Source organism: Cornus florida, unplaced genomic scaffold (genome assembly GCF_030987335.1).
Source record: "Cornus florida cultivar Cherokee Brave unplaced genomic scaffold, ASM3098733v1 CherokeeBrave_3.0.0_Hap2_Chr08, whole genome shotgun sequence".
NCBI classification, from domain to species: domain Eukaryota; kingdom Viridiplantae; phylum Streptophyta; class Magnoliopsida; order Cornales; family Cornaceae; genus Cornus; species Cornus florida.
In genome coordinates this window covers 52,393,272-52,459,000 of record NW_026775578.1, presented here as the reverse complement: position 1 = coordinate 52,459,000, position 65,729 = coordinate 52,393,272, and the positions used below count along the sequence as shown (strand labels likewise).

Here is a 65,729-nt window from a genome sequence, read left to right as displayed (position 1 = left end):
TTTATTTTTTTTGTTGTCTTCTCTCTTTGAAGAACACCAGACCAAGTTAATAAGCCACCATGATATAGACTAATAAACCTATTTTGATGAAGTTTAGAGATCCAGGTTTGCGTGCAAGATTTTAGAGAGAAAGAGATGGATAAATTTTTAAAGAGAAAAAATGATTACAGAGGAAGAAAATTTAGATAGAGAAAAGGTACGGTGAAGAAAATTTTCATAGAGATAGACAGGAGATGGGTAAATTTTTAAATAGAGAAAAAGTTACAGAATTTGAAAGGGATGGAAAAGAGAGAATTTAGACCCAAATTTGAGAGAGAGTGAAGAGAATGTCAGTCGAGAGAGATGGGTGAGCAATTTGAGAGAGAGTGAAGAGAATCGTAAAGAGAGAAAAATGAAGGGTATGAAAAGAAAATAAGACTGAACATGAGGGTATCTTTGTCATTTGCAGTTTTTTTTTTTTTTTTTTGAGGAAGCTTTAAGTAGATGACGTGGTTGATTCTCACCACGTTAGGTTCGGTGCCTATTTGGGGATAAATGTTCGATGTTTCTATCATTATTCTTTTTATTATAATGATAGTAATTATCAAAATATTTATAGTGGGAGTTGATCAATTAAAATGAATACTTAGGGGAGTTGAGACATGTTTTTTACAATCATAGGATACTTGGGGGAGTTGATCAATTAAAATGGAAGTCCAATTTTTGTTTCAAAGCAGCTTGGGAGGTGTGTAGAAGTCCAAGACATAATGTTTGCTGGTATGGTTTATGCTGGAGTGGGGGGCGTCCAAGATGGTCTACTCATTCTGTTTTGGTCTTGCAGGAGGGTATTTTAACTCATAATTTTCTGCAAAATAAAGGTTTCTCTATTGTATCTAGGTGCTATTTATGTCTGAAGAGTGTGGAAACTCTGGATCATTTATTTTGCAGCTGTGATTTTACTTGGAAGGTTTGGAATGGTATCTCTGCCATAGTTGGATGGAATTTACAAAGGGTCTTGGATTTGCAGAACTTGGTATTGGTATTTAATCAACGTTTTTTAGAAAAGAGTAACAAAATGTCTAGAATTTTGTTTATTGCGCTGTTATATTTTATCTGGATAGAAAGAAATGAGAGAATGCATAATGATATATGTAGAGATGCAATGGAATTAGCTAAGTGTATTATTTGGGAGGTTCTTGATGTCATTGGGGTATGCCTTCAGGATATTTTGTAACCAATTTGTTCTTAGCAGTGCTTTCTTTTTTGCTCTTTCCTTTTTTAGGGTAGTTTATGATTTCTAAAGTGAGGGTATGCCTTCACTGTATTTCCATATACATTATTGTTTATAATTTTTTTATAAATATCCTTCATTCAGGAAAAAAAAAAGAAAAAAAAAATATATAGTGGGTCCCATATATGAATATGATTGTTTATTTTTATAAGTTTAATAAAAGAAGATTAAATTGGTAATGTTACAAAACAAATAGTACTTTTGCTTTTCAAATGAGATATTTATTTTGGGACAACAAATAAATTTTTTATTTTTTATTTTTACAAGGCAAAAAATGTTAAAAGTTAAATTAATAAATGCAGAGGGATCTGAAGACAACCAATAATGAAAGGTGTACTTTTGTTTTTTTTGGGATGGAGGGAGTAGTATATATATATATATATATATATATATATATATATATATATATATATTTAAGTTTACTAATCAAATTTAATTTAAAATTAATACTCAACAAAGTAATTAAACAATTATTTTCTCAAATAGTCAATAAAATTAATTTACAATTACAAATTATAAAATTAAATAATGATGACAATTTACAAAATCTTTACAATAATAAATTAAAAAATTATTCTATAAAATATAATCAGCTAAATTCTAAAATGATCAATGAACATATACATATATATATATATATATATATATATATATATATATAAATGACACAAAGTAAAAGAGATAAATAAAAATTATTAATGAAACTTTTCAATAGAAATTTAATTATTGATAGATGTATCTGTAAACTCCTAAAACAATATTAAAATCAAGACTATTTTTTATTATTACAATTCACTAATACTTATTTTACTAATAAATATTATTCAACAAGTTAGTGAATATAATTATTGAATATTTTATTTATCTACTAAGACGTAAATATTTCTTTATATATATTTTCTTGTCTAATTAAAGAGACTAAATTATTTATTTTCTTTCTTTTTGTATATTTTTTTTGTCTAATTAGAGAGACTAAATTATTTATTTTCTTTATATATTTTCTTGACTAATTAAATTTTCTTTTATTAAAAAATTCATAATAAATAAGTAATTTGAGTTTTATAGAAACACTTCAAAACACCTTATATTAATTAAAAATAAATAAAAGCTCATAATAAATAAATAATTTGTGTTAGAATTTTATATAAACTATTTTAAAAACTCTTTCTATATCAATTATTAATAAATAATATATATAATATAATAGTATAGATAGATATATTTGAAGGATTGGATCGAATCGGTTACACGATTTTCAAGTCATAATCCGAGCGAATTTCTAATCAAATTGTTTGATTAAAGACCCGAGTTGTGTTGCACAGACCATAAGAATTGTCGGATCAAATAAAAAATCCTAGCGGCCATATCATCATGTTGAATATGTCCTCATCCTGTTAACCCGATTTGTTATTCAATTCATGACAGGTATCACTCTTTTATTGAACTACATCATGTATTGTACGTAAATTTTTTTTCTTCTTCTGGGCAGTGTCTCCAATTTATCATTTATTATTATTATAAATATCTATCCTTATAAGACGAGACGAGGAAATAAAACCGGAGAGTGACGAGACGAGGAAATAAAACCTTGGACTCATCCTTATTCTATTAGGATTCTAAGAACTTTCCTATAACAATTGCTTTCTTATTAGGAAAAGAATTTTCACACACATATATATAGGTGAGTACAGCGTCAAATCTTTACTCATTGTTCGTTTTTGGCATTGATTGTTCTATTGGTTTGCGTCGCCCAGAGTTCAGGTGAGTAGTGATTAACAAATTTATGCTGGAATATTTCATGTATCTAGATATATTAATATATTTCTTTTTTGTTTATATAAATAGATAACACCAGATTTAGGTTTATAATTAATACAAACTAAATCCAGATTTACCGCTTTGGGTGTTTCTTTCTTTTTTCTTTTTTTTGTGAATCATTTAGTTTAAGATTATGAATGGCGTTCAGATTGTTGCCAATTAATAGTATTGTAGACATGGTGTAAGTTGATTTTTTTGACATTGCAGTGCTATTGGCTATGGAAATGAACTCATTATTGGAGTCAGATTGGGCATGGCTTCCTAAGGATTTATTAGCTATGATTCTCGACAAACTGGTTTCGCTGTCCGATTATGTTCGCTTTGGTGTAGTCTGTAAAGAATGGCAGTATGTAGTAATGGAGAACAAAGTTGAATTCCTTCAAAAGAAGGGTGGTAGACAAGTTCCATTCTTAATGGTTCCTACAGAAGATAATACGGAGGAAAGACGTAGTCTATACAGCATCACTCACAATAAATTATATGACTTTCAGTTACGGGTACCTTACACAAAGAGGCTTTCTGGTTCCTCACATGGTTGGTTATTTACTGTTGAAGAATCATTTGCGTTAACCCTAATCAATCCGTTCTCTGGCGATACCATTCAACTTCCTCCGATTATGGACCGTGCAGAATTCGACCGCGTTGAAGACGATATTGATATCGACCCCGAAATCGGATATTACGACACAACTCCGGTTGAGGATGAAGTTGATTTTGAAGTTATGAAAGCTACAGTGTCTGCTGATCCTGTTTTATCTCCTAATGACTATATTGTTAGTGCTATCTATAGTGATAATAAAACACTGGCATTCTTTCAGCCAGGAGACAAAGCTTGGACTTACATTGATAGAGAGAGATTTTTCCTCATCCATGATGTCATATATTATAAAGACAATATTTTTGCAGTTGATTATTGGAGTAGAATCATAATGGTTGATCTTAATAAAAGGGTTGGGGAGAGTATGGCTGCTCAAGTGAAGGTAATTGCACCAAAGACTGATGTTGTTTTTGATCGGACGTATCTTGTTGAATCATCTCGCGGGGATTTACTTCTTGTGCAAAGGAATATGGTATATGATGAACATAATGATTGTAAGCATGAAACTACAGGGTTTAAGGTTTTCAAGTTGCTCTTAGAGCAACTTGAACAGGGTTTGCCTAAGCGGGTTGAAATGAAGGGCTTGGACGGAGACGCCATGTTTTTGGGAGATAACCATTCAATTTGTATTTCAGCTTCCAAATGGCCAGGCTGCCAGCCAAATTCTATATACTACACCGATGATTATATTGACCTTCATTTCCATCCCCCATGTGGTCGCCGTGACAATGGCATCTTCAATGTAGAGAGTGGAAGCTTTGGGACACATTACACTCTTGATCCGTCACATAATCATATGCCGCCCTCAATTTGGATTTTGCCAACTATGTTAGGAAACTGACTACTACTATAATGAATGTCTTTTGGTTGAATCTAATTTGTTTAGTTCTTCTTTATTTTTATGTGCTGATACATACCTATTTTTTTCTCCGTTATATTAAAAATATAAAGATAATGTTTGTGAGAATAAAGGAAATATTGTTTGCGGTTGGTTCTATCTCTTTATGGTCATAAAATATGACAGAATCGAATTCAATTTTTTATTTTATTTTTTTCTTTTGGTAACAAGTAAATACTGGTATCTTTTTCTCTGTCAGCTCATGAATTATATTACTTAAAATCAGGGTTGGAAACACTTGAACGTTGCTTTATAATTAAACTGTCCTATACAATGCAATCCAGCTCTCTAACTGTTCGTTCATTCAAAACTTTGTAAGACCACATATTCGGTGTTTGGTAACAAGGAATATATTAATTCTCAGCCAATTTGATCCATAACAAGTGTGATTGGAAGAAAACTAAATAAGATAAAATTATCACTAACCACAAAACTATGTGACATTCATGAACGGCATAAATTGTATGAAGATACCATCAATCATCTTTTGCTGTCAACTTCCTCTTGTAAAAAAAAGGGACCAAACCGACCGGTTCGGTCCGGTTTGATTTTTCGGTTTCTTTCAGCTTTTGTACACTCCTTTTTCCTAATGTCTCTTTTTAGAATCATACTTAGTCGGATGATTGTCTCTTGGGCTTGGAGAAGTTTTGGTAGTGGCCAATACCTATTTAAGGAATGTTTAAAATGGAAAATTACCATTTGGAATCAGGTCTTCTTTTACGATTTCTTCAACGTACAAGCCGTACAGTACTCCCGAAATTTTCGGCCATTGAATGTGGTGGTGGGGCGGGATGATCCAATAGCTGAGAATCCAACAACTGGGAAGCTCGGGATACGGCATCCCGGCACTCGGAGTATTGTAGACTTTCACCTTCTCCTCATCCTTATAATAATCAATTTGAATTTGTTTGACCACAATCTATGCCAATGGAAGGAGTCACTAGTTAAACAGCTATTCAATCTTGCAAAAAAATTAAAAAAAGAAGACATTTAACCAGTCTAATGCAGAGAGGATCCTTGCTATACCTACGAGTCAAGGGATACCGATTACGAAATATGTAGTACGTCCTTTAATGAAAACTCTCCATCTCCGTTGCGTGGGGATGTATCTTTGAAGCAACATAATTTCATTTCTATCTTTGGAAATCTGGTAATGATTTTTTTTAATAAGAAACAATGGGCTGAACTGGATATTATTGCTTGAGCTTTATTGCAATTTCATGAGTTTTCTGAAGTTTCCAGCTTGTTACAGAGGAGCTGTTCGAGTCAAAGGATACAATCTCATGACTCGGTTTTTACTGTCCAGTACTGGTTCCCTCCGGTCCTCTACAGAGGAGCTTTTATGTTAGGAGTGGAAATTTAAGTGGTGGTTTGGTAATCAGCGGTGGGGATGGCTGTGTTATTATGGCGGCATTGTTTTGCAGAAGCTTTGTTCGTAACAATCCTTCGCTTTTGTTGTTAGTCAAGGCTAGGAGAATTTAACTATGGAAGGTCACTGTGGAAGGTGACAAGCTATAATAAGAGCTTTGATAGCATCTTCAGCAGTGCCTTAAAATGACATTTTTGTGTAAAATATAGTATATTTTTACACAAAAGGTATAAAAAATGACTGGAGTTTAAAATAATTAGTCTAAAATTTTTGTATAAATTTATTATGACACATCATATTTATACAAAATATATATTTACCATGCTCTATGGAGTCTTGACAACCTAAATTATTGTCCATGTCATTCAATATTCCTGAGAAATGTGACGGTGGAGATGAGAGATTTATGGGATTTGTTTCATATGGGTTGATATGGTGAGCTCGTTGATGGGACGATATTATAACTATATATTGTGTTATTGTGATCTCCATAGAAACCCCCATTAGTAATTTCATCTTCCATAAAAACAATTATATATATATAATAAAAATAAATAAATAAATAAATAACAGACATGGATGAGATACCCTACTTGAGCCATGCGAAATGGTAGTGGAATAATATTTTAAAAACACATAGAGGGGGTTAAATAGGTGAACTTGCTCATTCATTCAAATTTTAGTTTTATCTACAAAATTAAAATTATATTAAAATATAAAGCAAGTAAATAAATTAAGTGTACTGATACTTACACTAAAGAATTGCAGTAAATTGTCTAACCTAATAATTTTAATTAGTTATTTATGCAAAATACAAGCAAGTGAAAGGCCCCACTCTCTTATTTTTGGCATAGATGACCAATCAAAAATTATAGGTATCGCAATTCACTACAACAATTCAATGTAAAAATTATTTTCCATAAATTAAAGTTTAGAGAGACACCGTGGTTTTCGCGTGAAAACCTTTGTTGGAAGAATTTCAATCAATGGAGATGAATCACAACAGACATTGTTTCAGATTCACACCCACTCCCTTTTACGAAGAACTAGTTGTTGAACGGCTCTAGCTTTGCGACTCCCCGTCCAAATATCTCAACTTCAGGCTTACTCCTCAGTTCCTATAGAAGGGTAGCTAGAAGACGATGAACACTCCGTGAATGCTCTATTCTCTTTGTAGCTTGATCGAATCCTCTTATCTTCAAATTTGAATTTGTAAAGGTCAAACAAAAAAAACTGTTTTGCTAAACGGAATTTGTATGAATTTTCCATATTGATTAAATTCTTATCATATTGAGAATACAACCTAATAAGTGAAATAGTTTGTGCTCTCAAAATAGGAAAATGCACATAGGAAAATGATACATGCACAGAAGAGGTAAATAGATTTATTTGACCTAACCCATGTGGATATTTATGTGGATACGCCACGTCACAACATTTAAAATGGTAACGGTAACTACTACGTTTTTCTCTCTTTCCATTTTTTTATACTTTCTCATCTTCACCCCAAATAATCCAATCTCTGTCTTTTATTTTATTCTCTCTCTATGTTCTCCTTCTCTCTCTTGAGTTTTTCTCTCCCTTTTCTCATCTTCACCAATCTCTCTTAGTCATATCAGCCATTTTGCTCACACTACAGGATACCTTCATGTAACTGTAGATCCAGAGAGTTTTGATTAATTGTTTGTGATGATGCATACTTATAAAATTCCTTACAAAGAATGAATATTGATGGAGTCCAAAGTGATTTTGTTGGTATAAACTTTTAGTTGTTGAGACTCTTTGTATACTTTATGATAATAAAATCATCCCAACAAAATTAAATTGTATTGTAGAGAAATAGAATGGATGTTCGGGATGTTAATGGAGTTCAAAGTGATTTTTTGGGTACTAATCTTTTGGCTTTTGATTCTCCATATAATTGTATTACCTTTACCTTTTGGGTATCCTCACTCATTTTACAATTAGTAATAAAACTAAACCTATTGGGAGAATTTGTTTTTATTTTTTATTTTATTTTTTTAATTTATTTTTATTTTTTTTATCTTTGTGAGGTCTCCATGGACAAAATAGAAATCAGAGATATTTATGGACAAAAAATGGAGATAATTAAAGAAGGAACTAAATTCTTAATAGAAGAGGAACTGCTAGAGATGGAATAAAAAAAGAAATATTAAAGAAGGAACTAAATTTCTAATAGAAGAAAAAGAGATGGGGATCAGAAATAAAATTAGAAGTTCAATACTTTATAATGAGCCACATATATTCTGCCTAACAAATAGGTGAAAGTTTTATGCCTAATATATGGTCTAATTAGTTAATGGAATGAGAAAGAGGAAGGAGAAATTAGTTAATGGAATGAGAAAGAGGAAGAAGAAATGAAATATGCTATAAAAAGGTTGTGTAAAATACACAACAATTTTATACATTGGTGATGTGGCAGTATATCTTAATAGACTGCTGGAGATTAAAAAAAAAAAAAAATTACACATCATACGTGTTAATGTATATTTTACCCAAAATAGTGTTTTAACAATTGCTGGAGATGCTCTAAGTATAACTACTCATACACATAAGAATTTTCTGTGAAAAACAATAAAAAAAATTATTTTAATGTTTATTTTAACTATATTTTAGATTTGTTTAATTTATTTAGTTTGTTTATCCAAGGGTCTTATGTTTAATGTTTATTCACTCTCCTGAGTAGTTTTTAAATATCAAACAGGCCTTCCAAAAGGTCATTTTAATGCGGCCGATTTTCTCTCTTTTGCAATAATTTTGCTATAGCCCTCACTGCTCTAGCAAATTGTTCACCCTTTCCAAGTGTGAATTCTATGTTATGTATGATTGTGCCAAAGATAATAAGATATATCAAGTTTGAAATAGGTTACAGAAGTCATTAATATTCATCAATTGGTATCAAGAATATACTAAGTATCATTCTAACAAGTAATAAAATCATATTCACCTGCTTCACTGCAACTTCAAAATAATTTTCATACTGGATTTTTACTATACAATTCTTCAGAGAATGTGAAAAATTGGTATATTTAAAATAATAAAAAAAAATTGAGAATTTTTGAGCATTTAGAGTTGCAAATGTCACAATAAAGCTTAGAAACTCGATGCAACAACTTTCTGAAGGATATCAAAGAGAACATGGGTGCTTAATGGTCTCTCAAGTGTTTCATCCATTACAATGACAAAGTACTTGTGAAGACCATAATCTTTCTGTCATGTACAACATGAGTCATGTACTTAATTAGGTAATTCGGTCTAGTCACATCCTCAAATGGAATGAGAACTTGTGAATTTAACACAACCACATTCTAGAACAAATGCAGTGTATTTTCATAATGCTTGAGAAACTACCCAAACAAATTCCTATCTTTAATCAAATCATTTATTTTGTCAAAAGGAAAAAAAAAATTTCAAAAAGAAAAGAAATTCATATTTTGTTTCTCAATCGGATGCAATTATTCTTTATTATGAAAGCCAAATCGATCGTGTCAGAAATAGTAATGCAATCGCCTTGGAAAGAAAAGAAATAAATCTTAAGAAGGGAAAAAGATAGCTAATCCAAGCTAGAAAAATAGTTTAACATTCACAACTCAATCCCAAAAAAGAAAGGTAAAAAAAGTGTTTTAGTATACTAAGAGTCCGTTTGGTATTGCTTCTTTACTGCATAAAAGCGTTTTTATTTTAAAAAATTGCATTTAAATGCGTTTGGTAACCATTTACCAAATTTAGCTCAATAGAACGATTGAATGAAGTTAGAATTTGTAACTTTTAAAACTCCTTTATGAATAATGAATATTTTAGATAATTCTTTTTTACTATTCAATTATATCTTTTTTAACTTTTATAATGACAAATACACTCATTTCTTAAAAGAGTTATTATCAATTATGGTAAGAGCATCTCCAATGGGGCTGTCATATGGGCTGCCAATTCAAAATATAGCAAGTTGGCTTGAAACAGGGCTCTCCAATGCAATGCTATTTTGGCTGCTATTTTTTAACTTTGCTATTTCTTATGCCAATTGTAGTACAAGAAATAGCAGTAGCCATTTCAGAGAGAGAGAGAGAGAGAGGGTTTCAAATATATATATATATATATATATATATATATATATATATATATATATATACTATGTGTGTATATATATATATATATATTTAAAAAAGATCATAAAAAATTTCACAAAATAGTATTTAGTTTGCAAAACAAGAATTACAGACCTTGATCATAAAATAGAATTACAGAAAAAAAAATTAAAACAAAACCCATACATACAAGTTAGCAGTTGTAGAGAAAGAGAGGGAAGCAAGCTTGAGACAGCAGCTGAAGCTTGCGAACGCGAACCCGAACTGGAATAGCGGGATATGGAAACTGAAAGATATGGGTTTTGATTTTTTGAACAATCTGAAATGATATGGCGGATATGGATTTTGGTATAGCTAATAGGTTTTGGATTTTTGATTCTTGTAGACAGTAAGATAAAGTTAAATATGTGGGTTTTGAACATCTAATTCTTGTAGATTTTGTAGTTTGCGGTGGCACAGAGAGAGAGGGGCAATTTCAGAGTTGTGAACGAGTGAATAGAGATGGAGGCGATTTGTGAGGCTGAAATGATTTGCCCTAAAACTATATATATTTGGGAGGCTAAAATGATTTGCCCTAAATATATATATCTATTTTTAATATTAATATAATCAAATATATATAATATACATATATATATATATATATATATATATATTATATAAATTTCCAAAAAAGATAAAAATATTATATATATAAAAAATTTATATAATAATATAATCAATATATATATATATATATATATATATATATATATATATATATATATATATATTGGTCCTTTTTTGACCAGATATTTTAGTTTTTTTAATTCTTTTTAATTAAGTTTAATTTTAGTTTCCTTCTAATGTCTACAACTTGACTTACAATGTGCCTAATATTAACATTACTAATGCAAATATGAATGGTGGGAATGGTAGTTAAAAAAGAATAGTAGTTGTGTTAAAAAATAACATTTTTATCATTGGAGCAGAATTGTTAAAATGTTGCATTTTAACACTGTAGCACTGTCAAAATATAGATTTAGCATCCGAATTTGACATTTTAGCATTGGAGATGCTCTAACATACTATTAAAGAATATTATTGTAAAATTAGCAATAGAATTATTTAAAAAAATATTAGTGCAAAATAAATCACAACTTTTTGATAGCTCTATTGATCAAAAAGCCCCAAACTGGATATATTGATAATACATAAAAGGCTGCTAAATACAACTTGGAACAATCCTTTTATAAGCCCCATGTCCGGAAAAGATTTAATCATAACCCTTCCTATAAATATAATCTATTCTGTCCAATAGAATAAAATATGTTAAAATTGACAAAACTACCCTTAAGTGGTCACTTTACTCAGACACGTTACTCATTAAATAAAAATGAAATGACAAAAATTTCCCAACTAAAAATTAAGGCAAATATTAAACAGAAAATTATAAAAGATTTATGACTTTAATTTAATGACTTAAATCCAATAAACAATGGTTCTCCTATTAATGCAACCTCAGTCTAGTCTTCTTGGGATCTTCAATTGTTTGAAGAAAGTTGTATTCCATTTGCACTGCATCAAATAGTCTATATATAACATATAGTATATATATAATATATTTGTAAATAATATAATCAGACGGAATTTGCTATACAATTGATCGAATTTTTCAGGTCCTAATCTGTTAATTAAATCAAAACGAACTAATTTCTACTTAATAAATTTATAACCAAACAGTTTGATTAAAAATCCGATTTGTATTGCACATATAATAGTTTCGAACCGATTTTACAATTTGGCGGATTAAATAAAACACTCCTAGCATCCGTAATCATGTTTTGAATATTTCTGTCACCCGGTTAACCCGATTCATTTTTCAATTCAATTCAAGATACGTTTTACTCGATAGTTTCCCCAATTTATCATTTATTATTATTATTATTATTATTATTAATATAAATATCAACTTTTCATGCTAACCGATAATATATATATATATACACACACGTGTGTGTATATATATATATATGTACGTTTTAGAGAGTGACGAGACGAGGAAATAAAACCCTGGACTCATCCTTGTTCGATTAGGATTCTAAGAATTTTCCTCTAAAATTGGTTTCTGAATAGGAAAAGAATTTATCACTACATATACAGGTCAGTAGAGCGTTATCTCTTTACTCATTGTTGATCTGTTGGTTATCATCGCCAATTGTGAAGTTTAAGATTATTGCAGAAATCAGGTGAGTAGTTGTGATTATATTAGCTGACATTCATATGCTTGAATAAATTCATGTATCATATATAACTCTCTTTTTTTCTTTTTCTTTTTTTTATATGTAAATTGATAACTACATATTTTACACATTATATGTAAATTGATCACACCTATAACTAATTCAAACTATTTGTTTTTTTTTTAATAATTTATTTTAAAATCTTGAATGTTTGTTCGAATTTTTGCCAATTAATCGATTATGGTAGACATGAGCTAAGTTACTGCGATTGTTTGCAGTGCTATTGGTAATGGATATAGGCTCATTATCAAAGTCAGATTGGTCCTGGCTTCCGAAGCACTTGTTGGATATGATTCTAGACAACTTGGTTTCGCTTTGGTGCGGTCCGTAAACAATGGCGGTCCGTGGCAATGCAAAACAAAGTTCAATTCCTTGAAAGGAAGGCTTGCAGACAAGTTCCATTCTTGATGGTCCCCATGGAAGATAATAGCAATGAAAGACGTAGTCTATATTGAATCACTCACAATAAACTATATGATTTTCAATTAAAAGTACCTTACAAAAAGAGGCTTTCTGGTATATGGTTGGCTGTTTACTGTTGAAGAATCTTTTGCCTTAACCCTAATCAATCCGTTCTCTGGCGATAACATGCAACTTCCTCCAATTATGGACCGTGCAGAATTCGACCGGGTTGAAGATCATATAGAGATCGACCTCGAAGACGGCTATTATGACACAACTCCTATTGAAGATGAGGTTGAGTATTTTGTTATGAAGGCTATATTTTCTACCAACCCTACTTTGTCTCCCAATGACTATATTGTTAGCGCCATCTATAGTGATAATGCAAGACTTGCATTCTTTCAACCCGGAGACACAACTTGGACTTACATAGATAAAGAGAGATTTATCCTCATTTATGATGTTATATATTATAAAGGACAGATTTTTGCGGTTGATCATTGGAGTCAAATCATAATGGTTGATCTTAACAAAAGGGTTGGGGAGAGTAAGGCTCCGCAAGTGAAGGTAATTGCACCGCGGAATGAAGTGGCATTTGAACGGACTTATCTTGTCGAATCATCTAGTGGGGATTTACTTTTTGTGCAAAGGTTTATAGGATGTGATGATGATAATGATTGTCAACATACAACTTCAAAGTTTAAGGTTTTCAAGTTGCTCTTAGAGCAACTTGAGGAGGGTTGGCCTAAACAGGTTGAATTGAAGAGCTTGGGTGGAGACTCCCTATTTCTGGAAGATAACCATTCAATTTGTGTTTCAGCTTCCAAATGGCCCGGCTGCCAGCCAAATTCCATATACTATAGCGATGATTATATTGACATACAATTCCATCCCCCATCTAGGCATTGTGACATTGATATTTTCAACGTAGAGAATGGAAGCTTTGGGACGCATTACACTCTTGACCCTTCACATAAGCATATGCCACCCTCAATTTGGATTGTGCCAACTATGTTAGGAAATTGACTGTAGACTCAATTTCTCGAGTGTCTTTTAGTTGAATCCGATTTTTTTATTTTTCATTTTTATGTGCTATTAACACAAACCTATTTTTTCCTCCTGTCTATTTGTCACTTATATTAACATGTAAGATCATGTTTGTGAGAATTATAAGTAAAGTTCTCATAATCTCTTTATGGTCATAAAATATGACAAGATTGAATTCATTTTTTATTTTTTATTTTGTCGTTTGGTAACGAGGAAATACTCGTCTTTTTTCCCTGTCTGCTCATGAATTATATTCCATAAAACCAGGGTTGGAAACACTTGAACATTATTTTTGGTGTTTGATCTCCTGGGATTGAGCATTATTTTGGTAACAAGGAAGTACTTGATTGTTTGCTAACACATGAAATGAAGCGGCAAGAGAACGAACTTTTTAAAACCACCACACAACCATTAAAACATGCCATAAGAAGCATTCCAACTTTTTTTAAAAAAAAAAAAAAAAATGTCACAACATTGAATATACAATTCTGTAACTCTAAAATGTATTTATACATAACAGAATACATGATTTAATAAACGGTTTTGGGAGTAACTATTCTAAATGGGATTGAAGAACGCGTTCCCCGCCCCATTGCCATCCTTTAGTATAATGGTAAAATTTCATAAACCTAAACTCAAATCAAATAATAATAATAATCATAACAACTTTAAACCAAAAAAAGAAAGGAAAAGAATCAACATAGAAAATTGAATAATGGTTCAAGTTTTGCTTAATCAAAATTTAAAACCACCACACAACCAATAAAACATGCCATAAGAAGCATTCCAACTTTTTTTAAAAAAAACCCAAGCCTTTATCACCATGTAATATTTACCTGAAAATCTGTCACAACATTGAAAATACAATTCTGGAACTCTAAAATGTATTTATACACAACAGAATACAAGATTTATACGTATACCACAGTTATTCTCCACACTTTTCTGTTATAAATCTTCATTGTACTGCAACTGCTACTCCACATACAATGCAAGTCTCTAGGGAGGATTTGGCAAGCCAAGAGAAGCCTGGATCATTCCGCTTCAACACTAAAGAAGTTTCCGTCTTCCCAATTCCATCCAACGCAACATCTTCATGGAAACCAATCAATGAAAGAATCTCCATGGCAGCTGTAAATCACAAAAATCAGAAAACAAGCATTGTTCAAATGGCATTTAAAGAACAGACACTTTTAGTTGAAACATCGGCCAGCATGATTTAAGGTTTGGATGGACCTTCTAGGATGCATTGGCATTTTCAAGATAAAATCGAATCGAGTGTAATGGAAATAGAATTTTAGTTGATAAATCTTGAAGCGAGACATGTCCCACATTAAACAAATGAAACTAGATGGTTCAATTAAATGAATTCTTGTTTTGGCTACAACTATTATGGATGACTTGACAATTCCAATTTGAATTGACATTGTCAAACAGAACAACGAAATCGCATTTAGTTTTGGGACATTCATGCATTCAATTAATTCAAAATTTTAAGATTGAGAAGAGAGGCAAACCTTTATAATTTGCAGCATGTCTTTGAATTATGGGATTAGCCTGCAGTACATAATCCATTAACATAAGAAGATTGATGAGCAAAATGTGATATTTAAAACAAAAAATCAAGGGGAAAAAATATATGTTATTATGGATGACATGGAAATACCGTACCGTGCGGAGTCTTTTGAATTTCGTTTTATCTGGGCTTTCAAAGACATTCCTGCATAGAGAAAATAAATTACAACTTTTGTCAACAACAAAATGGGTTAACAACTAGGACAGTTTCACAAAGAATATGTAATACAAGTTGTACAAGTTTACCAAATTATCTTTAAAAAAAATTGCAAGACTGTGCCAGCCTCCAAAGGATAAACTTCAGATCGCAACATCTTAATGGCCTTCTGCAGACGACTACAAAAGACAGTAACAGGGTCTTGAATTCTCTGTAATTCTTCATCATCAGGATCAAGTTCATCAGTCTGCATTCTAGAAATTCCCTGCCCAGGTGCCAAATCATCATCAGGGTCAGGCTCAGCCCATGAAACTCCATTGGCCTGAGAAACATCAGGATCAGGTACTTGACATGACTCAGTTATTAACTTATTGCCAACTTTCTTTCGGCTGTCAAAGGAGGTACAGTCTGTGCCATCTCAACAGCATCACGATCTGATTCCGAGGAGATCCTGTTTTCCATGGATTCTAAATGTGGTTCAGTAACCATAGATTCACCACCCTCGGTATCATCAAAGTAGGGCTCCAACTTTTTCTGACTCTTGTAGCAGTCAACAGGATCAGGCTCGTCAATGCATTTCAACTGAGCATTGTTTTGCTTTTTAATATCCATTCTTTCTTTATCCACAGCTTCCATATGATCAGGTTCTTCATCAGTACCAAACCCAGAATCATCTTGGTCCCCTTCTGAATGTATGTTAGTAGATGCATCTGCTACATGGCAGTAAGCAGCAGCCACTGAAGATGTACGAGCATTAGCCAGCTCAACTGATGTGTTCTCCCCAAGCTTTTGAGATGAATTGCTATTGCTATCAGCATAAAACTCCTCTTCATAACGTTCTGAGTTCCTGACTCTGCTCAAGGTGTGGCTTCTTGTTCTTGTCCAATCTAAACTAGCAGCTTCTTGGTTAAGCTGCAAGAAATAAAGGAGGGGATTCAATTAAGAGAAAACCAAGCCCTAGTGATTTAGTCGATTCACGTGGACAGAGAGAGAGAGAGAGGCACATCCATACATACCTGTTTATCTAGAGCATAGAAGTTTGCATCGGGTTCCTAGTACACCATGTGAGCCTAAATTTATTATAAGAACCAAATAAGTGCATTTGATAGTCATTGCTAATTATTCACCATATTGCCGTGCATAAAAATGAAGCTACGACACATGTAGACATGGGCATGAGAAAGAGATTTGACATATTTCATAACAAAGTAAAGCTTACAACTTACAAGTTCGTGCAGAAGAGTATTCTTGATGCTCTCATATTTCTTGAAACCCTTGAGGTCATCAGTTTGTAGATGTAGAGATGTCTCCTCTCCATGATTCTGGAACACCAATCAGGAATCGAAACCACCAAAAAAAAAAAAAAAAAAAGGAAGAGAAAAGTGTATATAATAAATTCACCTCTCTCATGCTGAGGCTGACCCTTACCTAGTTGAAATCAAGAACATATTTGGGGCACACACCAACATAGCCCACTGGGGCCAACTCAATCATAATTCCCACCCGCCAACAATGCTTTTAAGAGATACAAAAGAACATACCATATCAGAACTGACAAAAAAAATTATGTAAATTGTACAGTTGCAACTAAGAAATGGCACCTGATACTACCTTATTCATGACAGAAATTATTCCTGGATCTGCAGCAAGCATAATATGCATTCGTTTCAGTGACTGAGGCTGGTGGATTCAACTGCTGACAGCAACAACTAGGTCAGTAAGCAGTTCAAGAAACAGACTACCTCATTCCTATCCAAAAAAAGGTAAAAGCAAAGACATAATAGCTTTATTGAACATGGGACGCATGCAAGACTTGAACAGAGAAAGCAAAGGAACAAGCACACACAATAACCATGCACTTGACAAACGTAAAGACGGGAGATTTTGAGACTTTTAACTTCCCAACAGGAAGTTATCTGAATTCTTTATGATTCGTTGCCAAAAACCTTGTATTCTAGGTGGAATCCAGGGCCAGGGGGTGCTCTTTATAAGAAGACTAGGGTTTGAGTGAGATACTAGCACTACTTTACAAAGGGAGTTCCCCAATCTGAAAACCCACTACCTCAGAAAAACATGTAAGTGATCAGAGTTCAGAATCCCAAATCACCGAAATATATTTTTAGTTCCACTTTATAGCCCCCTATTTTGTTTTGTAGCAGCCAAGCCCTGGATGAAAATAAGGCAGCCTGAAATGCCAGCCCGCCCCTCTGCGATGGAAGACCAATTCAATCTCAGATCCTATATGCCTGCTACAGAAGGCTTGATATCCACTAGCCTATCCCGAATAGGAAGTATTTCTGAATCTTTTCAAGCCTTTGAACCACTTATACAAATATGTGCTGCTCTTGGTAAGAGTCTGTTTTCCTTCCCCTACAACACTATTTAACCCAGAAATCCAGGTACGTGACTGCTGAAGAGCGAAATGCCAAACACACAACCTGTTTATCCAAAAAATGACACCCATTTCACCAAACAATATATCAATTCCAATCAGTAGACATGCCACATGTATTCAACCTAAACCCTCTCAAGCCATTGAAATCCCAACAACTTAAAGGAAGAAGGTGAATAATAGAAGTCAGAATACTACAAAGGAATTCCCTTAACAGGAGCCACTTTCTGTTTACAAAGCTAATGCCTCTTTCATAATGCTAATTGCCTCTCAAAGCACTTTAAATATTAGGCCCTAGATCAGACAGGGAAAGATCTGTAACCCCATTGACGTCCCACCTCGGAATGGTCCAATATTTCAGGAAGAAGGTGATATTAATTTATCCAACCTTGGTTCAACCAACTCAACTAATGACCTTTTAAATGATTTCTGAACTACTTACCAACGTCTCAAATCTTACAAAATAAGCTTTCCTTGGGGATTGAGCTCACAGAACAGGAAGTCACTCAGATGGGAGATAGCCCAAAATACACACACCACAATCACAACTATTCCTCCCTAAGCAACATGCTTTTAGATGCAAACAAGTTATATAGGAATTAGGAAAATGGTGTACGAAGTGAAGTGGTAGCCACTGGCCTCTTCAAAAAAATTCACAATAAGGGTTGAATTTTAGTTAAAGGAAACCCCTGCAGCACACACCTAACTGAAAAAAACCAGCCCACAAGCGCGCGGACACGGAGAGAGAAAATCCCCCAAGAACACCAAATCTACCTAAAACCCATAGTTATTGATTCTTCATGTTTCCTTATACAACTTGAATATAAAACAAGTAAATTAGAAAATTCATGTATGTAAAAGCCAGAAAAAGAAGAATTGCAGCAAACCCTGACTATACCTCTACTCCTGGAATATGAAGTGTGCTAAAATCACAAAAGATGTATTGTCCTTGTGGAAGTTTTAGAGAAGTATGTTGTCTATCTAACATTCTTTGCTTCAGTCCCTTCTCCTCTTGCTCAAATCCTGCTATCCTCAGGTTGGCCTTTGCATTTTGCAGGAATTCATCCACCTCAATTTCAGGCACTCCCATCATCCTAATAGACTTCCCCTGAAATAGAGAATGCAATAATTGATGACCATACAAGACCGATAAGAAATCTTCAAACATGTTTACAAAGTTATAAAACAATAACAACAATGTTGCTCTTCTGAGATGTGGAAAGAAGAGTGAACTTTATTTCTAAAATTTATTGCAAACTTATTCTAGGCTTGCAGCTACTCTTTACCTTCTTTTGTATGTGTGTTTTACCTTCTTTTGTATGTGTGTGCATGTGCACGCATGCTCTGGATCTGTCTCAAATAAAAATTGGGCTCAAGACTGACCTAGTTTAACCAATATATATATATGTTGTAGGCTTGTAGCATTGACAATTGTAACCCCATAAAAAATTGTGCTCAACAAAAATTGTCATTTCAGTCATTTACTGTTACTAAACAGTTCATTTAATAGACTTGATTATTCAGGCTTTCTTACTCGCTATGATGATACTAATGGAAGCGATGACATCCAGGACAAGTGTGCTTGAAAAAACCACAAACACAGCAGGGGGGAAAAAATAAAAAAGAACAAAAGAAAAATGCAAAGCAATCAGTTGTCCTTGGCATGCATCGATGGTGTATTCATATGCTGATGTGATTCAAGTCAGGACAAGTGTACTTGAGAAAACCACACACACCACAAAATAAAGGCAAAATACAAGCACAAATTATAAGAATTAATTCCATGTTGTAAAACCAATATTTATTGACCATAGATTAATAGTAAAGAATGGTACCTCGAGAAAGGATATTTCTCGCAAACTTAGAGTGGAGTGCTCATCTGAGAAAGGCAACAGCGATTTCGGAATTTTATTGGAAAATTGTGGTACAATGGGCCGCATAGTATCTACTTTGACATCAGTCAGTTTCTGCAGTTCGTGGTCTAACTTTTTGAGAGTAGCACCTGAATCCATCTCTAGAATAAACTTCTTTCCCCTCCATATAACTGGTATGTTGTGCGCTGTGTTCTGCTTTTGCTGTTGCATACTGACTGCAAGAAATTTTCAAAAGAAAATGCCACATCATGAATTTAATCTACTTTGGATAAGGAGTCCATCCATACAAAATTTAGCCACTTTTAATCTATTTCAAAGTATAAAGCTTTATTTTGTGCAAACTTAGCTGAATTAAAATATTTAATTGGATATCAAACTACCTGAATTTTCTCAAATTTATTTGCGCAAACAGCATACAATAGCTGCACCTTTCCCAATTCCCACTCCCAAAAAAACATGTTTTGAACATGTTCTGATCCATGCATTTTTTTTTAGCGATATTGTGATGCAAGGACAGCATTCTTTTTTATTATTTTCGAGGGCAAGGAGGGAACAAAACCCAACAAAGAAAAACCAAGACTGACAGTAAAACCTCCGTACTCTATCTTGATCAAGACCGAAGATATCTAATGACAATGCTAAGTGCCAGTACTAGAAAGCTTCAACTAAACAACAACTATGGCAACTTCATGAAGACTATCGTTTTTTTTGTGATAAGTAATTTCATGAAGACTATCTTAACATTCAATAAAGGTAAATGTACTATATAAATCTATAGCTTTTGGTAACCCTATCTTACCTTTTCATAACCAGAGACAAATCAACATTTGCAGCATCACACAAAATCTCTCTCATATAAAGTCCAACAAAATTCAGAAATTCTACTAATAATTGCAATTTTAAAAGGGTTAAACTACATTCAATTGATCTATTTAACTAAAATTTATTTATTTTCCCTCATAAACCAATATAAACCAACATCATATATTCTTATTTGGATTTTTTTTAGGTCAACTGTCTTGCCTAACCTCTCGAGTGGTGAGTTAATTTTCTAACCTTGAGAGGTTTCATTATTTATATTACTATTATTTTTTAACATTGTAACCTTGAGGATTAATTGTGCACATTCCTCGACAATTTGTGAGGCATCCCCCAATAAAATTATGAGAACCAATTCTTCCAACAGCATTCGCAACTCCAAAACCTCAGACTCCTCACAGAGGTTGGATATATCTACAGAAGGAATATATATATAATATATATACACATAGTCACATACTGACACTGAGGTGCTTGATTGAAACTAATTTAATAATGTGGACGAATAAATCTGAAAGAGAGAGCTTTTATATTAGAAGAGGATAATCTCCTTGAAACTGGATATAATCAAAATCATGATGCAGAGGTTGTTCAGTTGCTATAGAACCATGAATAAAATAAAAATAAAAAATAAAATTGACACAACATGGTTTCATGAAATTCTAGAGCAGAACCTTGACAAACAAACAATTTGAAAAGTGATATACAAAAGATACTTAGTGTAATACCCCTAATTTTAAAAGGATAGTCTCGGTATTTATTTATTTATTTTTATTGTATTTTTTTAATTGTTTAATTGATTATTTGACTAATTGTTTATGTGTTTAATTGAATTAAGTGTTACTTGGTTAATTGGCTACTTATCTATGTGTTATTTGTATTTTGTCTAGGTGTTATTTGTATTATTTGTTTAATTAGATTGTGCACTTAAATGATGTATTTGATTAATTGTAATTAATTATAAATTAAATGATTAAATGTTTTATTTTATTTTATTTTATTTTATGGTTATGATTAGTGGTAATGGACTAACTAATTGGGTCCCACGGACTACTTGAATAGGAGGTTTGATGGGTATGGATAATTACCCATGGATAGTTGTATATGTATATATATATATATATATATGTATATACATATATATAAAAAGGAAAGTAATTTATTAATATTATAGTAACTTTAGTATTAATAAATAATCTGATGTATATATTTTATATATTTATATAATAAGGATATACATATATTTTATACGTAACATGTTTTAAGTTACCTTTTTAATATTATGGTAACTTTAGTATAAATAAATAATCTGATGTATATATTTTATTTATTTAATAAGGATACAGATAGATTATATACGTAACATGTTTTAAGTTACTTTTTAATATTATAGTAACTTTAGTATAAATAAATAATCTGATGTATATATTTTATTTATTTAATGAGGATATAGATAGATTATATATGTAACATGTTTTAAGTTACCTTTTAATATTATGGTAACTTTAGTATTAATAAATAATCTAATGTATATATTTTATTTAATTAATAAGGATATACATAAATTATATACGTAACATATTTTAAGTTACCTTTTTAATATTTTTATTTTTTATTTTTCTTTATTAAATTGACTTGGATTGGGAAAAGGAATAGGGTTATTATTTAGCCTATAAATACACAACTATAGGTTGAAAAATGAGTGAAAATATATCACGTAATATATTCTATAGAGAAAGAGTTAGAGAGAGAAGGAGAAAGAAGAAGGAATGAGGAGAAAACCCTGTAGAGAGAAGATCAAGGAAGGAGAAGTTTAACTTTAACTTTCGATTCGAAAGTTTAAGGCAAGTTCTTCTTCTATCTCTTTCCCTATGATTTGTGTTTCTGTACATGCCTAGGAAATTCCAGAATTTATTAAACACATAAAATTAAATAATTATGCATGTTTAATTGGGTTAGAACATAGGTTTTATGAAATTGGTTTATATCTGTTCTTGTGTTATGAATTGATAAAATGCATGATTTTGATTTGATTTCTTATGTGAATTTTTACATGTTTAAATTATGTATTTTTCATATCTGTGGAATGATGGAACATAGAAATATACCTAGGGTTCCTGAACATTAAATAGGGACTAGGTTTGGGTTTTCATAAATTTGAATATACTCAATCATAATGATGCTTGCTATTTGAATGTTTTAAACAAACGAATGGATTTAATCTTTTAAAATATTTTAGCAATTGAGATTAAATGTGCAGGATGAATTGGATATAGAGAATCATTATTTAACGGTATAATAAAATATCATTATGTATAAGATTCAGTTTGTGTAGGACATATGATATAGGAAGTTTAAAGAAATAATAAGTCATTCCTATTATGTGATAACTTGATATCATATTTATCATAGTTATTTATGGAATGTTTGATGTATTTCCTTAATTGTTACATCAATTGTTGGATTGTGTGGTTTAATGCACCGGTATGGGACGGTGGCATTCTAGGAATGGAATAACTTATCAGTTAAGTCCTACCTATTTTATATAAGGGAATGGATTAACTAAAATGTTAAGTCCTACTTATATTTAAATCAGGTCAGCTGAATAAGTTGAATGACTTATGGAGGATTAATTTATTATATAAGGGAATGGATTAACTAAAATGTTAAGTCCTACTTATATTCAAGTCAAGTCAACTGAACAAGTTGAATGACTTATGGAGGATTAATTTATACTGGATAGGATGGTTACTAGATTATATATATATAAGTATGGTGCCATGATATGAGCTTGAGTCTCAGGATCGATGGTTAGGGCGCGTATATTGCCAGGGATGTGTAGCTAGATATAGTGTAGTTGCGTACCCTGGTAGGTCTAGGTACTCATGTCCACTATATGTGCGTTTTGCATGTTACCTACTATTCAGGTTGAGACAACCCTATAGTCTAGTGAGGTTCCTTTAGTGTGTATATATATATATACGGACTACTAGTTACTGTTGGATTGACTAGGATGTATACGTGTATCGGATCTCTGCTTGGACTGTAGTAGAGTAGAACTTGTTTGTGGGCCTGACCCACCATTATTTTTCAGGTGTTCGTCACGAGTAGAGGTTGTTCGTGCTGAGCGGGGATCAATCTACTTCATTCTTCCGATGCTACATAGGAGTTCCTTTATGATTCAGTTTCCTGTTTTAGATTACTGTCATTTGTTTAGTTTGGATTTTCTAGGGGTCCACACAGTATGGATTCCCGAGTTGTATTTTGGAGGATCAGTTGTATCAGAAGAGTTTATTAATTAATGGAAATATATTATGAGGTTTATTAGTAGATTATCATTTTAGTTTCTTGTCAGCATTTTATTTATTCTTCTTTATTCTTTTGTACTCTGTGTTCGTTTATTATCAATTTGTTTTGATATCCTCGGGTATTCGGGCGTGGGCCTGGCCAACCCGCATTCGGAAAATTCGGGGGTATCACAGTTGGTATCAGAGCACTCCAGGTTCAAGTGTCCTTAGGAGTGTCTTTCGTTATGTGACTTCCGCGTTGCGTCTCTTAAAACTTAGAGCTCATATTAGGATTCGTTGTACTCTATTTACGGTTCGTTAGGAGGAGCTGATGTCAATTAGATTCTGTAGTTACAGAATGGTTGGCATTAGGAGGAGGATTGGGTTCAAGGCGAAAGCAATAAAAACCCAAAGAAGTAAAGGAGTAAGTTATCGATTTCATTGCCCGAAAGCAGAGTTAAGGATTGACGGTTTAGGTTCGTTTGGCGTTACTTTAAAAGTATAAGCCAAGGAATGATTTAGGTGTACGTGATAGGTCACCGCATATCGGGACCAACACGACTTCAGTTGATCTCAAAAAGGAGACAAACGAAGAGTAGGAGCCGAAGAGGATCCTAATGGAGGAGATTTATGTGCATTCAGTAGAGAGGGTACTAAATCTTGAAGATGGATGATCGCACGAGGTGATCTGAATTACTAATAGTATAGCGAATGTTATTAGTAGAATTAGGATTGATCAATTTACAAATAATTAAGCTTTCTTATCATCTCTAAAAGAGGTATATAAGAAGTATTGTTCAGGAGTTTGGAGATCGGATGTGTTCTTATCAGAATGAAATACATAATTTTTAAATCACATACAAGAGGGCATTGGTATTATGTTGTGACATTCTAATTCGATTTATAAAGTCAAGTAAGACAGTTTACATTCCGCATATAAGGAGGATGAGGGTTAAGCCCTTGGTATTTGCTTAGGAAAACATTTGTGCTTTTAAGCGATGTTTTAAAAGATATGTTTCGAGGTTAAATGATTATTTACGAAACTATAAAAGGAAATTTTGAAACAATCTAGTAAGGTTGATTTCAAAGGAGACTTTCTTTTCTAGAAAGAACGATGTCCTAAGTAGGAGTATATTTTGTTCTATTGTGTTTATCATACGTGTTTTATTTTATTTTTTTGTTAATTACTCGGGATTTGGTATGTGGTTTAGTTGGGGACATAAGTGTGTGATCAACTAATTATTGTTTTAATAACATGAAGTCATAGCGCTATTTACGCTAAATTTGTGAACATACGGTCATAGGATTTGGTAGATACACATAAATCTAACCAATCTATTGGACCTGGACATGTGTCATTATGGAGTGTTTTGGGATGGGATAATTAAACCATCACTACGAGTCAAACAATCTAGAACGATTAATTTGATATACTTTATGTTAGGTGTGGATTCGTATCATATTACAACGCCATGATATTGGTGATTGTTAATGTTTCGGTATGCGTGAGGTAGTGGTAAATAAAGATCACTAAAACGCCATGATGATATATCAGAGGTGCTGGATTTGCTGAACATCTTCTTGAAAATTTTAGAAGTTATTATCAAGTCGGAAGGAGGATTTAGTACTGGATTAAGTACTTATTGGAATGACACCGAGTGAGGATAGGAGACTGAATAAATATTCATCAGTAAATTCTTAATCAAGAATTTATTCAAGAGGGTGTGTCATTGGGAGGAATTTGCCGATGTTGCACATGGAGGAGGAAACTAAGTCTCTTCATTTCCATAAATAAAATGGAATTATTTTTTTAGTCACAATTTGCAACAATTAGCTGTTGCAAGGAAATTGATGACTTATGTAGAGGATGGGAAGATTTCATATTCTTTTGAAGTTAGATAAAGAAGTCGGATTGTCATTAACTTGTCTTAAAAAAAGCAAGGTGTGTCAAAGACAAGATGATGAGACCAAATACTTATATAAAGATGAGGTGCATGGTATGTATGGACAGGTCGTAGTTTGTTGACTTTTGTTGAGTTAAAGTCATAGTTAACTATTAATAAATTGAATTACCGATTGATTTTTAATATCGGCAAGTTTATCACGGATCAGTGGTGGATAGATTTAGTTACATAATTTGCTTTTGAAGATGCTCCAATTTAAACAATGGGTACAGACGAAAGCTGGTGGTACCGAACTAATGGTACTTTCTGTAGACAAATTTGATGGAGGATGCAAGGATTGAGTTTCACAACTCTTAGTTCTTTATTCACCTTAGTAGAAATATGATGCTTCACAGTATGAAGCAGATGTTTGGAGGACAGGCAGGAAGAGGAATATAGTGTTTTTTCGCTAAGTCTAATATTTATTAAATAGTAGAGATGGACCATCAGAGATCACTGGATTTTTGGAGCTATTTTCTATACTGAAGTGGAAATGACAGAGCATTTTCACGGATTTAGTTGAGGGATTGCTGATTTGATGCAAGGGTCAGGATTCTAGATGGGATATTGGTTGACTGATAAAATTAAATCAGTTTCATTTTGTCTATTTTGATCGAGCTGGTAAGATATCAGTTCATACGAATATAACGGATCACGAGACGGCTTAGATGGATGCAAAGTGTGAATAATAACACTTGTTATTACCAAGGTAGTTCAGGAGGTCAATTTTGAATATCGGAGCTAACCCTCGAGAAGGTGTTACCTTACTCAGATGGAGTTTAAGGTACTGGAGGAGGAGTTAGTAGTTTCTATAAATAGTGATATGACGGTCGAGCGACTGAGATGGAAATTTATAATTTTTTTTTGGTACACCCAGACGGTTAGAAGGTACATCACGACATCAAATATCGGTTTTGGTGAACAGGTACGGATAGGGACGTGTCTATAATTGCCCTAAGTGTAAAACCTGCTACAAAGGTGGAAAGTTGATTATTAGATATCATAGGAATCTTTAGCCACTTCCTATACCAAATATGGAAGTTGAACTAAACAGGAGTGATAGTCGGTGCGAATGATCGACATTGATTTGGAATTTCAATTTTCCATATGGAATCCGAGTGGTGGATTGAGAAAGATTGCTTGAGGACATAAATTTGAGTGATGCTTATTTTAGAACTTCATAGTAGTTTTATAGTTCAGTGATAGTGGTGTTATAGCATGTGGATGTCCATATTAGTGGATGCAAAGTGCTATTTCGAAGGAGCTTTATGAAGATTTTAGAACAGCAGCTCTACTTCATATATATAGACGGAGGAATTAATCGAGAGATTAAATTAGACCATAAAAGATATGTTTGAGGCGTATATCCTAGATTTTCATGGACTATTAGAAGTGTTTACTTCACTTGTCGAAATTTTGTCTATGATATTATTGGCACAAGGAGGTTAGTGTGACAACTTTGGAGGTTTTGTATTTTTCACAATGCATACCTCTCATTTGTTGGTTGGAAATGGAAGTAAGGGTTGTACAATCAGATCTCGACTTCATTTAAAAAATATATCGGAAATAGATACTTCCCTTTATATTGAACTGCGCGCGGTTGGGAAGCAACAGTAGGATGTTGTAAATAGTTGAACTCGTATACTAGAGTTTTTCTATCAGGGAGTAGTTTGCTCGTTCTGTTTTCTATGTAGGAAGAAAGACGATTTTTGGAGAAATGTCAATTTTACTTATTACATTGACTTTTACACGATTGTGTTTCGCAATTGAGGCAGTCACCTCTGAATTAGCGTTACCAAATTATTAGCGCTGGGTGCATAGGAGTTTGTGCGTATATTCTATGGCACTTGGAGGTATGTAGATCATTCCCTTGTCGACATAGGAGGATTACGTTGTTATTTGATACGACCTACACATTGTATGATTATTGTGTTTCTTAAAATATAGGAACTCTGTATACCACTGGGTATATTAGAGTTAAGTGGAGCCCTTATAGTGAGGTTGCGTCTATTTGGGAATATGATGATGTTTTTTGCTCACAGTTTCCAAGCATAATGGAAGAATAATGAAAGGAAGTAAGGGCGAATTCCGAGGACGGAATTCCTTTTGTTAGGGGAGAAGAATGTAATACCCCTAATTTTAAAAGGATAGTCTCGGTATTTATTTATTTATTTTTATTGTATTTTTTTAATTGTTTAATTGATTATTTGACTAATTGTTTATGTGTTTAATTGAATTAAGTGTTACTTGGTTAATTGGCTACTTATCTATGTGTTATTTGTATTTTGTCTAGGTGTTATTTGTATTATTTGTTTAATTAGATTGTGCACTTAAATGATGTATTTGATTAATTGTAATTAATTATAAATTAAATGATTAAATGTTTTATTTTATTTTATTTTATTTTATGGTTATGATTAGTGGTAATGGACTAACTAATTGGGTCCCACGGACTACTTGAATAGGAGGTTTGATGGGTATGGATAATTACCCATGGATAGTTGTATATGTATATATATAGATATATATGTATATACATATATATAAAAAGGAAAGTAATTTATTAATATTATAGTAACTTTAGTATTAATAAATAATCTGATGTATATATTTTATATATTTATATAATAAGGATATACATATATTTTATACGTAACATGTTTTAAGTTACCTTTTTAATATTATGGTAACTTTAGTATAAATAAATAATCTGATGTATATATTTTATTTATTTAATAAGGATACAGATAGATTATATACGTAACATGTTTTAAGTTACTTTTTAATATTATAGTAACTTTAGTATAAATAAATAATCTGATGTATATATTTTATTTATTTAATGAGGATATAGATAGATTATATATGTAATATGTTTTAAGTTACCTTTTAATATTATGGTAACTTTAGTATTAATAAATAATCTAATGTATATATTTTATTTAATTAATAAGGATATACATAAATTATATACGTAACATATTTTAAGTTACCTTTTTAATATTTTTATTTTTTATTTTTCTTTATTAAGTTGACTTGGATTGGGAAAAGGAATAGGGTTATTATTTAGCCTATAAATACACAACTATAGGTTAAAAAATGAGTGAAAATATATCACGTAATATATTCTATAGAGAAAGAGTTAGAGAGAGAAGGAGAAAGAAGAAGGAATGAGGAGAAAACCCTGTAGAGAGAAGATCAAGGAAGGAGAAGTTTAACTTTCGATTCGAAAGTTTAAGGCAAGTTCTTCTTCTATCTCTTTCCCTTTGATTTGTGTTTCTGTACATGCCTAGGAAATTCCAGAATTTATTAAACACATAAAATTAAATAATTATGCATGTTTAATTGGGTTAGAACATAGGTTTTATGAAATTGGTTTATATCTGTTCTTGTGTTATGAATTGATAAAATGCATGATTTTGATTTGATTTCTTATGTGAATTTTTACATGTTTAAATTATGTATTTTTCATATCTGTGGAATGATGGAACATAGAAATATACCTAGGGTTCCTGAACATTAAATAGGGACTAGGTTTGGGTTTTCATAAATTTGAATATACTCAATCATAATGATGCTTGCTATTTGAATATTTTAAACAAATGAATGGATTTAATCTTTTAAAATATTTTAGCAATTGAGATTAAATGTGCAGGATGAATTGGATATAGAGAATCATTATTTAACGGTATAATAAAATATCATTATGTATAAGATTCAGTTTGTGTAGGACATATGATATAGGAAGTTTAAAGAAATAATAAGTCATTCCTATTATGTGATAACTTGATATCATATTTATCATAGTTATTTATGGAATGTTTGATGTATTTCCTTAATTGTTACATCAATTGTTGGATTGTGTGGTTTAATGCACCGGTATGGGACGGTGGCATTCTAGGAATGGAATAACTTATCAGTTAAGTCCTACCTATTTTATATAAGGGAATGGATTAACTAAAATGTTAAGTCCTACTTATATTTAAGTCAGGTCAGCTGAATAAGTTGAATGACTTATGGAGGATTAATTTATTATATAAGGGAATGGATTAACTAAAATGTTAAGTCCTACTTATATTCAAGTCAAGTCAACTGAACAAGTTGAATGACTTATGGAGGATTAATTTATACTGGATAGGATGGTTACTAGATTATATATATATAAGTATGGTGCCATGATATGAGCTTGAGTCTCAGGATCGATGGTTAGGGCGCGTATATTGCCAGGGATGTGTAGCTAGATATAGTGTAGTTGTGTACCCTGGTAGGTCTAGGTACTCATGCCCACTATATGTGCGTTTTGCATGTTACCTACTATTCAGGTTGAGACAACCCTATAGTCTAGTGAGGTTCCTTTAGTGTGTATATATATATATACGGACTACTAGTTACTGTTGGATTGACTAGGATGTATACGTGTATCGGATCTCTGCTTGGACTGTAGTAGAGTAAAACTTGTTTGTGGGCCTGACCCACCATTATTTTTCAGGTGTTCGTCACGAGTAGAGGTTGTTCGTGCTGAGCGGGGATCAATCTACTTCATTCTTCCGATGCTACATAGGAGTTCCTTTATGATTCAGTTTCCTGTTTTAGATTACTGTCATTTGTTTAGTTTGGATTTTCTAGGGGTCCACACAGTATGGATTCCCGAGTTGTATTTTGGAGGATCAGTTGTATCAGAAGAGTTTATTAATTAATAGAAATATATTATGAGGTTTATTAGTAGATTATCATTTTAGTTTCTTGTCAGCATTTTATTTATTCTTCTTTATTCTTTTGTACTCTGTGTTCGTTTATTATCAATTTGTTTTGATATCCTCGGGTATTCGGGCGTGGGCCTGGCCAACCCGCATTCGGAAATTCGGGGGTATCACACTTAGGCAGGTTTCGCTCTAAAGAGTACTCAAACTGTCAAGGAAACTGAAATTTGGATCAAGAATGGTTTCCCATCAAAGAATTACACTAAAGCCCCTTTTTGAGTAGAGATGAAGATATTGTCCCTTTCTGTACTATAAAAATTCCAACAAATAATGCAGGAAATAATCTCAACACACTCTTTTTTGTACTCACAAAATTTCCTACAGGGAGAATCTCAGCAGACTTGGTTGCTCATTTTCATGAGTTACCAGTACAAGTCACATCCTATATATATATATATATATATATATATATAAATTTAAATACTGTGAACCATGGAATCTGTATACAAAAACATAAACATAACACATAAACTAATTTCCATGGAAAGCCTGCGACCAATTCTGTCCACAATAACTGATGATAAACAATTCCAGGAAGCTCTGTAAAAAAACATCGTATAGCATAAGGAAACAGAGAACCGAAGCCAATATTCTTGAATTAGCAAATAATGCAGAAGGATTGAGAAGAACCAACAAGACACAAGAATAAAACAAGAATCAGAAAGAGACTAACACATTGTTGACCAGTCGAAGAGTTTGGCAGGCTCGCGATCTTGAAAGGCCCTCAATCGTCCCTTCATCATCATCAATTCAGCAGAAGAGACTAACGGCGTTGTTCTTGTCACGAGGAGTAACAAGAACGAAGATAAAAGAAATGCGAACGAACATACAACTACAACTACAGTACAAATAGAATGAAATAAAACCTAAGAAGAAGGGGAGGGAAGAAGAAAGAAAGAGAAAGCAATTCTCTATCGTGTGGTGTGCATCTGACGCTTGTGTTGTTCCGGCTCTGGAGTTGTTTCGAATCTCCTTTGGCATCTAGGGCAGAAAATTACACACTTTTTGTGCAAAGCACTTTGATGAAGGAGCAGTCCCTTTTTGGATTGTAAACTCCTGGTACAAAGATTACAGGGGAACTCCATTGGAACGAAGCTCTCTCTCAAAGATGATGATGATGATGTGTACGGCCTTTTCTTTACTCTACAGGACTTTTAAAATAATTTTTGGCGGTTATTTAGTTAAGGTGAGAAAGTGAATTGGACTTATGTTCGACCCTTCCTTTATAATGGCTATGTTAGCCGAGCAAGGTGGCTTCCACCAAAGCGGTCCTAACCGTTCCACAAATAGTACTAGTATAATTGAAATCAACCCGAATTTGAGGACCAATAGAACCGAACCGAATTGAATCGTGAGCACACGGTTCAGTTCGGTTAAACGGATGAAAGCGTTTACCCAAACTCATGATCGGCAGCGACTCTCCGAGTATCGCCAGAGGAGACGCGGTGGTAAGCCTCATGAGGAATGATTGGTGGCTTCATTGACGAGAACGGAAGATGGCGCTTCATCGGCTGTGTACTCTGGCGCTTCATCGACGTGGCCAACGTCGCCACGTACCTCGGTCCCTGACTGTTCGAAGCTCGAGCACTGGACATGAAAAACAGAAAGAACATTCCAAAAATTTCTTAGGGGTTTAAGAGATCAGACCTAACTCGTCTTTGATGATCGAAAGAGTGAGGAGGGGATAGGCGATTTAGAGAGAGAAAGGGTGGTATCTCCGATTTTTAGAGAGAGAATTGTGTAGTGTGTACTACTGTACTGTGTGTCAAAGTTCCATATTTCTCTAAAATGGATTGCTGAGGTGGCACATGGTTTTTTACTGTTTAAAAAATTATGGTGCCTAAAATGCCCTTCCCTATCAAAAAAGTAGTACCTTCAGTTCAAAAAAGTAGTACCTTTGGAGAAAAAGTAGTACCTTCGCGGGTGTTTAAAAAACATGGTACCTGGACGCCAAAAAGTAGTACATTCAGTTAAAAAAAGTAGTACCTTCGAAGAAAAAGTAGTACCTTCGCGGAAGGGTATTTTAAGCACCACAATTTCTAAACAGTAAAAAACCATGTGCCACCTCAGCAATCCATTTTAGAGAAATATGGAACTTTGACTCAGTCTCTAAGTAAATATGAAACTTTGACTCTATTTATATGTCATTTTCCCTAATATAAATCTATCTATCTATATATATATTATATAACTTATTACATCACAAATTGGCAGCTGAGTGGGAGCCAATTCATCAATGACATGGAACACGTGGATCATTTGTGGGCCAATATTGACGTGACAAAGGCAAAGGAGATTAATGAGGAGATAATTGCAATAAAAAAATAAAAAAATAAAAAAAATTTGTGTTTTAGAGGCAAAAGACAAATAAATAGAGTCAAATTTTAATTTTTCAAATTAATGAAATTTTTTCGAATGGCGACATGGACATAAAATTTTACTGTAGATTATTTTTTTATTCCCAAACTACCCATCATGAGAATTGACCATTTTAACTACCCAGAACACGAAGGTATGAAGAATTCTATCTATTTTGTTTTTGCTTGTATCTGTTAATTTCATCCAAATGAGTTTTGATTTGGCCTCTGTATTGACTTAGAAAACATGGGTTTGCACTGATTCGCCGCAATCGACTCTAACCGGAAACTGGTCCGGTCGAAGCGCAGTCTCTAGCAACGGAAGCCAAACAGTCCTCCTCAGATCCCGTCACCGCTAATGACGCCTTTCACTGCTCCGATCGAACCTTGGGATCTGATATACAAAGTTGTTGGACAGTTCGCGAGCTTGAAGACGAACGGTGAAGGACCACCCAATGCCAAAGGACTTTTCGGCGACCCACGAGCTCTGATTCCCACAACTGGGTTCTACTCGAATCACTCTCTCACTCCAAATTTATCAGAGGCCAGTCATGTAAGCTCTATTATTATACAGAGTTTTGGCAGAAACATCAGCCTTTTGATTGTACAAAATGCCCTTAACAGTCCAACCAAAATTTTTTCTCTTCTCACCAAATTCTCTGCCCAAAATCCCATCGTAGCACCATCACCACTCCACTTGCAATTGCAACATAAACAATCCGAAATTACAATCTGGGTCTATACATGTATAATATATTTATTTAATTTTGACATCAAGCAACCCCCATCATATAAATGTAGAATTTGATTTCAGTCCAACCTCCACACAACCACGGGCCAATGATATTGAAGTCAGATTTGATAAATCTAATTTCAATCCAACCCATCAACTTTATGTTCTTTATTTCTCTGATCTACGACCGCCTTTGTGCTTTCTTGTAACACCAAATTTCCCGACGTGATGAATTACCCTGAAACCCAGGTCGTCGTTGTCTCTTGAAATGACTTGTATTATGGAGTTATTGGAGAGCTGGGTAGTTGGGTCATTTCACAACAATATAAATGGGCAGTTTGGGAATCAAATGATAATCTACATTAAAATTTTATGTCCATGTCAGCATTTGAGATAATTCTATTAATTAAGAAAACTAAAATTTGACTCCATCCATTTGTCCTTTCACCTCCAAAGCATCATTTTTTTTAGAATTATCCCATTAATGAGCGTGACTAAAATACACTTGGCTAGGACTACTTCCGAACAAAATCAAATTCAAATAAAGAAAACAAAAATCAAGAAATAATAAGAGAATTATGCAACCCCATGTCATTCAAATCTTTCATGTTACGTTTGGTGTGCAGGAATGAAGTGGGAAGGGAATAGAATGGAATGTTCATTCTCATTCTATCATTTGGTTGTAAATATGAAATGTATAGGAATATTCTATTGTTTGGTTGTAAATATGAAATGTACAGAAATGAAATGATAATAATCATTCTACTGTTTGATTGAACCAATTTAAAATTTAGAATGTAATAAATTTCTAATTGAATTCTTAACAAATATCCCTCTTAGTAACAAATAAATTAAATTAATAAAATGACATTTTCTAATAATTTTTTAAAAATAAATGGTGTAAGCTGTAGTGACGGAAGGCGGCGGTGGCAATGGTAATGGTGGAAAGTGGCGGCAGTGGTGGTAGTGGAAGGTGGCAGTGGTGTGGTGGAAGGAAATAGTGGTGTGACTATAGTGGTGGTGGAACACAGTGGAGGTGGCGGTGGTAGTAGTGGTGGAAGGTGGTGACGATGGTGGTAGTGGTGGAAGGTGCTAGTGGTGGTGTAGGGCGGTGGAAGGTGGTAGTGGTGGAATGTGGTGGCAGTGGTGAAAGGCGATGGTGATTGTGGCAAATGGTGGTGGTAGCGGTGGTGAAAGACGATGGCGGTGATGGTTGGGGCGATGGTAAAAGTCGGTGACGATGGCGGTGGTGGAAGGTAGTGGTAGTGGTAGTGGTGGTGGTGGTGGTGAAAGACATAGGTGGTTGTGGTGGAAGGTAATTGTGGTTTTTGGACTTGGAACATGAAAGTTTTTTGAAAAGTTGATTTTTTTGAAAAAAATTATTTGAGAATTGAATTGTCATTCCATAAGTTTAGATGTGGAATGAATTTTCATTTCAATAAAATAATTATTCCCACTTTAATTTGCATATCAAACAAATGATTACAAAGGAATAGTTAGAATGGGCGCACACGAAACCTTACATCTCAGTACCTAATCAAAAACATGTCTTTCAATTACATTTCTTTTTTAGTTAATTTCTTTTTGAATGGATCCCACTTTATTTTTATTCCTTTATTTTTTTCTCATTTTTTTAGATTAGGGGTCTCACGTATAGATAACCATATATGCACCATATCGGATTCCCTAAGCCCCAAACAATATGAAGCTCCAAATTTTTGCATTTCCTTACAGGTTACAATACAGCACCTTTAAAATTTTATTTCATTCTATTATTAAATCTCATGTTTTTGTTTTTGTTTTTGTTTTTTTTATGTGCTGAAAAACAAACCTATTTTTTTCTTTAGCCTATATGTGAGTTATATTAAAATGTAAGATTCTGGTGAGAATTATAAGTAAATATTATTTGTGGTTGGTTGCTGTAATTTCAGTACCTAATCAAAAACATGTTTGTGAAAATACTCATATGTCGTTTGAAAATGCCCTTATTATATATGTTGAACCGAAAGGACGAACATTTTAGTTTCATATTTAATTTTTTTTACCTATTTTTTATTCAATTACAGAGGGACACTTTACTCTTTTCAGAAGTCAAGTCTTTGTTTGTTTCAAAATTGAATGATAGGGATTTTTTAGGAGGTACAAGGACTTATAGACTCTATATGCATCATGATTCTTCGTATCGATCATTTTTCAAGACCGATATGTAACCCATATAGGCCCGTTTATTTTTATTTTATCCGAATCTATTATACCGCAACTGCAACTACGACCGCGATCGATACTGTGATCGTCGCCTCTACGCCTCTACTACGAACCATAATATGTATTCCATAGGAGTATTTTTTGCTCGCCAGCCTCATTTTTATTTATTCCCTGATATGGCTTGCATTTAATATTCTTGATGACTCATTCATGGATCTAAGTTTGGCTGAAAGATCTTATACTCATCCATGTTTGGCTTATTATTGAATGTTCCATTAATGGATAATATAATTAAATTCATTTTTGATGCTTGCCGAGGATTTGATTGATTTTTCTCGTTACAGTAATTCTTTTAACCAACTTAAGGGCCCGTTTGATATGCGTTTTGTTTTTGGTGTTTTGTTTTTGGTTAAAGCAGAAACAATGTTTTTGTTGTAGGGTGTTTTGGAACAAATTCGAAAGTACGTTTGAGAACTATACTTTGCTGTAGATATGTCAAAAACAAAAACATGTAAAACATGTTTGGACACAAAAATATATATATATATATAAATTAATTTTTGCAAGGGTAGCAGACCCCCCCCTCTCTCAAAAATCACTCTGCAACTCTCTCTTTTCTCTCTATTAGTTGGAATTCATTGACTGGTAGTCTTCCATCTTGGGTGTTTAAAATGGGTTTACAGAGTGTGTTGCTTTCGGGGAACAGATTGAGTGGGGATATGGACAGTTTATTTTCTTCCTTGAAGAACAGCTTGAATGGAGGGCTTCAGGTCTTGGACTTATCCCACAATGGTTTAACCGGTGAAATCCCCTCTGCTATTGGGGATTTTGGTGGCTTGATGTTCTTAAATTTGTCTAGAAACTCGCTTGTAGGTGGTATTCCAGCAAATATTAGAGAATTAAAGGCCTTGGATGTTCTTGATTTGAGAGAAAATCAGCTGACTGGAAGCATTCCATTGGAAATTGCTTTTGAGGTCGATTGATTTTAGTGAGAATTCCTTTTCTGGGAGTCTTCCAAACATGTATGAAGCAAGAAGACGACCGGTGATGAAGCTAGGGACACAACACAGGGCGACGACAGCAAGGAAACTCCGGCGATAGCAAAGAATGAGGCCGCGGCACGAAGAAACAGATAAACTCTGGTGATAGTAGGTTTTGATTCTTGCAGACAGATAGATAAACTGAAATAAATGGGTTTTGAACTTCTGATTCTTGTAGATTTGGGCAAGTTCAGAGTAGAGAACGAGAATAGAGATGGAGGCGATTGGAAATCGCCCTTGAATCGTAGAGAGAGTATCGGGAGAGGAGAGAGAAAATTTGTGCAAAAATGACCTAAAATGTTTATATAGCTGAATCAAATTGGGCCGACTGTTTCATCCGCTACAGTGCTTTTTATTGGGCTACAGTGTTGAAACAACAAAAAACACCAATTTGGTGATTCACTTTTGGGCCAAAATTTGGTACTATTTAAAACATTGTTTTTTACTGTTTAAAACAAAACAAGTGCTACCAAACATGTTTTTGGGCCTGAAATGAAGCCCTGCAACAAAAACACCAAAGTAAAATACCAACCAAACAGGCCCTAAGACTGCTTGGATATTCTTTATTTAGATGATTTGCCCAAATTTATAGATTATGTACAGCAAATTTTCAATTATACTATTATTGAGGTAAATATTTTTTTTGAAAAATATTTTTTTTTGCCAGATAAAATATTCTTTTAGGTTGAAATCGAGTCCATCGGGTCGGACATGTAAAATAACTTATCGAAAATTGATGAATAAGTTATTTTTGTTAAATTTTAATAATTTTTTTCTTCGTAAATATTTTACGACAACCAAATACCATAAAATAAAAAAAATATTTTCTGAAAAAAAAATTACTTCCAAACAAACGAACCAATTCTCTGCCAATTTGATCAATTACAAGTGTGATTGCAAGAATAACAAATAATTAAGATAAAATTATCACTAACCATAAAACTATATGACATTCGTGAATAACATAAAATTGTTTGGGATACAAGTTAAGACTCCATTTGTTTGGATGTAAAAAAATTTTAATTTTTTTTTTTATTTTTTAGTATTTGAATATCATAAAATATCTACAAAGAAAAAATATATTAAAATGTAACAAAAGTAAATTATTAATTAATTTTTAACAAGTTATTTTACGCCAATCTTTGTCAAGCACCTAAGAAATTTTATATATATATATATATATATATATATATATATAGTGGCCTAAATATCAATCATCTTTTGCTGTCATCTTCCTCTCTCCACATCTCGACCCAATTCGTCTGAGCTTCTTCAAACCCGAGAAGCGAACCCTTCTTCTCCGGATCCCAACTTGTAGACAGAGTCCCATATGCAACTCCCAAAGTTGATGCCCCAAATGTGATAAAAGTAGTCCAGAAAGGTAACCAAAGTGGCACATTCCACACATGTTGTTCCTTCACTATGTCAAACACTTGCAGCATTGCTATAACGCTCACCAATGGAACCCCCACATAAACCAAGATCCTAACCACCATCCTCTCCATCACAATGTCCGGTATCTTCTCATCATCGTCGTCGCCGTCATTGTTATTCCCATAGCTTGTTCCGGTGTCTGTCCCATTACTAATCTTCTCCGTCCGCGTACTAGCCGGTTTAGTGTTGAAGTGGCGCCTTCAACATGCAGCTTCCATGTTTTTGTGGGAAGGTATGGATTTTTTAGGGTTTTGGGGTAGAGGGTTGGGCTCCTTGGATTCCATGGAGAAGGCTTGGTAATGTAAAGAGGTAGTTGTTGTAAAGAAACCATAGTTTTCATGACTTCTTAGACTTTGTTTCTCATGGTATACCAATCATGTCTGCAGTGTTCTAATTATTTGAAATCTTATCCAAAACAATGAATGGTGGTGACTTTGTCTCAAGGAGATATAAGATACTTTCTATCTTGTGATATTTTTGAAGATTTTTGAGGCTGTCCATGGAAGCCAGACAAATTTGCCCTCCCATTCTAGCCTCAATAGAGCATGCAGCAAGTTGAAGGCTATTTTCGTCATTTCAATTAATACATTACGAAAAGACGGATCATTCTTACCAAATCAAACAAAAATATTTCATAACTATATTGTTTATATATATATATATATATATATATAAGAGGATTGAGCTAATTAATGCTTAGTGAAGCTTTAATTTGGATTAAAATGTTAATTTGGAATTCCAGTGAAGCTTCAATTTTAGTCTTTGTGGTCTAGAGGTTGCTTCTGGGTTCTTATTCTTAGGTGCGCTGGGTTGGGTGGGACTAACAGGTCTTTCTGGCATGTGGTCATCCTTTCTGTGCAAGATTCTTCATCCCTTCTATGGATAAGTCCCCTGCAATCTACACTAGAGCTCCAACATAATGTTTAAGAAAGTTAAGCAATTTGAGGGCAAAAAGTGAGCCCCCCCCCCAAAAAGTTAGATGAAGCTGGATTTTATATAATGATTAATATATATATATCTATATATTTATAAGTCCCGTTCACCATATTTAGGGCTTCAAACGAGCTGAGCCGAGCCGAGCCATGGTGTGCTCGAGCTCGGCTCGGCTCGGCTCAAGTGATAGAATGCTCGAGCTCGGCTCGAGCTCGAGAAGAGCCGAGAAAATTTGGTTCAAGCTCGACTCGGCTCTGTTCGACGAGTCTTGAGCCGAGCTCGAGCTTTTTTTTTTTTTTAGCATCTAACAGATCTAAAAAAAAAAAAATTAATTTTTTTTTTGAGAGAAATAGATTTGCTGTAATAAAAAGAGAGAAGTTTGAGAGAGAAGGAGAAAAAAAAGTAATAAATTTGATCCAAAATTAAACTTACCAGAGTTGATTTTGATGGAAGAAGTTGAGGGATGCACGGATCAATAGTAAACCCCAAAATCTATACTAAAAATCAGTTTGGATGAAAGACCATTAATACATAAAAATCAAATATAAGAATAGAAAGAGAGAAAAGTAAGATTCCATGACACAAATCAGATTCTTGAGTGTGTTGCCGCTGCTGCTTGGGCTACTGATAAATTTAGAAAAAGAAAAGATGATTAGGGCTAGACATAAGACATGGGCTTGGGTTTGATTGTACAGATGGGCTTGTGTTTGATTGTACAGATGGACTTGATTTTTGTTTTAAAATGAATAAATTATAAAATTGGGTCTAAAATATGACTAAAAAATTTAATGGGCCTGTGGACTAAACCTTCATAATATAAAATTATATATTATAATTGGATATGTATATATATATAGAGTATCAAGCTCAGTTCGTGAACGGTTCATGAACAAACGAGCCGAGCCTACTGATGTTCAGGCTTGACTCGTTTATGAATCAAGCTTCAGAATTTGGCTCGAGCTCGATTCATTTAATGAACCGAGCTCGAGTCGAATAATTAACGAGCCGAGCCCAAACAGTTCACGAACAGCTCGACTCTTTTGCGGCCCTATCCATATTTCTTTCGACCTGACTACTCATATAAAAATTGTCTGATTTGCATACTTCTTTTTATGTTTACGATTTTAAAAATGCATCTTTATAATTAAGGAGTATCGACACATATAAGTGTCAACAATTTTTTTCCCGAACAATGTAAGATGTTACAATACCACATAAGATCTTAACATTAACGGTAAAATCACTGTTATAGAATTGACAAAATTTTCATAGAATTTACTAGGGATGTGTAATGAAACCGTAAGTGAAATATTGTACATTTACTTCATTAAAATAATCATATGTTTAGAATTATAGAGAAGGGAAAGATAGAGAAAGAACAGAGGACAAAAATAAGAGAAAATATTTTTCTAAAGAGAAAGTGGAGTGAAAAATGGTCAAAGATCGATGAGAAAAGGAAGAAAAGATTTGAAAGTCAAAAAAAAAAAAAAAAGTACAAAACTATAATTTTTTGTTGCAGTTTTCTGAAATACAGTTAATTTTTTTTAAAAATAATAATATAAGAAAATTTATTACTTTTCTAATTTTTTGTTTTATGAGTTTCTATAATTATTTTTAAAAATTGACCCAAATAGTTTCTAGAATTTTCTTTCATTTCAAAATGAAGGATAAAGGAAGACTTAACAAAAAATTGAACCAAATAGTTTCTAAAATTTACATTTTGAAATGTAAATTTTCTTCACCAAGTTAGATTGAAATCTAAAAAAACTAAAAACTATTTTCTGTTCTGATTCTTTCAAAATTATTCTTCAAAATTTTTTTTATAAATGCAATCCAAGCAAGGCGAAATGTTTTCGAATTGTCCATCATGATTCCGACGACTTACAACCAGGAAAGCTCCTAGGATCGTGGAGTGGTCACAATGGTCCGACTAAAAACTTAAAATCCTTAGGCACATATACTGTTTGACAGAGGGCTTTTCTAGACATTGTAAAGTTAAAGGATTTGTTGATGACAACAATTATTCTTTCTCACCCTTGCCTTCAAATGGGGGAAATGATTAGAGCTTATGTGTTCTCGGGATTTAAATGTGAAATGACTATTACTATGTTCTTTGACGAATGTATTGAATTGATTGATGATTTGGGAATTGAAATGAAAAGGTATATTTGGGAGTTGTTGTTTTGAATTTCAAGAGAAATGAATGAATTTTATGATTAAAAATGGTCGTTTTATAATAGTGACGTTTTAGTGATGGTAGTAGAATGCACACTTCAAGTGCAGTAGTTTTTGTTGTTAAAAATGCAATGAAAATGAGTTTTTGTTGTAGAAAATGGCCATTTTGGTAAAAATGTATTTTGGTGTTAAAAATGACAATAAGAACCTTTTTAATGAGAACGGGTTTTTGAAATGTCAAGATGACATATGACAAATATGACTATTTTAGTAAAAACGAATTTTTAAAATGACGAAAATGACTGTGTTAGTGAAAACGGGTTTTTGAAATGTCCAAAATGACTGCTAACGGAGTTCTAGTCTGGCCACGATATGGTTCAGACATGTGAAATGCAGAAAGGACAGAAAGGAAAGCTCCTTGACATAGCAGGGGAAAAGCCGAAGGTCTTTTATGAGAGGATGAAAACCTCTAAAGACTTGGTAGCTTGCAACAAGGAGATTGATAAGCCGGTGATAGCTCAGCTTTGGGTTGAGAATTAAGCTATCCTTTGCTCGATCCAAACAAGGCTTGGACAAAATTCAAGGTGGGATAGACCAGCTGCCGGCTAACATCACTGATTTTCGTATAAAGAACTCCCGTTTACCTCCTCCGTAGAGATGAGGGTTTCAACACACAAACATAGGCTATGCAAAGAAAAAGATCGAGAAGAGGAATAAAAATAAAGTTTAGATACCTTCTTTTCTATCCTTTTTGCTTTTGATGCATTCTTTGCAATGGTTTTCTTCCTCTTTTCTTCAGGACACCATCTTCTTCTGTTTTTTTTTTTTTTTTGTAGATATTGCAAGCTTAAGAAGGGGTTGTGGCTCCTTCGTACAAGTGTATAGAGAGAGAAATTAGAAGAAAATGGTGTAGGTAATGTAAAGGAATGTAGAGAATATATTGTGTGTGTGTGTGTGTGTTTACATGAGTACGTATATGTGAGTATATTTGTAGAGAGAGGAAAGTGTGCAGAGAGAGTAATGTGTATGAATATATGACCTTATAGGGATTTGTGTGTGAATTGTGAAGTAAAGGGGTCTGTTTAGAGTACCCCCAGTGCAGCATTTTCATTCTCATTCTACACTTTTACAAAGTGTAATGTCATGTCAGTAATTGTGTAGACATAGTTCTACACATTTTTTGAAGGTTTATTTCTCTTGTTGTGCACGCCTCTTTTATATTCTACACTTTATTATTTTATTATTTTAAAATTTACTTATAATATTTATTATATATATATATATATATATATATATATAATGACAAATTGATTTTTAAAATCAAGGGACCCACCACTTACCTTTAGTAATATGTAATGATCTAAAGGTCATGACTCATGAGGTGACCATTTTAACACCTTCCATTCACTCAGCTTCTCACCTCTCATATCAGTGTTCATTTTTTTCCATTTTTCCACCAATTCAACTTTAGATCTAGATCAAGCCTTTGAGAATTTGATTTTGCTATTAAAGGCAAAGTTGTTAATCTCGTCGTGGGCTTCATTTTGATCGGAGCTGATTTTCAATTGGCCACCCATTGAATTCCGAAATTTGGGCTAAAATTGGGGTTTTCTTTAATACTTGAGGTAGGGGTGCTCTAATCCACTATTTCTTGGATTTTTTTGTGAATTTTTCTCTTTAATTTGACTTTAAGCATGCATAATTTTAATTTTTTTATTATGTTTGTTAGGGTTATTTATATTTATGGTGATAAATGTGTGTTATGTGTTAATTGGACTTATTAGTATGATAATTTTCGATTTGTATAGAAGCATGCTTAGTGTTGGTTTGTTTCTTGATTTCAATTGTTATGAAAATTTTTGTTATAATTATGGAAATAAATTTGTGAATTTAAATTGCTAGCAAAATGTGGAATGAGAATATGAATTGTGTATTTTTAGTAATTTATTAATTTATTTGAAAAGTATGTGGAAACTTTATGGTTGAATTGATGAAATGAAGCATGAAGCATTCATGCATCCATTGGGAAATAAATAGGGGGAAAAATGTTTTTAAAATAAATGAATTTGTTCTTGGGAAAAATATTTTTCAAAGGAATTTGTGCAAACCGGACGCCTAGGAGGCGCCTAGCGGTCCGTGTTGTTAGTGTAGTCTAGAAGGGAGTATGATTGATCTAACTAAGTCGAATGCGAAGCCTTGGAGGTGCCTTGTGGTCGTGAATAGTTAGTCAACCCTTCATTCGTGATGCCTTGGAGGTGCCTTGGGTCGGATTACACTAACGGTTTGGAAGATGAAACGGAAATGTTTCAGAAAATGGGGAGTGACATTTGCATAATATTGCACTTCATAACATCGTGGTAAACTTGTGATTGGTTGATATTTGCTACATACTTGTTGTTATGGTTGAGAATGTGCATTTCTTTATGGCTGATCCTGTTCACTTTTTATCTATTCATTGTATGGATTCACGGGGTCATAAGAAGTGTGTCTTCGACACTTCCTACTGAGCTTATGTTCACCCCATTATTTTTAACATTTTTCAGGATACGGAAAAGAGGTGGCGGATGACGATCCACCACAAGTTTAGACGGGATTGAAGATTTATTTTAATTTGCTATCTTTTGTATTAGAAGTCTAATATTTTGTAAATGTAATCTTAACTATTTTGTGAAACTTTAGTTTAACTAGTATAATGTTGAAAGCTACGGACTTTTAAATTTTAGCTACAATTATGGACTATAACTTGATATAACTAACGTGTGTTCCTTATTTGGATGAGATGGAAGAACGGGACTTTTTATATGAATGTAATCATTTTAGGAATGTGATATGATAATTGTATAGTGCATTAGGACATGATAGGTTATTTTTAAGGCCAGTGAGGCCATTGCATTTTTATGTATTTCAATAGGTTGTAGAGGGACTTTTCTGCGGAGGTCATGCCGAAATTTTATATATTTTATTATTATTATTTTGGTATCTTTTTGGGTCATTACAAATTTGGTATCAGAGTAATGGTTCGAATACCATTAGGACGACGGGTAGAGGCTTACTTGGGATTGCATGGGGAAGTTGAATTGCATGATTATGTGTTAAGTGTTAAAGTGTTTAAATGTTTGAGAAGCATGCCTACTTGTTTACTTGTTTACCTATTTATTTGCTTATGTGATCACATGCTTACGTGTTTACAATTTTGAAAGCATGCCTATTTGCTAATTGCTTACGTGATTAAATACAAAAATTTGTGTTACATGGCCATGCATGTGAAGTAGTTATATAATCCAACTATGTAAATGAAATGTGAATATATTTGAAAGCATGTTATACATGATAAGGTGGAAAGTATGTGATACATGACGATGACAAGTAGTAGGCACGGTTGGTGCAATTTTCTTTTATGATAATATGACAAGTAATGATCATGGTATGAGCAAGCATGTTTCGTACGATATTGTAGGATTCATCCATTTTGTATATGTATATGTATCTATATTCTAATATGTTTATACGATCGAGCAAGTGGATGGTTGCTAGTACGGTAGAGTATTTGTCACGACATTGAGAGTTGTGTAAGTTTTGACTTTAGTAGGCGAAGAGCTCGGTTGCTCCAGGGTTGTTGGGTACTGGTTCTTATCGAACAACATGTGTTGTGGATTGAGCTATTCAGTATGTAGTCATTCTGATTTTCTTGTTACATTTGTGTAGTGCTTAGGGCATGACTTTAGAATGGGTTCATATTTCATGGCATGGTGTTTTTGTTGTGTGTGAGTTTTATGCATCGATGAATGGTTCCTGTGATCGTGGAGGTCAAGTGTGCGGGTGAGGGTTTCGAGGGAGAAAGGTATGACCTTAGGAAGTTGGTGTTTATGACATGAGTTACGGTTTGGTGCGGTGGTTCTTTTCAAATCGGTCTGTGATAAGTGTGATAGAGGTTGCTAGAATCACTAGTGTAGTCTATCGGTGGTAGATGTATTTTCCGGGTATTCTAGTACGATCCACGGAAGTGTGGTGGTTCTGATTGTTGAGGGGTTTTGTTGGACTCTGTAAGTCTAGGATGGTGTAGGCATTGACTGGAGCCATGCCAGTGTTAACTGTTTGATGTGATTCAGTTTGTGGGTTGTAAGAGTTTGTTCTAGAGACTAGTTTGTCGAGGGGTGATCTTCATTTCGAATAGCTACAGGAGTATGTTGTGGGTAATTGACTCTCGGTGAGCTGATTGCATATCTCGGTGGATGAGCGGGGCTATAGGTTTTCACGGTTGTCTAGAGAGTCTCGAGGTGGTGTATAGTGGTTAGCTTTAGTTGTGTAGTGCAAGATTGCACTATAAGGCAGGTTGTATGTGGTTATTGGTATGTTTAGTGGTTGCGGATGAAGTGATTGATGGTAAGTATTATGTTACTAAATAGACTATGTTTTGGAAGTTGAAAGTTATAGGCTGGAGTTGTAATTCAAGTTGTGTCTGAGGTATCAGGAGATAGTGATTGGTGTTGAGGATCAGAAAAGGTAGACTGACGATTGGAATGATTGGGATGTGGGTGATTCCATAGGTTTAGTTAGTAGCCCATTTGACTTTTCTCGGGGCTAAGGGCATTCTGAGGAATGGTGCGGAGTAGAAATAATGACGTTGAACCTAGGGTGTGAAGTTTTATTGTTTAAGTATGTAGATTGCCTTTGAAAAAGTGGTTTAAGTAGCTGGTTAAGCGTTAGTGATTGACTGCATCATTGATGGTTTTAAAGAGACAGTTGGGTGTTGAGCATTCTGGATTTTTGTGCTCATTTTTGTTTCGAGGATTTGTCGCCATGTTATCGTTGTATGGATGTTCTTTTCTAGTGGTAAATAGTGGTCGTTGTGGGGAGTGTCGAGAGTAATGCTTATTTTCTTGTTATGATGGTATTGTCTTAAGGATGTTGGAAGAAGAATTGCTTGGTAGTGGCTTGATGGTCCAGTGGGATGATAGGTTTAAACTGTTGTTTAGAATGAGTGACAGTGAAGGTATAATGACGTGATGTTTAGTATGGATGAGCATAATGGTTTAGGGTAAGATCCGAGGGTAGATTAGAGATTGTGAGTTATTTGTTGTGTGTTGTCAGGTAGGTGATGGGGGATTGTACATCAGTCGAGGTGATGGTGGGCAACTTAGTTTTTAGAGCCAGTGGGAGCGGTGTTGCCATATAGGCACCTTTTTCTTTTGACGAGCAAGTGGATTGTTGTGATTGAAGTTACTGGTCTAGTGTGCCCGGTGATCGAGAAAGGATCGTCTGGGAAGGTAGAGATGGTATGGATAGTGAAGTGTTATTTTATGGCATAGAGGTTGTCATTTGGGAGTGACGAGTTCTAGGAAGAACAGGACACAGTGTTCGAAGGGCTATCATTGTTTTTAATGTTAGTGTGTCATGAGCGTGGGTGCTCTTATCTGAGTGGTTTTGGTTAGCATGGGTGTTGCGGGGTATATATGCGAGATTTCTGTGTTGATAGTGTATGATGGTCCGTTAGAGGCGAGGTCGCCTAGAATTGAGTTCGTAGTCTCGTATGTGTTTCCATTTGGTTTTTCTTTTTGTGTGTAAGGAGTTCAATTCATCTCAGGTGAGATTGGGTGTCCATAGTTGGACTGTTGGTGTGTAACATGTGACAAGGTGTCGGGTGCATTCAGGTGCGAGTCGTCAGTCTTTTGTGAGAGCGAGGTTTGTTACATTTTCCATTTGTTCTAGTCCTGGTAAGGACGTCATTTGTCGTGGGTCCTGTTTTCCATTTAGGAGTTGTGTGCGTCCATGGGTGGACGGACCTGTATGTGATTCGCTATGTTGTTGAGTTCATTGGTAAAGGTTTGGTTGATTTGGTCGACTCACTCCCACTTAGGGAAATAAAGTCATTGGTTTTAGTAGTGCTTGTTTTGAGGATGGTTTTGACGGCACGAGTTGCTGAATAAGGATTGTGTTTCCAATGTCTGGTACTTTCGGTGATGGCTAACGGTATGTTGTGAACTGTAAGCTTGAGAATGGTTAGGTGATGTGATGTGAGTCATGTACTCGGATGTTCTTATTGATGTCTGATCTGAGCAGTGTCTTGAGGATAAGTGTTGGTATTGTTTGAGTGTTAAGCAGCAAAAAAAAAGTGATTATGGGATTCCGTTGAGGAATAATGGGAAAGATTGAATTTGGTTTTGAGATCTCAGGCATGAGATAGTCCCATTGTGTGTTTTGACGAGGTAAGAATTGAATCAAGTAATGGTACAGAGTTGTTTACCTGGTATGAGTATTATGAGGAGATTAGAGAGCTTTTATGCTGGTCGATGATTGTGGCGCTTGATGCCGGGTTGCTTTTAGCTTGTTATGATTGTGTGATTTAAGGCATGATTAGGATTCTTAAAGTAGGTGTATGACTGTACGTATAGTTGTTGAGGTTATGTAGAGCGATGGATTGATAGTGAGTGGATCTCATTGTTGTTTTATGGACTGTATGAGATTGTGTTTGAGGTTTGCACTGAGGACAGGAACGACGTCTGTGTTGAGGTCAGATCGATGATGAGAATGGCCTGGCCAACCATTTCTCCTAAATCAATCTCAATTTAGCACGATGTCGAGTCAAAGGTCAATGATTATTTTGACTTGTCAGGGACAGTGAGAGCATGGTATTGCGCGTTGTGTCAGTGTGACAGTGTGGATTCGGATGATTTGTTTTGGGTGACGAAGTGTTTTGGGTTGTACCAAGTGTCTGGTATAGGGTTTGCGATTCGATCATTAATTATTAAAGATTTTGTTTTGAGGATTGGTGACCTGGGTACAGGATAATTTGTTTTATTGTTCTGGTGATTTATGATTATGTAGTCATTGGGAGATTCGTTATTTAGTCATCTTGAGAATGATAAGTGATGAGCGCTGAAAAGTGCGTATTTAAACCTCTTAAGCTTAGGCATTCTAGTACCTTTATCTATCTTATTTTATCGTTTTAGATTGATTTCGTGTTATTTCCATTTTCAGGCACTTATCCCGAAAATAAGCTAACTCAGCCAAATAAGAGCTTAATTGAAGTAATTCCGAGATTAATCAAAGAAAGGAGCAAAGTGGAGTAAAGTAGAGCAAAAGGAAGTAAAAGGTGAAATTCAACATCTTCGATCGATCTCAGATCAAAGTTAGATCGATCCCATATGATCGATCTCAGCACTTCAAGATGGATCAGAGCCATGATGACATTTTCAGAGATCTAAAAAGCTCGATCGATCCAACATCATTCTTCGATCGATCAAACTACCTTGTCCTTATCCAAATGATTGATTTTATCTAGTTGTACCACCCTACCAACCACTTTTGTCCTTTTTCCAACAATATCTTCGAAATATCTCATATTTGTTTTTATCCAAAAAGGCACCGCCATTGAGGATCGATCCAACTTCAGTTCGATAGATCTCAACTATGTTCGATCGATCCAAGTCTAAGGTTCGATCGATCGAACTTCCTCCAGTACGAAAAAGTTAAATTTTCAGTTCATTGAAAGCTGTCCTTATCTAATCATTGGGGTATATTTTGTGCACGACCCCAGCTCATTTTGTGTGTCACTTGACCTACTTATATAAAGAATATGATACATTTTTTGAGGAGAGACTAAGAGGATACTAAGAATCAATCTAGAGGCTATTCTTAGGGAGGAAGAAAAGAGGAGGAGGCTAGAGACACAAGCTTGGGAGCTCTTCATTAACCAAGGAGTAGATTTCTTCCATAGAGTTTGCCCTTGAGGGTTGGAGAAGCACTACCATGAGTGGCTAGACATCCTCTTGGGGCTAGAGTTAGCCCCAAGCATGCTTTCTACATCTTGATTTTGTGTATTATTGAGGGATTAGTGTCGTAATACATGTTTTGGCACTTATATATATATAGATCTTGTTTATTTAATGATTTATGTGGTTTCATGCTTCCAATTGATTATTTCATTCTATCCATATGTCTATGTATGTTAGAATAGATGTTCATGTGTTTGTCTCTATTTCTTGTATTATTAATGCATGTCTATATGTATTGATGCTATAGATCTAGAGATTATCAAAACATAGTGCTTAATGGAATGCTCTTGTAATTTTCTTGATGGTTCATTTTTATTTCTTGATGGATTGTGCCTCTCCCTTAGCTTAATTAGTTTAATTTCATGTCTGTAGCTTAATTGTAGTGTAGTGGTAGTATAGTTGTTAGATGGGAGGACAATCCATGCTTGTTGTTTGATGTTCCATACTTTTGAATACAAGTAGCATATGTCTCTAACCTTGTGGTGTATTTGGCTTGTGAGCTTAATGAAAGGATTAGTGACTTGCTAGATATATTATGCTTTTCACATGCTATTTAGACAATATATACTTAATTGTTAGATATATTGTGTTTTTCACATGTTGCTTAAACAATATATACTTAATTGGTCACCGTTACTAATTGAATCAATCAAACACACACACACATCAATATTGCAATACACATTTCCCTCATTAGTCACTTGTTAAGGGTGTAGAAAAGTATTGTTTGGTGGTGACCTCTAAACCCCAAGATCTCTCACTTATTTACTCTTTATTGCATTCAATTATTTAGTTTAATTTGCTCTCTAGTTTAATCAACCAATCAACTATTTGTTAGATCACTCGACCTACTAACCCTAATAGTGATTTCACAACCAAATTCGACTCCAATCCCTTGGGACGATCCCTACTTGCCCTAACTTTATTTTTAGTGAAGGTAGTAGTGGCTCTTATAAATGTAAAACTTGAACCTGGCCTTAATGCACACTTTCTAAGCTTATGGTGTGGCGACACACCCCAGCAATAAGTTTAGTGATTGCCGCTTGGTGTGGTTGGTAGTTATTGTATAAGTATATAATGGTGTAGTTAAGTGTTAAGTAGTGAGTGTTTGGTCTGACAGAGATGTGTAGATTAAAGTTGAGCTTGATTATGAGATGAACGGGGTTCTTTGTCTGGGGTTTTGTGTGTCCTTTTAAGGAAGAGTTGAGAATGAATGTTGTCGTGTTCAGTGGTCTAGTTACTGTTCTTCTTTTGGGCTTCGGAGTCTTACATATAAGTGTAGAGTGGATCGATGTCCATTTTGAGTTAGGTGTAGGGCCTAATTGGTCTCGTGTTATGATATTGTGAGTAATGAGTACCCTCATAGGGTGGTGATGTGATACTCCTCGGATCCGAGACACGGGTTGATCAGGCCCAGGCCCGAACCCGAGGGAAATATCAAACAATTAATCTGTAACCGAACACAGAATATAAGATGAAATAAGAAATAAACAATAAACTGAAGGAATGCTAATTGAAAATCCTTAAAATAAAATTATTAAAATCTAATAATCCAAAACTCCATAAGTTTAACAACTCGGGAATCCATTTAGTGTACCCCTAATAAAAATCCCAACAGTAAATGAAAATATTGAAAATACGATCCACAGCTAATAAGTAAGCAGTCCTACGTAGTCGGTAGAATGGAAGTCTGTATCTGCTCTGCATGATCAAACTCTAACCCTGAAACTGACGTGCACCTGAAAAATAAAAGAGTGGGTCAGGCCCACATGCAAGTCCTGATCTACTACAATCCAAACAGGAATCTGATACGTAGATACATCCTAGGTAGACTCAACAATATCTAGAATAGTCCATATATGTATAGATTACACATTATAGGATGCTCACTAGTCCAGTAGATCTGTCTCAGCCTGAGTAGAGATACCATGCAAATCGCACATTATGTGGTCATGTGTACCTAGACCTACCAGGGAACAGCAACTACTGTCCAGCTATCCGTCCTAGGCGACATACGCACCCTAACCATGGTCCTAAGACTCAAGCTCATACCATAGCACCATTTCATAAATATATAAAGTTCGTATATTCCTCATACAAAATATCACCCATCTGTATAGTGGTATGATACATGTATAACAAATCCTCCAGAAACCACTAGGTCATTCAATTATTTTATTGACATGACTCAATATGAGATGGACTTAACCTTTTTTGGCTGGTTAATCCATACCTCAATCTAGTTTAGGTAGGACTTAGTATTTAAACTAATCCATCCCTAGTATACCACCGTCCCATATTGGTGCATAAAATCCTCCAAATAGCATAGTTAATAAAACAACGCTAAATAATTAACAACCAACCTCCAAGATATGCATCAATATAACATAACACATATATATTAACCTTAGGCATTCTTTATAGAGCCTAAACATATAATGTAAACTGCTAAAACAAATATAAGCATTCACATCCTCCAAATTGTCCATAAGCCAATGCAGTTGAATAGCAAGGTGCATATAAATTTGATCCAACATAAGTATGGTTAAATTCAAGTAATCTATGTTACTTATGATCCTATTTAAACATAAATAATTAAAATTAAATCACGTATAAACATCCCACCAAGTTCCAGAGTTTAAATTGATCAACATTCAAAGTGCAACCAGTAGGTTCTTTTACTAACTGTACACTGCCTCCTCCTTAATCCCTTTATGAATTATTGTTTAAACATATTCTTACAGGTCTAAACTAATAGCATGCATCATTTAAAACCATTTAGACAAAGTATCAAAACTCTGTACAGCCCCAAACACAGCCTAAAAACCAAAAACGGACACTTTGGGTGAGAGCAGGCTCTCTCAAAATTGAGAGCATGCTCTTTTAATGTGGGAGCCGGCTCCCTATACTAGGGAGCCTGATCTTTGTAGCATGGAGCCGGCTTCTTGGTGAGGGAGCCTTCTCCCTCTCTCTTCGAGGCTCTCTGTGTTTTCTACTCTGTCCTCTTAGCCTTCGGCACTAACCAGATCTCTGTAGGTTGTTTAATCATTCTTCTAAGGCTCTATTTATGTTCCAGATTCATCTTAAATCATTAGTATTCAGCCACGACTTGAATTGAACTCAACGTTTGAAAACAAAGACAACAGCTTCCAGTTGAAAATTCTTAAGCAATAAAACACAGATAATTTAACAAAATTAAATACTGTTTAAGCATGCATAATTGATGTGTTATAACATTCTTTTAATCTATTTCTAACATTCATTCAGTCCTTGGAGTCCACCTAAACATGCACAGAACACAGATTCAAGGAAAATAATAGACCAGAAACTTGCCTTTGAATTTCAGATTTGAAATTCTAATTCACCGTCTCTGTATGATATATTTGTGTCCTAAACTGCAAGTCTGCTCCTCCAGTGCCTTGGTTCAACCCAGAAACACCTCTCCTTCCTCCTTCTTGGTCCAACCTTGGTCTAGAACAAAACCTAGACCTCCTCTCTTTATCTTCCTCTGTGTCTCTCAATACCTCACTGTATCTCTGTTCTACAGAAAACCTACGTTTTGTTTTGTGATGTTTTAAACCCTAATCCACCGTAATATACATATATATAGGTTTAGACATTAAACCCTAATCCATATATAACTCGGCCCATAGGTAAACCTTGGTGATAGACAATGACGGTTGCCTATGAAAAGCTATATAACAGTCACGTTAAAAACTAAATCCATGTAACTAAATCCAGTCATTTAAAACAATTAATTTAAAACAGTTAAAGTATTAAATCCCATAAAATTAATTCAATTAAAATAATTAAATTAAAACAATTAAGACAACTTATTAAAACAGAACAATTAATTAATTAATTAACTTAAACAATGAAATGCAATTAAAAACAATCACACAAATAATTAAATAAACTGAAACAATTAAGACAACTAATTAAAACAGAACAATTAATTAATTAATTAACTTAAACAATGAAATACAATTAAAAACAATCACATAAATAATCAAAGAAACTGACATATCCTTCAAATAACAACAAGTAATTTAAACAAATTAAGCAATTAAACAATTAACCATTAAAAATTGCAATTAAATAAGTAATGAAATTCCAGGACTATCATTTGTAAAATTAGGGGTATTACATTCTTCTCCCCTAATAAAAAGAATTTCGTCCTCGGAATTCGCTCTTACCTTCTTCCAAAATATCAGGAAATTGCGAGCGAATGACATCCTCCCGTTCCCAAGTGGACTCAGCCTCGTTGTGATGACTCCACTGAACATGAACTAATAGAATAACCTTGTTACGAAGGATTTGGTCCTGCCGGTCGACAATACGGCACGGTGGCTCCAAATAAGTTGCATCAAGCTGCAACTCAATCTCCCCAACATCGATATGCTAATACCGATCCTCATCTCGTAGAAATTTCCGCAAGATGGAAACATGGAATACATTGTGGACGCGATCCAAATTATTCGGAAGTGCCAACCGATAAGCAACAGCTCCAACACGATCTGTAATCATGAATGGACCGACAAACCGCGGTGACAACTTCCCTTTCTTCCCAAAGCGCATGACGCCTTTCATAGGCGACACTTTTAGTAGAACCTGATCTCCAACCTTAAACTCCAAAGCACAAGTATGCCGATCAGCATAACTCTTCTGCCTACTCTGAGCAGTGCGCATACGATCCCGAATAAGAGCTATCTTCTCAGAAGTATCCTTGATAAACTCAGGACCCAAGAATCTGCTCTCTTTAACCTCCATCCAACAAATAGGTGATCGACATGGTCGGCCGTATAACGCCTTAAATGGTGCCATCCCAATAGTCTTTTGAAAACTATTGTTATAAGCAAACTCCACAAGCGGTAAGTAATCCTCCCAGTGGCCTTTGAAATCAAGAGCACACGACCGAAGCATATCCTCCATGATCTGATTAACCCGCTCAGTCTGTCCATCAGTCTGAGGATGATAAGCAGTACTAAAGTGCAACTCTGTACCCAAAGCTTATTGAAAACTCTTCCAGAATTTAGACACAAAGCTCGAATCCATGTCCGATATAATAGACAATGGAATATCATGTAACTTCATAATCTCAGTAATGTAAAGTCTCGCTAATTGTTCCGAAGTGTAGTCAGTGCGAATAGGCAATAAATGAGCTGATTTCGTCAGTCTGTCCACGATAACCCAAATGGAATTGTAATCCTTGAAAGAGTTTGGCAATCCCTCCACAAAATCCATAGAAATGCTCTCACATTTCCACTCCGGTATCGGCAGTGGCTGTAGAGCTTCTAGCGGCCTCTGATAATCAATCTTGACCATCTGACAAGTATTACATCGTGAGACAAAAAGAGCAATGTCCCTCTTCATACCTGTCCATCAAAACTGCCGCTTCATATCCTGATACATTTTGTCGCTTCCTGAATAAACAGAAAACTCAGAGTGATGGGTCTCAGTCATCACATCCTTCCTCAAATCATCAGCAGAAAGTACCACTAACCGTCCCTTGTACCTCAAACCTCCATCAGCCCCAATATAATAGAATGGAACCTCTTCGGAATCTATCTCTGCAACTTTGTCAATACACTGCTGATCCGTTAATTATGCCTTCAAAACCATATGAATGATAGAAGGTGTAACTACCATGCAAGCCATGAAAGCATCCGACAATTCATTAACCTTCTTCAATGCATTCCACTCAGTAGTGAATAGAGCGAAAAGACTACCAACAGGTCGGCGATTGAGTGCATCCGCCACCACATTCGCTTTCCCTGGATGGTACTGTATAGAAAAGTGATAGTCTTTCACAAACTCTAACCATCTGCGCTGTCTCATATTCAACTCCCGTTGAGTGAACAAGTACTACAAACTCTTGTGATTGCTAATAACCTAAAGGACTCACCCAACAGATAATGCCTTCAAATGTGTAGGGCAAAGACCATAGCTGCCAACTCCAAATCATATGTTGGATAATTAAGCTCGTGAGGCTTAAGCTTCCGAGATCCATACGAAATCGGTCGCTCCTTCTGCATCAAAACACATCCGAGACCCTACAACAAAGCATCCGTATAGACCAGATACTCTATCCCGTTCTGTGGGTTAGACAAAATTGGTGCAGAAGTCAACTTAGTCTTCAACTCATCAAAAGCTTTCTGACAATGCTCATCCCACACGAACCGTACACCCTAGTTAGTCAGATGAGTGAGTGGTCCCACTATCTTAGAGAACCCCTGGATGAATCTCCTGTAATACCCTGCCAAACCGAGGAAACTCCAAATCTTGGTAAGTGAAGTAGGCTGTCCCCACTCAACCACCACTGAAACCTTGGCTAGATCCACCGCTATTCCCCTTTCTGACACCACGTGACCCAGAAATTTCACCTTCCACTGCCAAAATTCACACTTCTCGAACTTAACATACAACTGGTGTTCACGAAGAGTCTACAAGACTATCTGAAGATGTCTAGCATGATCGTCTTCTGACCTCGAGTAAATCAAAATGTCATCTATGAAGACAATGACAAATTGATCCAAGTAAGCCCTAAAAACTCTGTTCATTAAATCCATGAAAATCGTTGGTGCATTAGTCAACCCTAACGGCATCACCCAAAACTCATAAGATCCATATCTAGTGAGAAATGTTATCCTCGGAATATCCTGCTCCCTAACTTAAAGTTGATGATGTCCAGATCGCAGATCAATCTTAGAGAAATAAGTAGCTCCCTTCAACTGATCAAACAAGTCATCAATCCTAGGCAAAGGATACTTGTTACGAATTGTAACCTTGTTCAAATCCTTGTATTCTATATACAGGCGGAGCGAACCATCCTTCTTCTTCACAAATAACACTGGCGCTCCCCAGGGTGAAGTACTCATGCGAATGAAACCTTGGCTGAGTAGCTGCTGAATCTGATCCCTCAGTTTGCGCATCTCCACTGGTGTCATCCTATACGGTGCTTTAGCAATAGGCGTAGTGCCTGGAGCTAAGTCTATCACAAAGTCGATTTCGCAACTAGGCGGCAACCCTGGAATCTCCTGAAATACATCCGGGAAATCCTGTACAATTGGTATATTATCCAATGATACAGTAGTCCCCTCCTCCGTGTCCTCCTTGATGCGACCCGAGCGTGTGCACAAAATAATGCACAACACTTTGGTTTTGGAAATGGTATCAAGCGGGCATCATAGTTTACATTTGTAAACCGCTAGACACTTATACTATGTAGTATGAAGTGAGAAGGGATCGAACCCAAGGGATTGAACACGTGTTGGGACTAAACTTGATTTTAATGCTAATTAGATTGTAAAAGAGAGAAGAGAAAGAGAGAGATAAAGAGTGTGAGAGAAAAATATTTTGGTGGAGTGATTAGACTAAAATTCAATTAAAAGCATGAAAATAGAAATGACATTAAACTAAGAATTAAAGAGATAGGAAGAGAGTCTTAGGGTTAGGATTCACCACTAAGCCTATGCAATTAACCATATGCTTTCAATTAATGGGGAATTTATTAGTGTAATTATAGATGTGGTCACATTATCATCACAAATCACAATTGTAAGCATAGATTATCAACATCAAGAATGAATTGTCTACCTAATGACAATTAAACTAAAGTGTAAAACCCATTCAAGACTACGTCATAACCCACCATACACATTCACAAATGTATCCAATAAGAGCACACATCAATCAAGAAGATAATACTAATTGTAATTAGAAGCATGGATTAAAATAATCAAGCACAGATTGCCTACTTTACTACAATTAACTAATGACAAATAAGCTAATTCGTAAAACAATCTATCATGATTAAGCCTTTATCCATCAAATTAATTGACAATTGTATCAACTAAGTCTCATGCTATGGCCATCACTAAATACAACTAAAAGAAGTATCTAGTGTAGAGTATAATTCTAAATCAATCACACCTAGACATGCAATTTTCATATAGAATCAATGGAAGAATTAAATTCTAATCATCTAATGAAGAATAAAATCCCTAATTAATCATACATAGACATACAATCAATTGGAGATTTCAATGGAAGAATTTATCAATACAAACCCTAATTTATCAAATCAAGCATGTATATATTAAGAAATCGCAAGGCCATACAATTTAATTACAACATAATAATTCCCCAAGAAAAGAAATACAAAGGTTAGGGTTACATGAACTTAGGGCTCATCCAAGCCCTAAGTGAAGAACTAGCTCATGGAGGAGATGATCATAGTGTCAACAAGTCCTATCTCCATCTTTTGGCCCTTCTTCTCCTTCCTTCAACTGTAGACAAAGCCTCTGTAAAAAATATTCTTGAAACCCTCGCTTTTTTTCTTTTTTTCGTTTTCTTCCAGAGAGAACAATATCACGATACAGATTAAAAAATAATCAAAACTTAATTCCCCAAATAATAAATCACTAAACTAATAAATACTAACCCTAAAAACAATGGGCCTCACTGGGCTTAAGTAATAAACCTATTAAAGCCCACTAGGTTACAAAATAAGCCCAAACATTAAAATAAAAATATGCAATGTTGCCAAGTCCTGGGGGATTGATCTCCCACCCTGGGGGATCGATCCCCCACAGTTAGAAAATTCCTTTAAGCCTTATTCAGCTCCATTTTTACCCCGGGCTATTTGGTTTGCTTCTCCATCTTTGGGAACATCATCAAAGGCCCGAGATTGACCGTTTTGTGCCATTTTCTGAAAATATTTGCTTAACTCCAAAAAGGCTTAATTGGACCGTTCTTAGCTCATTTTAACTTTATTGCCCTGAAATACACATAAACATAAATTAGGACTAAAACATAAACTTAAGATAGATGCAAAGACTGAAATACCCTAGCTTAGGTGCTGAAATGTGCAACATTTAAGCACTTATCACACCCCCAAACTTAGATATTGCTAGTCCCTAGCAATGAACTACAACATGGAAATGAAACAAACATATATACAACTATGAACTAATTAAGCAAATAAAGATAACACCATTTTCGTAGAGATCACGGTTGCATTTAGCATATGCAACAAGCCTTTTAAACCCCTAGGTGACCCCTAGTGGACGAGTGAAGTCTCGTGAGGGTTTCCAGAAATGGTACCCACAAACATCAAAAGCTCTTTCTTACTTGAGAAGCAACGACACATACTAAACAAGTGTTGAAAGTAGACTACCTCAAGTATGCAAATTCTGCCATTTCTAAGCTATTCTCAACATTTCAACATCATGTAAGCAAAAATGGTCCTCCACACATCAGCAATTAATCATGCAAATTAAATCAATTCTATCATTCTTTTTGAGTGAACCAGCATCAAAATGTGTTGCTATCCTAGCAAATCAAAGTAATGGCGTAGCCTTACCCTCAAACTAGCATACAGATATAGTACCAGACATCAAGACATTGAATGAACCTTGTTATTCAATCAAACATTTTTTTTTTTTTTTTTATTGATTTCATTTTTATTATTTTTATTTTTTATTTTTTTATGTATGACCATGTGCAATGTCCAAGTTCCTTAAGCTCTCTAATCACCCCATGTAACAAGCGTTGAGCCAACGACTCCCAAACCAGATGGTCTTAGGGCGTTAAGTGTAAAGACACTCCTAAGGGCGTAATGACTCGGAATGGCTAGGCTACGAACTCAAACTAATCATACATCTTACATTCTTTCCTTGTCTTCCTTTTTAATCAGTTGACATGTTGAAAGAATGCAGTTTTTTTTTTTTTTTTTTTTTTTTTTTTCAACTTTGGTAAGTGCTTTTATTTCTTTTCTGTAAGGTCATTTTATCAAGAATGAAAGCTTTCAAAACATACTAGCTCAATTGGGATAAATCAAGACAATAATCAACTAAGCATGTACCCCACAAATTGAATGCTAGTGTGCGCAAGTGCAAATGTAGAATTCTAGAATCAACTCTCAAAGCATTTTCAACCAACAAGATGATGTGTACCACAAAAGCAAACATAATGTCAAAAATTAAAATTTACCCCTAAATGGCATCCTAGAACATACAAGAAGTATTAGACTCTAACAACTTGTTTTTTAAAGGCACTATGCTTCAAAAGTTCGAAATCATTGCCAAATGTATCTCAAATCTCAATCATGCATTTAAAGCTCAACTTAAAGTAGAATGTAATAAGGTTACCTTACCCCCAAACTTAAACTGCACATTGTCCTCAATGTGCAATGAGAACAATGGAAGAAATGAAAAGAGTATACCGTAATGACAAAAGTTTAGGACGTCCGACAATGATCCATGATAAAAGAGGTCTCTCCCAAACTTGGACGCAAAAACCTACTAGAAAAGCCACACTAGCAACTCACATCAAATATCAAATGGGATAAGTAAAGCATACATTCCAAAACAATATAGAACAAGATGTAAAGAGATATGATATCAAGCCCTTTGTAAAAGATGAAAACATGCATAACTAAGCAGAAGGGCATAACGGGGACACATATTTCTGAAATTTTTGTGATATGTTTTTTTTTTTTTTTTTTTTTTTTTTAACACAAAGAAAAATATTCTAAACTAAAAAGAAAAAATATATACTAAACTAAAAAGAAATAAATATATACTAAAATAAATCAATTCAAAATTTTTTTATGTATTTTTTTATTTAATTAATTTTTTTAGTATTATTTATTTATTTATATTTAATATTATTATTATTTTATGTTATTTAATTTTGTTTTTTTTTTTTATAGTTATTTAATTTTTTTCTTTTCTTTTTCTTTTTTCTTTTTTTTTTTTTAATATTTATTCAATTTTTTAATTTTTTTTTTTTTTAAGAAATCACAAGCTCGCCGGAGAAGACAACCGGCAGAGCTGGGTAAACCGGCCAAGAATCGCCATCGCCGGCGAGACCAAACCAGCCGGGATTCACAAACACGCCGGAAAGAAATGGCGAATCTTGGCCGGAGAAGAATGACGCCGAAATCCCCAGCCGCGCGACAGAGAACCCAGTCGGCGCTGGAAAACGGCGAAATCGAAATAGCCGGGAAATAACCCAGCCGGCGCTGGAAAGATCCAGCCTTGATCGCCGGATAAATGGCGAATCACGAGCTCGCCAGAAAACGCCGGAGAAAACGGCGATGCAGAAACTCGCCGGAAGGAACAAGCCGCGACGCCGCAAAGATCCAGCCTTGATCGCTGGAGAAGAACCCAGTCCAAATCGCCGGAAAGATAGCCGCGATCGCTGGAGAAAATAGCCAGTCGCCGTTGGAAGTACCAGCCGCGTCGGAAAATAAAAGGCGAAGCAAACGGCGAACTCAAACCGTCAGCGGAGAAGAACTCAGTCCATGGCGCCGGAATTTGATGCCTTCGGCACCACGGTAGAGAGAAGCGAACAGAGAGGGATGATCTAAGAACTCGGGAATTTGGATTTTGGTGAAGAAGTTTGAGGGTTGGGCAGTGAATGGAGGCGAGAGAGAGATGGTAAGGGCGAGGTTAAGGGGTTCGATCACCCTAAGCAAGGGATCGATAATTTTATACAAAAAAGTTCTCCTTCACTGTGTAATGTGCGAAATTGGTTGGGGATTGATCCTCATGAGTTTTTTTTTTTTTTTTTGGGATTGATCCTCATGAGCCTTTTTTTTCGTTTTTTTTTTTTTTTTTTTTTTTTTTGCTAGTCTCTGCCAGAAAAATGGGATCGATTTCCCACATATTTTGGGAATCGATCTTCCTTTTTTTTTTTTTTTTAAATTTTTTTTTTTTTAAGCAAAACTAAAAATACTATATACACTAATATAGATAAAATAAAATAAAATAAATAATAATAATTAAAATTACAAAGCAACCTATATGAACTAGTACTATTCTTTTTACTTTTTTTTTTTTTTTAATTTAAGCAAAACTAAAAAGAAAAATATATATACTAAAATGAAATATATATAAAAATAAAATCAAAAGAAAATAATACTACTAAAAATTATAATAAAATCAAATACTAACCTAAACTACTCATCACAACATTTTTTATTTTATTTTGTTATTTATTTATTTATTTATTTTTTTGAATTTAAAAATTTATAAATGTACAAACAGAAAAGAAAATAAAATAAAAATAAAATGCAATTTTTTTTTTTTTTTTTTTTTTTTTTCAAATCAACAAAAAACTAGTGTTTAACGTCTCTAGCAAGACGTTGGGGTGACTCACTAGTCGAAAGAATCAAAAACCGGATATGAGACATCCTTATTGATCCGTTTATCTATTTTCCCCAATGGATCCGCTCTCACAACAACAAATTCATCTCTCAAAAGAATGATTTGGAAAGAAATGGTGAAAGATGCAATTTGTTTCCTCTCATCCACGGTTTTGAAAATAAAGTCCATAATGAGCGGCCTTGCACTTGGCAAGGTAATGTCTTTCAAAGGCTCGGTTAGATTATTAAGAAACTCAATCTCTTCATCATTTTTGTCAACTTCCACATTGATCACTTTCTCCTCCTTCACTAAGGTCGCCTCAATGACTTCATGCTCAATATTATAAGGAATGTCCTCATAAATTGGATTGGCCATTGGCGTACTTACCACTTCTTCCTCTTCTTGATAAGAAAGAGTACTTGCGATTGAAGGGAGAGGTTCTTTTGAGTTTTTCCATGGCGGGAAGTCTAAGATGGCTACGGAATCCATTAGAGAATTCACTTCATATATGGAGCTTTCAATGTCAAATGCGTCCATGTTGAAGTGAGAGAGGCATGCCTCAAGAGGATCTTCAGAAGGAATGGAAGGAATGACTTCTTCAACAATTTCATCCAAGATATTCACCATGAAACACTCGCCTTCATTGATAGGATGTTGGCTCGTGTTAAACACATTAAGCTTAACCATCATATTGCCAAAAGAGATGTCCATAATGCCGGACCTACAATTGATTGTCGCATTAGCGGTGGCAAGAAATGGTCTTCCTAAAATGATGGGAATGTAAGTGGTAGGATTGGGAATCGGCTCAGTGTCAAGCACAACAAAATCAACCGGGAAATAGAATTTGTCTACTTTGATGAGGATGTCCTCAACAATTCCCCTTGGTTGTTTTGTAGACCTATCGGCGAGTTGAATAACTACCGAAGTTGGCTTAAGATTTCCCAAACCTAATTGAAGATACACGGAGTAAGGAATAACGTTAACACTAGCCCCTAAGTCAAGAAGTGCCCTTTTTACCTCATGGTTCCCTATGGTACAAGAGATGGTTGGAGCGCCAGGGTCTTTGAACTTAGGTGGGGTGCTAAGCTTAATGATAGAGCTTACTTGCTCCGTGAGAAGTACTTTCTTTGGGCTTGGTCCCTTGTTCTTCCTCTTTTGAGTACATAAGTCCTTCAAGAACTTGGCATATGGTGGAATTTGTTGAATAGCATTAAGAAGAGGAAGGTTGATTTTAACTTGTTTAAAAACTTCCATCATGTCATGGATTTTTCCTTCTTGCCTCGAAAATGGAGTAGCGTTTAAAGCTTGTGGAAATGGAGCTTTGGGCTCATAAGACTTCTCTACATGGGAGGAAGATGATGATGATGGAATTTGCTCATTAATGTGACCATTTGTCCCTAGTGAAGTAGGAATGGAATTGGGAATGGTAAATGTGCTAACACTTGGTTGCACCGGAACACTAACTTCACTAGGTCTCTCAACTTTATTATCAATTTTTCTCCCACTCCTCAAGGTGGAAATGGAGTATGCCTTTCGGTTAATCTCAGGTTGAATAGGCCCTTTCTCTTTTATTGATTTAGCCATTTGCCCAATTTGGGCTTCAAGTTTTGCAATTGATTGAGAATGTGAATGAAACACTTGATTTTCCTTTTGAAGATCACCCAAAGCTTCTAAAACCTTATCCTCAAAAGTGGGATTCCTAGGAGGCTCTTGAGGTGGATGAGAATAAGATTGATGATTTGAAGAATGAGAATTAGAGAATTGATTCACATTTGGAAGAGGATAAGATGGAGAGTGGTATGCTTGAGAATTTGCATTTCGGAGGTGGGGAGGCACATACTTTTCTTGGGAATTTTTATGAATAGGAGGAATGATACCTCCTCCTTGATTTCTCCAAGAAAAGTTAGGATCACTCCATCCAGAATTGTAGGAGTTAGAATTTGGATTACTTCCCGGATGAATGAAAACAGCATTGACTTGTTCTTGATACTCACTCGGAAAAACTTGTCCAAGAGGACAATTGGAAGTATTGTGAGTATAACTACAGCAAGTCATGCACATCACACTTTGAGAATGGAAAGAGTTGGATGTTTGAATTGCCGGGTTTTGGCTCGAAGAGAATTTATCAAACCTTTGAGTAAGAATTTTGACCTCAGCGGCAATTTCCATGGAAATATTTATTTGAGAAAGATTGGAGGTTTTCTTCCCTCCTTCATTCAAGTTTTGGCCAAATCGGGACGATGAAGAACGATGCATTGAATTTTCGCTCATGCGATCAAAAAGATGCCACACATCATCTTCATTTTTGTCCAAATAGGCTCCTCCACATGAAGCATCAACCATTCCTTTTTGGGTATCGGATAAGCTTTCATAGAAGCAATGAACTAATTGCCACTTAGGAATGTCGTGATGTGGACACTTTCGTAACAAATCGTTCAAACGCTCCCATGCTTCATGCAAAGGTTCTCCCTCATTTTGGGAGAATTCACGGATAGAAGCTCTCATAGCATCGGTTCTACTTGTAGGGTAAATTTTTTTTAGGAATTCATATTGTAGTTGAGCCCAAGATGTGATTGAATTTGCCCTCAAGTTATTGAACCAATATTTAGCCTTTTCCCGAAGAGTGAAAGGGAAAAGCTTCATTTTTAAGACTTCTTCCGGAAGGTCCGTGATTTTCACGGTTGAACAAACTTCCAAAAACTCATCCAAATGTTTATATGGTTCTTCATTGTTTACCCCATAGAAAATGGGGCACATTTGGATGGTTGCGGGCTTAATTTCATAATGGGTTGCCCGAAAGTTTGGCAACCGGATGCATGTTGATGCATTGTATACATTGGGAGTGTAGTGATCCCGAAGAGATAATTGATGATTGGGGGGATACACTACATGATCTTGAAGATGGATTGGCATTATTGGAGGTTGTTGCACTTGATTGGGTTGTGGCAACACATTAGGATGAGGAATTCTCAAGGGTGGATGCCCATTAAGAGGGTAATACTCACCTAGATTATCCATATTCCCTAGATATTAAAATTGGTTTTCTATTAAGTGTGAGATAATCAAGAATGGGAAGAATTCTCCTAGAACTACCTCCTAACACCGAATGGATGATTCAAGATTAGACCACAACAACTTCACAACAAACCACAACAAAAATCAACAACAATTCACCACCTCCACATACGATGTTCCCATACTCCCATGTTATATCAATGCACAAAATTAAATTGCCTCCACACGGGCCGATGCTTTCTATCAAGAAAGTAGTAGCCTCCTTTTGGGCTTATGCTTGGACAAGAATTTAAACAATGTGATAGCCTCGACAAGGGCTATCTCGCATGCATACAGAGAATTGAACAATTATAATAAAAGAAAATCAAGGAAGCTTACAAAAGTCCCTAGCAACAATGTTACAAAGGTGCTAAAATCCAATGCTTGCTCCTTTTCTTTTCAAGTACCTAATTGAACAAGGGGGATTAGTAAGAAAATAGTAATTTTAAGAAAACAATTAAATTAGCCCTAATGCCTAATTTAATTCCAACTAAACCGTCAATCCCCGGCAACGGCGCCAAAATTATGATGCGACCCGAGCGTGTGCACAAAATAATGCACAACACTTTGGTTTTGGAAATGGTATCAAGCGGGCATCATAGTTTACATTTGTAAACCGCTAGACACTTATACTATGTAGTATGAAGTGAGAAGGGATCGAACCCAAGGGATTGAACACGTGTTGGGACTAAACTTGATTTTAATGCTAATTAGATTGTAAAAGAAAGAAGAGAAAGAGAGAGATAAAGAGTGTGAGAGAAAAATATTTTGGTGGAGTGATTAGACTAAAATTCAATTAAAAGCATGAAAATAGAAATGACATTAAACTAAGAATTAAAGAGATAGGAAGAGAGTCTTAGGGTTAGGATTCACCACTAAGCCTATGCAATTAACCATATGCTTTCAATTAATGGGGAATTTATTAGTGTAATTATAGATGTGGTCACATTATCATCACAAATCACAATTGTAAGCATAGATTATCAACATCAAGAATGAATTGTCTACCTAATGACAATTAAACTAAAGTGTAAAACCCATTCAAGACTACGTCATAACCCACCATACACATTCACAAATGTATCCAATAAGAGCACACATCAATCAAGAAGATAATACTAATTGTAATTAGAAGCATGGATTAAAATAATCAAGCACAGATTGCCTACTTTACTACAATTAACTAATGACAAATAAGCTAATTCGTAAAACAATCTATCATGATTAAGCCTTTATCCATCAAATTAATTGACAATTGTATCAACTAAGTCTCA

At 34.6% G+C, this 65,729-nt stretch overlaps 2 protein-coding genes and 2 pseudogenes across 2 annotated transcripts; 1 reads left to right on the top strand and 3 right to left on the bottom strand.

Annotated features, from left to right (window-relative positions):
• Positions 1 to 14,748: 14,748 nt before the first annotated feature.
• LOC132270251 (uncharacterized) lies at positions 14,749 to 15,775 on the bottom strand. The gene is made up of 4 exons (XM_059771439.1): positions 15,612 to 15,775; positions 15,462 to 15,510; positions 15,308 to 15,347; positions 14,749 to 14,921 (listed from the first exon to the last, which is right to left on the bottom strand). The coding sequence occupies exons 1-4, from the start codon at positions 15,773 to 15,775 to the stop codon at positions 14,749 to 14,751; spliced, it is 426 nt and encodes a 141-aa protein (XP_059627422.1).
• A 28-nt stretch (positions 15,776 to 15,803) lies between these two features.
• LOC132270250 (uncharacterized) lies at positions 15,804 to 32,129 on the bottom strand (annotated as a pseudogene).
• Positions 32,130 to 38,041: 5,912 nt separating this feature from the next.
• Positions 38,042 to 39,214, bottom strand: LOC132270249 (uncharacterized protein PAM68-like). Its single transcript, XM_059771438.1, has 2 exons — positions 39,192 to 39,214; positions 38,042 to 38,564 (listed from the first exon to the last, which is right to left on the bottom strand). The coding sequence occupies exons 1-2, from the start codon at positions 39,212 to 39,214 to the stop codon at positions 38,147 to 38,149; spliced, it is 441 nt and encodes a 146-aa protein (XP_059627421.1). The 3' UTR covers positions 38,042 to 38,146.
• Positions 39,215 to 63,802: 24,588 nt separating this feature from the next.
• On the top strand, positions 63,803 to 63,901 carry LOC132272251 (small nucleolar RNA R71; annotated as a pseudogene).
• Positions 63,902 to 65,729: the final 1,828 nt, after the last annotated feature.

What these genes read in the sequence shown, in the direction of transcription:
- LOC132270251 (XM_059771439.1), bottom strand. Translation starts at nt 15,775, where the DNA reads ATGCAGACTGATGAACTTGATCCTGATGATGAAGAATTACAGAGAATT. An exon ending in TTTTTTTTAAAGATAATTTG is followed by an intron (nt 15,511 to 15,611) that starts GTAAACTTGTAC and finishes TTCTCTATGCAG; the next exon opens with GAATGTCTTTGAAAGCCCAG. An exon ending in AATTCAAAAGACTCCGCACG is followed by an intron (nt 15,348 to 15,461) that starts GTACGGTATTTC and finishes TATGTACTGCAG; the next exon opens with GCTAATCCCATAATTCAAAG.
- LOC132270249 (XM_059771438.1), bottom strand. Translation starts at nt 39,214, where the DNA reads ATGACCACATGCCAGAAAGACCT. An exon ending in ACCACATGCCAGAAAGACCT is followed by an intron (nt 38,565 to 39,191) that starts GTTAGTCCCACC and finishes TGCATGTTGAAG; the next exon opens with GCGCCACTTCAACACTAAAC.